This window comes from Natator depressus, chromosome 8 (assembly GCF_965152275.1).
Source record: "Natator depressus isolate rNatDep1 chromosome 8, rNatDep2.hap1, whole genome shotgun sequence".
Lineage (NCBI taxonomy): Eukaryota > Metazoa > Chordata > Testudines > Cheloniidae > Natator > Natator depressus.
In genome coordinates this window covers 54,897,540-54,954,688 of record NC_134241.1, presented here as the reverse complement: position 1 = coordinate 54,954,688, position 57,149 = coordinate 54,897,540, and the positions used below count along the sequence as shown (strand labels likewise).

Genomic DNA, 57,149 nt, shown 5'->3' with positions numbered 1-57,149 from the left:
ATAAGGTATCATTTTAAACATTAAATTGAAGTTTGATTCTATTGTATACTTCAGGGCAGTAGAAATGTACACTTGAGAGAGAAATACATGACATGCTAAGGGAGAAAAGAAGTTTCCCTAAACCATCCCTTAAAATAAAGCATTGTCCTGTATTTTTCATGTGATTTTCCCTTATTTCCATTTATCAAAGGTGGTCACCCTAGAATCTGAAGCATAGAGCAATGAAGTGATTTGCTCACGGTCATATTCAGTGCTAATGCTGGGCACAGTGTCCACACAGACTTCAAGCAAATATAGGACAACTGTATAAGACACTCTTCACTGTTTTATTCATGGCAAAATCATCTCCCAATAGGGCCAGTCTCAAGGTTAAAAAAGTCAGACCTCAAAAATAATATATTTATTTGTTTGGGGCAAGTGGGGTGGGGGGAAGTCTTTATTTGCCTTTTAATTTCTGAGCCTTTGGAGCTACACGCAGATGCTGGTTTCAAGCGTGTGGTGGTGAATGCTGTAAACTTTTCTGTTTAAAATTAAAGCTGTGGTTCTCACATAACCACATGAGTCCAGCACCTGGGGCTTTTAGAAAAAAGCCAGATAGCATGAGACTACTGCCAAAATTGTGATAGCTGGGAAACCCCCTTCCCTTAGGCAGTAAGTGCTCCCCTGTGGGGTGAATCCTGAGAAACAAGACATTTGCCCCACAGTGACTTGTTACAGGCCGCAGGATGAGTGGGGCTCTAGAGCCAGGAAGAAGAGGTCCCAGGCCACTGAATGGGCTAGTAGGACTGCAGCCACCCTCATTGTCTATAAGCAAGGTCCTTTACATAACGCCCTTTCAGGGCAACTCACAAACTACTGGTCCCAATACGCAATGCTCCCAAAGGAGCCAAGCGGCTCAGAGCCATCTAGACTACAGCTCCCAGAAGGCAGTGCTCCCTCCAGAGTTCAGCGACCAGCTCGGGGTGGAGTGTTGCATGCTGGAACTTGCAGTCCCCGCGCGCCATCTCCCGAGCCAGGGGCCGACTCCTTTTTTTGTCCACGTCTCACTCCACTAAAGTCTTTCACCGGAATCACGTGGCACAAATGGACCCCCGACCCCTTCGACTCCGATTGGTCCACAGCGGCGCCACGTGATGGGCTGAACCCGGAAGCCGCGGAAGGCGATTGTTTCCTTGGCTACGCCACAGGAAAGCGAAGGTCCGGTCCTTTCCGTTTTCACGTCGGCGGCGCTGAGAGTGGCAGCGGCAGCCGCCGCCGCCGCCAGGGAGAGGGGCGAGCGGCGAGCATGGGGCTGAGCCGGGCCTAGCGGGGCGGCGGGCAGCTGCTGCTATGAGCGGAGCTGCCGGTGGTGAGGGGGGGAGCGGGGACCCCGCAGCCCGCTGGGGGAGATGGAAGCTGTTGGCCCTGGGCCTTCTCTCTGCTTCCTCGGTGCTGGCAGCCGCCCCGGGCGCCGGAGCCATGAGCAGGGAGGAAAAGCGCCAGCTCGGGTAAGCGGGGAGACGCGGCGGGGGCCTGAAGGAGGGTGGGTTGTGCGCAGCTGGCAAGCGCTTACCCGGACTGGCTCCAGTCGTCGCTGCCGCGTGGGGCGGGTGGAAGCGGCCACCGCCCCCTCTGGCATCCCTTTCCCCGGGGGGCTGGCCACTGTGGCTGCCCTGGCGACAGCCCCCCCTCTGTCGGCTCCGTCGGCAGGGGCTCAGCCTCTGGCCCCGTGGAAGGGGTGCGGACCCCTGTGGCTGCTCCCCTCTGAGCGGGGGGACTCCCCCATGGGGCCTGGCGATTCCCCCGGGTCCCACTGGGGTGTGGCTGAACCCCGCTCCGCCCACGGATGGATCTCGGCCCTGTGGGGCTGATCCCCAGCACCGACAGCCGGCGACCTGTGTGACGTTCCCAGTCTGCGTGAGAGTAGTGCCTAGCCCCTCAGAGATGTACTTTAATGACCTTGTACTCCCCTGAATTTTTGGTACGGACACCCCCCCCCCCCCCCAGTCACATCTACCTGCCTATCGGGTCATCTTCTCCCTCTTGTGGTTGACACCCCTAGTCTCTGTGGTCATGAAGATTTCAGTCAGGCATTGTATATGATTATGGGTACAAGTGGTCAAAGGTCAAAACCATACTCAGTAGGTGTTCGGCATTGTGGTCTAATTGTGACAGTGTTTCTGGAACAAATCAAGGTTTTAGTGTGATAAGAGATAGCATCTTTCATATTAATAAGAGTTGAGATCATCCCTGCCCAGTCACTGTGAGCAATAAAGTAAATTGTTTAGGGAGCCCAATTTGCATGTGTGTATAAAGCTAATTATTTAAAAAACTATTCTTATATGTAAAGGATAAAGAGTACAACATCAGTGATGAGGTATGTATGCTAGTACGTAGAGTAGGATTTTTTAGAAGGCAGTTCTGCATTCTGATCATTATTGCCACACACTCACTGTGTCACCTTGACAATTTTATTACCTCCTTCATGCTTACTGTCATCCTCTGTAAAATGAAGATAGTAATATTTCACTATTGTGTTGTGAGGCTTCATTAAGAAGTTTCATTATATGGTCATTTGGTCATTAGATAAAAAGCATTATTTAATTATAATATGTGCACTCATTGGCTCTTTCATTCAAAGATGTCGAAGCACTTTGAATACATCACAAAGACTTGAAAAATACCTTAGCTATGTGTTCCTCACATGGCTACCCAAGTGGTTTAGACTCCTTTCCTGGCCTGTTTACATTTTTAGGTGCTTTGCTTAACTTATGTTCTCTGTGTGCCATCTGATATAGGTGTATTAGTGATCTAGGATCTACCAGTACAGGCAGAAATGTGGACTGCTTCAGGTATTTGTTCAGCTTTTGCAATGCTGCAGAGGTGGAAAGAAGCCACCTTACTTTCAGAGGTGCTTATTTACTGAGGGGTCTGGGTTGGAGCACCTATGCTAGTAGGAGGTAATATATATATTTATATGGTAAGAACGTACCTTCCACAGAGATCCCTTCGGATAATGGTCTGGGAATACAGTTCATTTCAAGGAGGAAAAAAAAAGTTATAACCTTTTAATGTGCTAAATCATTATTGGACAATGTTTATAGGGTTAGACTTTGATCCTGCATCAGGATCTGCTTGAGTAGACCACACCGTCACATTGAAGTGGATGGGGCTCTCTGTGGGCCTAGGATTTCACCTGCACAGCTAAATTGCAGAATTGAGGCCATCAAATAGTTATAATTGGTGAAATGACTGAAAAAGGCACCATTGGGGTTCATGTTTATTCTTTGGCCAGTAAACTCAGTTGGGTGTTTGAAAATCTAGCCGAGTTCTTCTTGCCTCTTACATCAGCCGCAACAGTAATAGATGTTTTGTGAACATTGTTGATGCCCAAGTCAGAATAGAATCCAACTTGCTCTGTATTAGGTTTTTCCTTACTATTAGTAATGCTCTCTTTTGGTAGTAAAATAGTCTTTGCTAAGATAGGAAGCAGCTATCGAGAGAGTGAGTGCCATTGGATATAGTGACATTTCTGATCATGACCACTATTTAGACATCACAAATATATACATTCATAAATAATATTGAAACCATTTTTTCTTTACTTACCAAGATTGTAATTCAGGGAAAATATGGAACCTGGTAACTTATGATTCCACTAAATCGTAAAATAGCTTTGGGTGTTGATGATACCAACTGCTGCAGAAGGAACACAGAACTATGTCCTGGGGTTTTTCTGAGTGAGGAGTGTGCCTCCTGGCTGGTTCTTAGATAGACAAGGTGGGTGCTTCTGTTGGTGAGAGAGTCAAGGGTTTCCAGCAACACAGCTCTTCTTCAGATCTGTGAAAGAAACTCAGGATATCACAGCTAAATGCAAGACCAAACAGATTGTTTATCATAAGTAGTTAGCACATATTCTAAGGGACCATTCAAGATGAAGTGGCCTGTTTACACCTCTGTAATCATAGGACAAAAAGGGGGGTTAGTGGCTTACAGATTGTTGTGATAAGCCGTAAATCCATTGTCTTTATTATGGCTTTGTCTATGGGGGGGGGGGGGAGAGAAGGAGTACTTGTGGCACCTTAGAGACTAACCAATTTATTTAAGCATAAGCTTTCCTGAGCTACAGCTCACTTCATCGGATGCTAACATGGCTGTTACTCTGAAACCTATACTGGGGGTGTGTCTACACTGGCACTTAGTCAGCAAAACTTTTGTCATTGGGGATGTTAAAAAAAAATCCCCCTGAACGTCAAAAGTTTTACCAAGAAAAAGCGCTGGTGTGAACAGCGCTTTGTTGGCAAGAGAGCTCTCTTCTGCTGACAAACAGCGGCTACACTGCGTGCCTTTTAGCAGCACGGCTGTAGCAGCATAGCCATGTCGCTAAAAGCTGCATATTGTAGACATAGCCTAAGAGCATGATTTTTAGTGTCTAGCAAAGTATGTAGTAGCCTATTTGGTCTTTTCAGTATAATAATTGTGATTTTAAAAAATGAAAATATACTGCACTGGAAAATTGGATTTTATGATTGGAAGTTCTTTTCTCTTTGCAAGTGGAATGCTCCCAGAAACAAATAATTGCACAATAAATTTAGGGACATGAACAAGTTTCATTAAGAAGAAGCCCCAGTATTGGAATAGCAGTAGTGTTACAGGACTGGCCTGTTGAGGATCAGTTTGTACACCACCTGCTACTTTTGGACTAGCTTTAGATGGTGTTTCATTCCCCTTTCTTTCATGAGATCCAAACAGATCATAAATATCTTGCCACTGGTTTTACTTCATCAGCTTTATTTGGGCAAAGTTCCAGAGATGAAGTGAATGTTATGTATTTTTATGGGCATCTGATATTAATCTCCAGATATTAAACTACAGTACTTCTATTGTGTTAAAGTTTGACAATTAGAAGAGGAAATATGAAACTGATCATTTATTCAACAAATTTTTTCCTGTTCCTTTTCTTAGGAATCAAGTGTTAGAAATGTTTGATCATGCTTATAGCAATTACATGGTAAGTAAAATACCAATTTCTTCATTATGCTTACACATAATTTAAAGTTTGTGTTGCATTTTTGTGTTTTAACAGCAGTTTTGTTATTGACCTGGCAGTTTTAAAAAACTTGCTGAAACTCTGTTGGGGGAAAACTGAAGTTGAAGTTCGTATGTGCAGCTTATATTATTTTCTTTTGAAATGTCTGATTGCATATAAGAAATATGAATATAGGGGGAGAGTAATGTCTGATCACAGGAACAGTAGCTAGGAATTCCTGACAGGTTACTTAACCTATGCTTGATTTTTTTTCCCCCCTAGATCTGAAATGCAGTAGTCTCTAAGAATTTAGGTGTTTGTAAAGGTAATTGACAATGAAAAGTGCTAAGTTACAGAATTTAAAATATTTTAAAGGGAAGCAGATGTTGCAATATAGTCTTGATATCTGATTTCCCAGTTGGATCCTTACAGGTGGCCTATAAAGCTAAAAGGTAATGGGGCTCTCTACAGGTAAACCTGCATCTCTCTCACTGCAGAGTCAGGACCTTACCATGTAAACCTGCTTGCTATTCTTAATGTATGTTGTCTCCTCTTATACATTTTCTACTATATTAGTGTTCCCTTGACTTATTTGGTAGCATGAGACCTCAGAACAAAAATGTTGCAAAATACCTACAGACCAAGAACACTTGAAAAGATACCTGTCTGTAGTTATCAAATTCTAGTGAACACATTAATTGTTAATAATGTATTGGTTGTGCTGGTGAATATTATATAAAAATGTTTATATGTTCCTGCAGATAACTTTGATTACACTTTGTGGACCTAACATTAATTATATAACCTCCTATTTGCTTGGGATGTTACATTTGCTGTAGATTTTGCAGCTGCTTTGCTCTCAAAAGTTCCATTTCACTTAAAAAAAATAAAATAAAAAAAAAAACCCTGTAGCATCAGACCCACATTGCATAACCTGGTGCTAAATAGGCAATTGTAATGTAATTAAGTGGTCCACATTTGCTATTGTTTACATGATATATGTGTGTTGTGTTGTCAGAACAATTTTAGGTCTTTTAGTTGTCTTCACATGTTGGACATGAGACTGATTTGTTGTTTAGTCAGTCTTGTTATATCCTAATTTATTAGTTTGGTCTTGTTCCAGAATAAATAATTGTTTTTATTTCAACAATAGAAGCTCTACATTTAAAATACAGTTATTGATAAGAATATAATACTATCAATACACTGAAATGGGAAACATTTTAGGGGAAACAGGTGACCCCTGTTAACTGTACATCTGAAAATCTAAGGCAATCTAAGGTTTTTTCCACACCCCTGAATGACATAAGTTATACTGACAAAAGTGGTTGTGTAGACATGGCCTGAAATACCAATTATTCTTATGATACCTTAGTCTAGTAAAGTATGTATTTTTTTAACAAAAACATTTTAATTGTTTTCATCTTTGTATTTTCTCTACTGGGCATATAAGTGTTCTTATTATAACACAGACCTTTCTTTCATAAGTTGCACCTGCTCACACATGGAAAACCACTGTCCCTGGCGAGTATGTTGACTGCATGGCTCAATATTCTGCTATAACCCTTTAACTTGCAAAGAGGTTAAAAGTTAATGAGACATGTAAATAGATAATGTATACAGTGAATGAGATTCTTTGCCATTTATAAATGCCAAAGGTATTAAAGCACAGAAGAGAAGCTATTGTGAGGACTGTTTTTTATTAAACACGTTCAGCTATGCAGGCTATGAAGTGATACAGAATTGTTGTTTGATTTTTGAAAAATAAAACAAAACTTCAAGTAGTTGTTTTTGGTTGACATTCTGACTCTTCTCTATATTGCCTAACTGTGACTAGCAACTGGCTTCTTTGGATAGAAATAATTTCTAGGTTTCAGAGTAGCAGCCGTGTTTGTCAGTATTTGCAAAAAGAAAAGGCGTACTTGTGGCACCTTAGAGACTAACAAATTTATTTGAGCATAAGCTTTCGTGAGCTACAGCTCACTTCATCGGAAAGCTTATGCTCAAATAAATGTTAGTCTCTAAGGTGCCACAAGTCCTCCTTTTCTTTTTGCAAATAATTTCTAGTTAGATACTTGAAACCTGACTACATAAAAATGTCTGGCTTTCAATCTGCCTTGCTTTCTCTTTATTGCTTTTAATTAGGTAACCTACCTTGCCTAACGTTGGACAAAACTCTTCAGTCAGCTGAGATATTTGTGCTTTACTTTTCATTACTATAAATTTGAAGCTAATAAATAACTTCTCTACATTTGTGGCAAGAAAACGTTGGGTTAAGAGGAAGTGTGACTTCAGATATCCTGGAAGCATGAATGGCAAAAGGATATTTACTTGTCACGTATGCTAGAGCATTAAACAAACAAGTCTCATTCTGTGTTTGTTTAACTTGAAGTAAAGACTGGAGTTTCAACCTTGACCTTGATAGCAAGAAAATTAAGTGGTTTTTTTTTTTTTTAAACAGCAGTTTTTGAGCCAGGGAGCTGAAAATAGTTGATTTACTATTTCTACTAATGTTTTTGGACTTGAGTGGATTAGGCTCACGTTTCATGTTTGCGTGCAGGGGGATGTCTTTTATACTTGTCAATTGGAAGGGCAGAGAGTAGCTTTTTATTCCCTCACAGACAAGTCTAATAGCTAGGAGCATTTCTTCACACTTACACAAAGGATACGTGAAAAGCCAGTTGTGTTAGTCCCTTGGGTCAGTAGTCCTAATCATACAGCACTGGCAGCGCTGTGCATTTTTCGCAAGTGGAATGTATCAATGCTGTTCTTAATTTACAATCCTGACATAGAGCAAACAGCCCTATTTGTCAATCAAATTCATGCTTTTATAAATTTAAGACATACAGATGTTTAAACCTATGTAGTTTGTGTGCCTAATCTTGCCCTTGATACATCTCCTCTTTATCCACTGATCTCAACTGAATTGGAAGGGGCATTTGGCCCCATAGCCTTAACCCATCTCCAGATAGATCTAGATAACTAACCTGTATTCCCTCATTTTTCAGAGTGTTTCCTGCTCTTCAGGATGTAGACTATTACTTTTATTTTAGTGAGTAATGTTCCCTTTTCTGTCTGTCTTGAAGGTAGCTTTATCAGAATTACCTGATTATTGGCTTTCTCCACAATTTTAGCTATTGAGCTCTTAATTTTGAATTTCCTTCTACTTCACAGTTCATTAATCAGTTTTTCAGGATAATTGTAAGGTGTACGATATTCAAAATGAGAGCTATACCCTGGCTCTGGTAGCTGAACTCAGGAAGAATAGAAGGCGGTGATAGGACCAGAGTTTTCAAAGAACAATAGGCCATCAATTGAAAAACAACCCATACTTTTTCTTCCCTACCCCATGTGTCTGGATAACCAGTCACACTAATCTGTCACAGCACATACTCATAAATGATATTGAATGTGTTCCACTTCACATATTCATTTGCTGCAATTTTGCTTTTATTATGCTGCTCATTAATTTCTACTTTAAAATTAAAAGATAGTATAATACAGCAACCAGTGGAACTGAGGTAGACATGTTCCATCACTAATTGTTCCCTCATACTACACGTCTTATAGGAAGTCAACACCTTGCACAACATTTATTTTAAGTATTTTTTTTTTGGACTTTATAAAGCTTTATTTTACTAATTCTATTGGTGATTATCATAACTTGCCAAAAAACCTGGGTCACTGTTCATAATTAAAATAAGAATTTTTATGTATGTTTTTATTTCTTTATATGTGTCATTCTGGTAGTGGTTTAAAAATAAAACTGTTTGGTGAAAAGCTTTGAATTTACTAGCCCAAGTACAATACTTACTTGCCTGCCCATTCCTATATTGATAACTAAGAAAAAAGAATAGTAAAGAATAAAATTGTCAGACACACAGAAGAACATAAATTGTTGCTCAAAAGTCAACATGGTTTCTGTAAAGGGAGATCATGTCTTACTAATCTATTAGAGTTCTTTGAAGGGGTCAACAAACATGTGGACAACTGGGATCCAGTAGACATAGTGTACTTAGATTTCCAGAAAGCCTTTGACAAGGTCCCTCACCAAATTGTCATGGGATAAGAGGGAAGATCCCTTCATGGATTGAGAACTGGTTAAAAGACAGGGAACAAAGGATAGGAATAAATGGTTAATTTTCAGAATGGAGAGGGGTAACACCATTGGTGTTCCCAAGGGTCAGTCCTCGGACCAATCCTTTTCAACTTATTCATAACTGACCTGGAGAAAGGGGTAAACAGTGAGGTGGCAAAGTTTGCAGATGATACTAAACTGCTCAAGTTAGTTAAGACCAAAGCAGACTGTGAAGAGCTTCAAAAAGATCTCCCAAAACTAAGTGATTGGGCAACAAAATGGCAAATGAAATTTAATGTTGATAAATGTAAAGTAATACACATTGGAAAAAATAACCCCAACTATATATACAATATGATGGGGGCTAATTTAGCTACAATTAATCAGCAGAAAGATCTTGGAGTCATCGTGGATAGTTCTCTGAAGACGTCCCCGCAGTGTGCAGCGGCAGTCAAAAAAGCAAATGGGATGTTAGGGATCATTAAAAAAGGGATAGAGAATAAGACGGAGAATATCTTATTGCCTTTATATAAATCCATGGTATGCCCACATCTTGAATACTGCGTACAGATGTGGTCCCCTCATCTCAAAAACGATATACTGGCATTAGAAAAGATTCAGAAAAGGGCAACTAAAATGATTAGGGGTTTGGAAAGGGTCCCATATGAGGAGAGATTAGAGACTAGGACTTTTCAGCTTGGAAAAGAGGAGACTAAGGGGGGATATGCTAGAGGTATATAAAATCATGAGTGGTGTGGAGAAAGTGAATAAGGAAAAGTTATTTACTTGTTCCCATAATATAAGAACTAGGGGCCACCAAATGAAATTAATGGGTAGCAGGTTTAAAACAAATGAAAGGAAGTTCTTCTTCACTCAGCGCACAGTCAGCCTGTGGAACTCCTTGGCTGAGGAGGTTGTGAAGGCTAGGACTATAACAGGGTTTAAAAGAGAACTGGATAAATTCATGGAGGTTAAATCCATTAATGGCTCTTAGCCAGGATGGGTAAGGAATGGTGTCCTTAGCCTCTGTTTGTCAGAGGGTGGAGATGGATGGCAGGAGAGAGATCACTTGATCATTACCTGTTAGGTTCACTCCCTCTGGGGTACCTGGCATTGGCCACTGTTGGTAGACAGGATACTGGGCTGGATGGACCTTTAGTCTGACCCAATATGGCCATTCTTATGTTCTTATGCTAAAAAACTAGCACTTTATGTGCTTGTCAAAAAAGCCAGGAGCAAATAGAATTTTGAAAAGCTATTTTAAAAAAAACCTTAAAAATCAAGTCTTACACCAAAATATTTCACCAGTCTCGTCTCACTCTTATGTCAGTTTCTGACTCTCTGATTTTAGTACCTTTTATTTGGCAGTTACCAAAACTCTGAACTAGGGCCCTAAGGCTTGATTCTGTTCTCACTGAAGTCAGCTACAAAATTTGCATTGACTTCAGTGGAACCATAAACAGGTATTTTATTCAGCACACCTGATTTGGGCTATACTGACATTGTTGATGTTTCTGACTGATTGAAGGGTGCTAAGTAGTGTTAGAGTAAAACTGTTTTGCTAGAGCAATGGAAAGTAATCCCTCTCCCCACCCCTGAAATTGTCATCATTTTCAAAAACTACTCCAAACTTGTCATGTTTTCCTTTGTGTTGCATAGTCATTTGGTTGTATTTTATTGTTCTGACTGAGTTCTTTTTTCATTTTCACTGATTCTGTGACCTTGGACAAATCATGTAGGGTAAAATTTTCAAAGCATCTAGGTCCAGTTTTCAAAAGTGGCTTAGGAGCCTCTATCTCTTCAGTTTTTTTTTTTTCAGTAAGGCTTAGGTCCTAAGTCACTTAAGTGCTTTTTAAAATGTTATCCCTAACCTTTGAACTTCCTTGTCTCCTTTCTGTAAAATGGAGCTAATTTTCACAATTTCATAAAATGAGCAAGTTTCCACCCAGACTGTTTTTGCACTAATGTTGGATGAGAGATCAGTTCTTTAATGGAGGAAAAAGACTACTCAGTTCCCAGCGTAGATCTTCTCCACTGCAGATATGCAGTCTCCTGTGCATTTGTTGCAGGAAACACAAGATGAACCTCAAGTGTTCAAATTGAGCAATTATTTCAGAGATGCCATTAAGTACTCCAAAACAATTGTTTCTCGGGGGTAAGGAAGGTGAGGCATTCCACTGTATGGCCTGGCTTCCAGTATGTTTTATGTGGTCTAACGGTTGTCAGCCATTGACCATGAAGAGGAAGCTGCTGCTGTGTTATTTTGAGTTTGAGTTTAGCCACATAGTTGATGCATAGATTTTCATAAGTTTACTACAATTCTGCTTTCTTTCAATAGGTTGCAGTGATGTACTCTACTCTCTTTACCTTCTGGTTTTGTTCTGACAGGATCATGCCTACCCAGCTGATGAACTCATGCCTTTAACTTGCCGTGGACGGGTTCGGGGTCAGGAACCTAGTCGTGGGGATGTAGACGATGCCTTGGGAAAGTTAGTATTTGAAGCAGTGATTATCTTATATGAACATGCAAATCTTAACACATTTTGCTGCTAATACTTCAGTTGATGCACACTCAGAACCCTTGTTTGGTTTTCTAGATCAGGGGTGGGCAAACTACAGCCCTTGGGCTGGATCTGGCCCATCAGGGCTTTCGATCTGGCCTGCGGGATTGCCAGCCCCATGGTGCAACAGGGTTAAGACAGGCTCCCTGAAGCAGCCGGAGCCACGTCCCTGGGGAAGGGGGGAGGCAGAGGGCTACGTGTGCTGCCCTCGCCTGCAGGCACTACCCCCCGCAGCTCCCTTTGGCTGGGAACGGGGAACCACGGCCAATGGGAGCTTCGGGGGAGGTACCCGCAGGCAAGGGCAGTGCGCCGAGCCCTCTTCCCCCTCCCCCAGGGGCCGCAGGGATGTGGTGCCTGCCGCTTCTGGGAGCGGTGCGGTGCCAGGGTATTCAAGGAGCCTGTCTTAGCCTCGCTGCGCGCCACTGCTACCCCGGAGCCACTCAAGGTAAGCAGCACTGGATCGGAACCTGCACCCCGAACCCCTGCCCTGAGTCCCCTGCACCCTTCCTGCACCCCAACCCCTTGCCCTGAACCCCTTCCTGCATACCACACTCCCTCCCGCATCCCATTCCCCTGTCCCAGCCCTACATTAATGGCCCTGCATGCAATTTCCCCACCCAGATGTGGCCGTCGGGCCAAAAAGTTTGCCCACCCCTGTTCGAGATGCACAAAACTGCAGAATTGTGTCATATTATAAATGAGAGAGGTGGTGGGACCAAAACATAGTTTAGTAATTTCTATAGCCACTTTTTCCTCTAGTCCAATGAGGTTAACTAATATGTAGTTACCTTTATCAAGAAAAAAGGAATTGACCTCATCAAATGGGATAAGAGTTTAGAATAATTTTGCATAGTACAATTTTTTTCTTAGAGAAATCATCGATACATCGGTGCACACTTAAGGCCACCAGTAAATTCAGTGGCTGAAATGGGTATGGCTGGGTTCATTATCAGCTCTTCAGAGCAATAGACTATTGGCCACTGTGCTAGTTTAATAAGCCACATTTTAAATGACAGTTTTCAAAGGTAACTAAAAACAAGAAGTCAAAATGACTCCGACCATCATAAGTGTAAACTATTCTGTAGCTCCAATTCCAGTCAGTAGGAGTTGCAAATGTCTATTCAAAGAAGAATAGGTTTAATTGTTGTCAGTATTTACACCTTCCTGTTAAATATCCATCATTTAAAACTAGCATATTTTTAATCAGCTGGCAATCTGTGGTGATTATGTCACATTATTTCTAAGATTTTTGGGTTAAAAATAACATCATAACATAATATCTACCAAAAACGTACTGAATTTTAATTATATATCTGGTTTAAATTTTATTTCATAGGTTTTCATTGACACTGATTGATACCTTGGACACTCTTGTGGTAGGTTTGATCTGTTTTGCAATGTTTCACTGGTGAATAACTGTTTATCTACCTCTAGTCAGATTTCCAGGTTAGGATTCTGTTCTTTTGAGATAAATGTGAAGTGTTAAGTAAGGAAACTGAGTTAAGTCTCTTATTCCATCAAAAAGACAGGTACATTCTGACATAAAGACCTGTAAACAATGGATACAATAGACAGTGATGTTATTTGGAATTATTATTATTTTTTTAATACTAAAACTGTACCTTGGCCTTGTAGTTCATCTAAATGAATGCCCATTGTATTGCTGTTAGGTTTTTTTTTTTTAAACTTATAACAGTAATATACATTTGCTTCCCCTGCTAATGTAAGGGCTTTTCTACACTTAAAATGCTGCAGCAGCACAGCTGTATTGCTGTAGCCTTTCACTGTGGACACTACTTGCACCAACGGAAAGGGTTCTACTATCAGTGTAGGACGGGGTGGGCAAAATTTTTGGCCCGAGGGCCACATCTTGGTATGGAAATTGTATGGCAGGGCATGAATGCTCACAAAATTGGGGATTGGGATGCGGGAGGGGATGTGGGCTCTTGTGTGGGGTTGGGGGTGCTGGAGGGTGCTCCAGGCTGGGACTAAGGGGTTCGGAGGGCAGGAGGAGGATCAGGGCTAGGGCAAGGGGTTGGGACGCGCGAGGGGGTCAGGAGGGCAGGCTCCAGGAGGCGCTTACTTTAAAGCAGTTCCCAGAACCAGTAGCATGTCTGTTCTCCTGCTCCTATGCGGAGGTGCAGCCAGGAGGTGCACGCTGCCCCATTGCTTGGGGTGAGGGCGGTGTGTGGAGCCCCCTGGCTGCCCCTATGCATAGGAGTTGGAGAGACATACCGCTGCTTCCAGGAGTTGTGCGGAGCAGGGCAAGCCCCGGACCCCACTCCCTGGCCTGAGTTTGAGGGCCAGATTAAAACGTCTTGAAGGCTGGATGAGGCCCCTGGGCAGTAGTTTGCCCACTCCTGGTATAGGTACTCCGCCTCCCTGCGAGGTGCTGTTTACACAGAGGGTTAGGTCAGTTTAACTGGATATTTCACATCCCTGAGTGACGTAGTTATACTGAGCTAAATTTCTAGTGTAGACCAGGCCCAAGTTAATCTGTTGACTTCTGAGGCTTTTACTCTTGGGGAAATTCTGCGCCAAAAAATTAACAATTCTACACACGATTCTGCAAAATTTGATTATTTTATTTGTCAAAATAACACAATATAATCATGCCAGTTTCAATTATTTTGGTAATTAATTTAAAAATATCTATTAGCAACTCTGGCTGTAACAATACAGACAACAAAAGAGATTCCCTCATGAGTAAAAAAAAAAAAAAACAAAAAAAACCCAGTTCCTGCTTCTCTGCCCTTCCCCCTGCCTGCACAGAGCCCAGCCACAGGTCCCCCATCCAGACACCTGCACTCTTCCCCCCCAGAGCCCAGCTGTGGGGTGCCCCCAGCCCACACATCTGCACCCCCTCTCCCCCAAAGCCCAGCTGCGGGTGCCTCCTGGCCTAGACACCCATGCCCCCCTCCCAGAGCTCAGCTTCGGGGCGCCCGCCTTTCCAGACACCTGCAACCAGAGCCCAGCTGCAGGGGCCTCCCTGGCCCAGACATCTGCACTCCCTCTTCACAGAACCCAGCCGCGGGAGAGCCCCCCTGGCCCAGAGCCCTGTACCCCCTCCCCACCTTAGAGGCCAGCCATGTAAAACCCAGGGATCCAGAGGGAGAAACAGGCTGTTGCTGCATCCCAGGCTTATATGGAGTTTCCTGCACACTGCCTCCTTCCTTCAGGCGTGCCAGGAACGGCAGCTGTGGGGAACTCTCCGTCTCCAACCCCTCCCTCCAGCAGTGTCTTCTATTTGCAAGCTGGGCTCTGCGGGGTCCAGTGGCCCCTAGTGGCCACCAGCAGCTCTGCAGCACCAGTTCTGCAGGAAAAAAGACCTTTGGTCTGACCCAGTATGGCTGTTCTTATGTTTCTTTGGCAAAATGTACAGTACTTGTACTAGGTGAATTGAAAAATATTTCTTTTTTTACAGTGCAAATACTTGTAATCAAAAATAAAATGAGCACTATACACTTTGTATTCTGTGTTGTAATTGAAATCAATATATTTGAAAATCTAGAAAACATCCAAAAATATTTAAATAAATGGCATTCTGTTATTGTTTAACAGTGCAATTAATCACACAATTAAAAACTTAATTTTTTAAATTGCATGAGTAATCACGATTAATTTTTTAAATTGCTTGACAGCCCTATTTTCAGACCTTGTAGCAGGGATGAGCTTGAACTGTGGAGTTCAGTTCCAGATTTCAAGGAATAGAATATGTGGGTACAGGTGGTGGAAAACATTGATTACAATGCACTATAGTGAAAGAAAGGAACTAAAGTGGGTAATCATCATACATTTTCAGTGAATTATTCCCTGTTGAAAACTACTTTGTCATTCATGTACATCACTATAGCAAACCAGACTAATACTGATACCTATTCACATAATGTATCAGAATATGATACGGTCAGGCAGAAAAGCAATTTGAGCTATCTTGACTATTTCCTGGTTTTAACACGTTGAACTTTATATTGTACTTGAATGTCTGACTACACTAGCACTTTCTGAAGTAGATCAGTGTTACAGCATCAGAACCTAAAATGACTGAAGTTATTTTTGTTTTCCAGGTGTTAAATAAAACCAAAGAGTTTGAAGATGCTGTAAAAAATGTGATAAAAGATGTTAATTTAGATAATGACATAGTTGTATCAGTTTTTGAAACTAACATAAGAGTCCTTGGGTAAGTAACTAGCTTTCTTCATTTTCAGTGCACTTAAGATGTGATCTCAAGCTTATGTTCTGTCAAACATTTACTTCTACCTCAGCTGATGTTGAGAATGGTGGTTCCACTGGATCAACAGAATTCAACTTCTGTTGTAGGAAGGAACTGATATAATAGATGTCAAATTCAGTTAGCTCTCCTGCCGGTGTGGACAGCCATTTTCAATACCGACTGAAAAAAGTGCTAGGATAGCAGTGGCTAACAACCTGTGTGTCAAAGCTCATTTTCCTAACGTAGACATGTCCTCAAAGCTAAGATTATGTTGTCAAACATTCAATATGCACTGGCAAATTTCTCTAGTTTATAAAATTCGATTTGTACAATCTCATGGGTGCTAGTTATTTATGTTTTGAGTCAATAAGGAGTGTGCAGTATATTAGGTCTGTGGCTAAGGGATAATTCTGAAATGTGATGATCACTCTTGAGAATGAAAAACACAGACAACACATCTGTTTGTGTTTTTTTTAAAAAAAAATCTTAAGGTGCTGACAGGTTCCTTCAAATAACCTTGTTTATAGATATTAAACAAGTATGCCTCTCGGAATTCAGATATCTTAACTTCTGTGTCACAGCTTTCTGAAAATGTAGTAAAATGATGATCAGTATTTGATTACTCAGGGCTTATATAAACATCATCAGTTCATTTGGCTCATGATAACCTTTAAGATAATGACCTCTACCCCATCCATGTGCAGAATTAATCATTTAGTTCTCTTCAGTAATCTACTTCAATGTGTTTTATATATATTCAGTAAAATGCTATAGGGAACAATTTATTGTTAATCTGCTCATCACTCTAAGTATGTTACCTACGGGGGAGAAAAAAAAATTCACCGTAGTCATTAAGTGCTTGATTTCCCCCCCCCCCCCCCCCAGAGGTGCACCACAGCTTCCATTGATTTCAATTGGAATTGTATGTGCGCAGCACTTCTGAAACACCCATCACAATTGTTTATACAGTGCTTGTCACAAATGATAGAAATTACTGCATTACTGTGACTTACTGACATGAAATACATGTGGATATCTTTTCTTGTGTTTAGAGGTCTTTTAGGTGGGCACTCTGTGGCAATTATGCTGAAAGAAAAAGGTGAATACATGCAGTGGTACAGTGGTGAACTTCTGCACATGGCAAAACAATTGGGCTACAAACTTTTACCTGCTTTTAACACTACTAGTGGTCTCCCTTATCCAAGAGTAAGTGTTTTATAATACAAATCACTCCACACAATAGGCAAAACTTTGTTAATATTTCAGGAAGTTATTTAATAGAGAGGGAAAGAACCTTATTTGTGACAGATTATGCATTAATTTTCTTTGTATGTAGGATCAGAAAATAGTCCATTTGTGAGTTAAATACAGGCAGAATGTCCTTGCTAACTAGGCTGTGGAGGCATTTGGCACAGAAATCATTTAAACTTTTTTATAAACCCGTTTTTATTAGTGTCAGTTGTGGGTGTAAACAGTTACCACAGATACTTATATTTTCCATACACCTAATAATGCAGATCAATTAATATTTCATGACCAGTGCTAGCTAATTTCTTAAATTTAGTTTTGGGCCGTGTAGCTTGTTGCTTTTCCAGGTTTGCTGACAATGACCCAGAATGCATCATTCTGACTCATTAGAAATGGCAGAAATCTCATGAAACCACTGTCTACTAGTATCTTGCACCTCTAGGCATGACTAAATAATCTGGAACAACAATGGCTTTTCAGTGTTACTTAAAATTTACTGATGTGCCTTCTACAGCCTGGTTAATTGGGAGTGTTCAGCATGTGCCTTAGGTGAATTTTGATTATACAAACTAAACTTTGTGAATTTTGAGTTGAACCCAAACTTTCATAGTTTGCCTATTTAAAAAAATAAAATAAAAAATAAAAAAAGTCTCCAGTCTGCGAAGGTTATTGTTGGGGTATAATTTGGAATTTTTTTTCATATTTGTAACTTCTCATTACATGAAGCTAAAGCATGGCACACTCTTAGCTTATTGGTTAATTATAATGTATCAGACAGAGCAGGGACTTGAACCTGAGTGTTCCACATCCTAGGCGAGTAGCCCTTACCACTGGGTTGTTGAATATATTGGATTCTCTCTCATTTTTCACAAGTAATTTCAAAAGGTCTCTGTTTTGACCTGATGCAGAACAAGAAATGTTTTTGAAATCTTTAACATTTTTTTTTTATAGGATGAGAAACCATTTCCCATGCAGCTCTACTTCTAAGTGACTTAGGCACTTCTGAAAATTTTACCTAACATACCTTTTTGTGGCAGTAGAGTTAAAAGAACGGTTGTAGTGTCAGCTGAGACTAGATTAAGATTTTTGTTTTTTAATTAGAATAAATAAAGAACAGATAAAGTACAGTATCTAAGTTCCAATCTCTCTCCCATCATTGACATATATATATTTGCAGCTAGTAAAAGATACAATCTTTACTTTCTTTTAGGTTAATTTAAAATTTGGTTTAAGAAGTCCAGAAGCTCGAACAGGAACAGAGACTGATACTTGTACGGCTTGTGCAGGTACCTTGATACTTGAGTTTGCTGCTCTAAGCCGATTCACAGGAACATCAATATTTGAGGTTTGCTTTCTATGGTCTCTTATTTATTGGGGTTAGGTTTTGAACTGCGTGCTGTTACATTATTGTAATTCTAATTCAAATCCATGGGTCAAGAGTGAACTTGTTTCAGATTAGTTGTATTTGTGGTTGGTAATGGATTTTGCATCCTTTAGCTTTACTGTGCACAAGGATAAGGTGCATTTCCAGAAAAACTTACACTAATATGGCATATCTAATTTAAGTACTATTTTAAGCTTTTTATTCAAAAAATTCTAGAAGGTGATTTACAGTACAAGTAGTAATATCAATATAAAACTTAATATATTGAAGAGTCAGGTTAATAGACTCTCTCCAAGGTGCTTGGCTAGAAAGGTTGTACTGATTTGTTAGACTAACATTGAAGAAGAGAACTGAGGCACATGGTATTTAAAGTGCATTTCTATTCTGAAAATTCACTCTGAGAATAGTATAGTGAACTTCCATGTTTTCTGATTTCAAGGCAAACAAGTTTAGTTTGTACGTCCTCTCCTGCCCCCCCCCCCCCCCAAAAAAAAAAAAAAGGGTGTGTGCTTTGACTTCCAGCCCAGTATACTTAAATAGGGCCCTGACTCTTGAGCTTGGTTCATTCCTTCCTACATACCATCATTGCTAAAAAACATTCTGCTGGCCAGATTAGACCCTCAGTGACATCTGTGGTCTCCAAGTTATGCCCTAGTGACATGTGCAACCCCCATTCTCCTCACTGGGTTTGTACAGGTGTATTGATTGCCATGCAACACAGTTTTTTTTACTTCATAAGGTGAAATATAATCCAGTTTCTCTTAACTGTACTGGCTGTGCAAGGCTAATCAGAGTAAAAAGCAGTAAAAATGCAGGTACAATTCTGAATACACAGTTAAGTGGAATAATAAGGTGCTAGTTTCACACTGCCACTTTTAAGAGTGGAACTGTTTTTGAAATGCATTCTCTTGTTCTGCTTCATTGAAAAAGCAAAAAAGATATTAAAGTGAAATAATTAAACTAAGGGCTCTAAACTTCTTAAAATAAGGCTTGTAACTTTACAGCAGTAAAAGTGTGGTGACTGCAACTTATTCACTGAAGGTGTGAGAATTTGCAAAAGTGCCAGAGAAACTATTCCCATTGGAAAGTCAAAAATATCTGACACATACTGATAGGGCTTTGTCAAATCCGAGTGCTGGACTAGAGATCTGAGACAGTTTCTCTCTTTGATGTAGTGTGTAAACAAATTAAACGGGCTCAACCAAGATTTATTCTGGGTTCATCTGTAAGATATTATTCATTCTTAATTTGATTAACCAAATATTTCAGAGTTAATTCCTGGAGTACACTGCTAGCTTTCTGTAGAGATTATTGTATCTGAACACATCTTCAATTATTCATGGTCTACTCCCTTTTAATATTGATTTATTCCCTTTATGTAACATATTGCAATACAAACTACCTAATATAAACTGCCCAAGCATTTGGTTTAAAGCCTTTAGAATCAGAGACTTTTTGCATATTTTCAACAGCCCTCTGACTCTCACTGCTGTCTGCCACTCTCTCCTGTTGCTTGTAGAAGGGAGTCACCATCCAAGAGACTCTAAATCAGCAGTGCCCTGTTTCAGCCAAGTGAGCAACCAACTCAGATTCACAGTAGTCTGTATGAAAAGTGCTGTATACATAGCTGTATTGTCTTCAGTTTGTAATGCTAAAGGTAGAAATCCTCCACTGAGAGAGATGGGGTTGGATTTTTAAAAAGCAGTCAGTGTTGGCCTAACTCTGCTCTCATTAAAGTCAATGAGGAGCAGTTAGGCCAATACTGAGTACTTTTGATTATCTCACCCTTAAAACCTAGCATGCCTGGCTGGTTGTCTGTATCCTCTTTTGGCTAGGTGTCACCCCAGTTCATACCTCCCTTTGTGTATTTACAGGGGGCTAATACACATACTTAGCCTACTATTGGATAGAGCTACTGTGCCACCTAGAAACATCTGAAAAGATGTGTATGGCAGTGTGGCTGGGGCAGATATAACTTAAAAGGCAATCTGATTATATCCCATTGGATTAGAAGAAATTAGTTGTTGCACCATTTCATTAGAGGGTCTTGAAATGTTATATAAGGTTTTTGTTTTTTGTTTTTAATTTTTGAAGAATTTTTTAATGGTTATAAACAAAAAGGGTCTTTTATACCTATTCTGTCAGTTGGAAACAGAGGCACAGACAAGTTAAGTGACTTGCCCAAAGCTATATAGTGTGTGGGTGGCAGTTACAGATAGAATGCAAATCCTTTTAATTAGCAACAAAATGACTGGTTAAATAGAATAAGTGCTGCTTTTCAAGAGAATTCAATGTATTATTGAATAGTTCTACCTTTAGGAAATTCAGTCTAAATATGAATCTCTCTAATATATTCTACTTTATAGCTCCATTATTTTAGTAGACAAAAAACCCAAAAGCTTGTATACCAGCACCTGATGCTTTTTCTTGCCTCCTGCATTGCCCTGTAATTACACTTCAATTAAAATATTTTTTGTTGGTTGCAGGAATATGCACGGAAGGCGCTTGATTTTCTTTGGGAAAAAAGACAACGCAACAGTAATTTAGTGGGAGTTACTATTAATATACATACTGGAGACTGGGTCCGCAAAGGTATGTGGCTTTGACTCTAAGACCCATGATCACATGCCGCTCTTGGGAGTTTAAATGATTTTAAAATACCATTAGGAAGGCAAGTGGACTTTCAGATCTGAAGAAACCAGGTATAATGAAGCCTGGTCTTTCTCTGCAAGAATATTTTGCCTGAGAAATCAGTTTTTGTTTCAAGGAAAACATTCCATAAGTCCTTGGATGCTGAGAGATTTCTTAGTGCTAAATTTTCAAAGAATCTACTTTAAGTGCACAGTAAAGTACAAATAAGAGTGCAATTGTGTATTCAGGCCAATAAAAATATTTTCCTACAAAGAAATTAAACACTTGACTTAACAGCATGCCTGAGCATACTCTTTTATGTTCAAATATACTAGAACACATTTTCAAAAAAGTAGGAAAATACTGCATACTACTCAGTGCAGCCCTTCATTAATCTACATGCTCCTTTATTTTCACTCTCAGTTGTCCTGAACAGCTCCTTTTCTTTCATTCAAACAGTAGGCATTGAAATCAAGTTGAAAATTAGCAGTTGAAAACTTTTATCCATGTAACTATTTAAATTTAAAAATACAGTACTTTTGTATCCATCTTTGTGCTATTTCTAGATAGTGGAGTTGGAGCAGGAATAGACTCGTATTATGAATATTTATTAAAAGCCTATGTCTTGCTTGGAGATGACCGTTTCCTGGAAAGATTTAACACAGTAAGTTGATTAAGTTATTCACAATAACAGACCTAAAAGTAGCAATTCTTCAACAAAAAAACTTCAAAAACAGACTCCAATGTGAAGCTGCGGAACTGGAATTAATTTGCAAACTGGATACCATCAGATTAGCCCTGAATAGACACTGGGAGTGGTTGGGTCATTACAAAACCTAAACTTAATTTCCCCAATACTAATTTCTCCCTACTGTTACACCTTCTTGTGAACTGTCTGTAATGGGCCACTCTCTTACCACTTCAAAAGTTATTTTTCCTCCCTTGGTATCCTGCTGTTAATTGATTTATCTCGTTAGACTGACCTCACACTTGGTAAAGCAACCCCCATCCTTTCATGTATTTATACCTGCTCCTGTATTTTCACTCCATGCATCTGATGAAGTGGGTTCTAACCCACGAAAGCTTATGCCCAAATAAATTTGTAAGGCTCTAAGGTGCCACAAGGACTCCTAGTTATTTTTGCTGATACAGACTAACACGGCTACCATTCTAAAATCAGTATAGCCATAACTTTCTAACCAAGGAGGGCTGTACTGAGACTTATTTTGGAGCTCTACAGTGCTACTTTTACACTGTTTTACAGAAAACCCGATTAATATAAGGCCTCTCTTATCATAAAAGTAAGCTGAAAGCTTCTCTTGCTCTCAGAGCAACAGCTAGAACCTGAAAATCAAATTCTGGGTTTCATCTACCAAGGCAGAACCATGAGTACAGAGACGCTAATCCAGCCCAATGCTTATATGATTATAACCTGCAAAGATATATGTGCCCTTGTTCATAGGTTTATTAGATTCATAAGGCTGCTAAATTTTCTGAAAATCATTAACTTTTTTCACTAAAATAATACAGAATGGTGATGCACAAATGAAATGAATTTTCTTGGTTCTTGCAAGCAATATAAAAGTCAGAACCGTTCAGTTAAGAGTCTGTCACAACAGTAAAAATAATTTATATTGTTAATGTGTATAGCTGCCATTATAATAATTTAATTGGGCTTCCTATTTGTTCAGCCCATGATATAGTATTACCTCCTAAACTCCCCAACTGAAGGTTGAGGTCTTTGCATTGCAGGCCTTACAGTTTTTAATATAAACACAAATAAGACAGCTATTCTGGGGAGAAGAGGGATTTGGAATGGGTAAGCAGACAAGTTATCCAAAGGGTTTTTAAACTTTTTACAGCAGTTAGTCCCGTTTAGTGTTTTTCTTATAAATGCATTTTTGGAGTTCTCTGCTTCAGCCAAAGTAAGTGAGAAACTGCAGCAATCTTTATTGCTGTTAGCCAGCTTAAAAACAATGCCACAGGAGCCAGTCAATGCAGATGATGTATAGTAGCCAAGTAGAGAAAAAATTTGGATATTCATAGTAATGGTTGCTGAATATATTTGTGCACATGTATATGTGTATTACTCTATAGCTGTGCAATAATTATTCAGGTTCTTGCATTCTGATTTGCATAACTAGGAGCTGTGTTTTTATTTATGTATCACTAATTGCAGGGATGCAGTTCCCTGAAACCATTAACTTGCTGAAATGAAATATAGCAAACTACTGGGTTTTCATGTCCCTTTTGAAAGAGATGTGAGCTTATGATGTTTCTGTTTTTGTTAGCACTATGATGCCATAATGAGGTACATTAGTCAACCACCTCTTCTGCTTGATGTTCATATTCACAAACCAATGCTAAATGCTCGGACCTGGATGGACTCTTTGCTTGCGTTCTTCCCAGGCTTGCAGGTAAGGTTTCTAAAACCTCCAGTCCCCAGATCACATTAAATGGACTTACTAATAATTGTTCATAAAAACAGATATGAAAAATACATAATATAGTTGTTGTCATTTAGGCTCAGTAATTTAACTTATAAAAATGTTATCTGATGTGGAAGAGGGATTTGTTTGCCTTTGCTTTCTCTGCTGGTTATATTAAATCATGCAGCCGACACATTATTTCCAAGTTTGTACTGGCTGTTAAGAGGGAAAATTGTCTGAACTTTCATACCCTTTCATTATCTACCTGGCTCTGCTTCTTTCACCTGTTAACTCTTTGATGATCATGTAAAATGCTTGATTCAAACTCTAATAGTCTTCTGCAGAAGTTTTTCAATTCATGTGCAAATCATTTTTTAAGGGGTGGGGGAGAAAAACTCGTGCAAGAGTGGAGCAAGGTACTTCTCCTCCACCCCCCGTTCGCTTAACTGTCAACTATAGAGATCTCTTTTCTTCTTAGGATATAGTTCTTAGTTGCCAAGCTCACAGCTTACAGATTTTGTTACCCACGCATTGAAAGTGGTGCCCAAAAGGTTCCAAGGCATATCAGATGCTCAACTTCCATTTCTAGCAGTCTAAAATATATACCTGGCCACCCTACTCATGGGTCTTAAGGCTTCCTGTTGATATTTCTGTCTTATCTTTGCCATTGGCTCCCTTCATTATATCTCCTCCTCCCCCCCATTTATATGCTACAGATGTTTGTCATTAGTTCCCTTGCTTGTCTTTCCTCCATGACCTACTACATAGTTGTCCAGATTAAATGATTTTGAAACTGGTGGCAGTATTGATTTTCAAAACAACCCCACCTTGTTCACACCCTTCTCTGAGTGTTCGTTGCTGAATCTCTGAAACATGGTATGATAAGTTTCCTGTTTGTATTTCTTCCCTCTATTTAGAATAAATCTTTGTAAGAATACATTTTGTATGGATGAATAAAAAGAATAGTCTCTTGTTCCAGGATTTACTTACAACCAGATTCAGAAGGCTGGTATTATGATTGCATGAGAAGTCCATTCTGCCCGCTAGGCCTTTACAATCATATGAGCCACTCTGGATTCCCAAAGGGGTTTACATATCTGATTGAGAATCTGTCTTTAGAGCTTTCAAAAGCAATTCTGGTTGCAAAATTTGGACTGAAGGGAATGGGTCCGTTCAAGTCCTGGGCCACAGATGAATCTTGTAATGTCTGTCACAAACCTGGGCAAATTCCCTTTTAAAGCAGAATTTCAGTCTCAGTATGATCCTGTCTTCTTTCCTGCAAGTCTGTTATGATTGCTGTGAAATAGTGGTCTCTCAGGGGTTGCAGTCACTCATATGTTTCCTATCCCATGCTAAGTAGAAAAACATAAATAAAGTAGATTATAAACTGAAACAAAGGATCATGATTTCCTGTATTATTGTGTATGCTGGCAGTGTATACATTGCTGTGTAGTCTTGTAGAGATATCATGCCTGACTTTTATGTATGTATTGCTATTGTTCTTGATTTGTAGGTATTGAAAGGTGACATTAGACCTGCTATTGAAACTCATGAGATGTTATATCAGGTGATAAAAAAGCATAACTTTCTTCCTGAGGTAAGGCGTAAGGTTATTTAAACTGATTGTGATCTCAGGTCAAGTAATACTAGACATAATGTATAATTTAAAGAAAAAAAAAAAGTTGGTTTCAACATTCTTCTGAAGCCTACAAATCCACATGCACAACAGGAGTGTCGTTCTGGATATGAAACATTTTTCCCTGAGATGTTGTAACTACCAATAGAGGGAAACAATTGTTATATAACAGATAAGTGATGATGAATAGATTTTGTTTTTTAAACTGACCTTGGATCACTTCACACTAGTATACAAAGTTTACATAACATTGATATGAAACTATCTTCTTGGTGATGTAATGGCTTTATGCAATTGAATCACACTGACTTTTCGTTTCCTTCTGTTTCTTGGCCAAGTGAAGCCTGAATCCATTGGAGAAGTAACATGTTCAGGGCCGTATTTTCACGGAGCCTCTGAAAACGTACCTACGGATATTGTGTTGAGCCTGAAAACAAGTTAATTGTGCACACAATAGCCTATTTGCCTGTGTACAATCACTACTGGAACATTTGCAGAGGCACTTAAAAATTTGGTCCTTGGTCTTCAGCGGACAGAGGCTTTCTTGTTTTTTCTGGTACTCGTTTCATTGCTGACTAGTTGCTGTAGTATTCATACCATAGGTGGCAGCTTGCCTGCCCTAGCATTCAGAGATAACAAGTTGTAGTTTGATTTGATTTTTAACATAATCAGACCTGCCTATTCTGGATCTATACCTTTTCTACACTTGAAAGATGAATAACTTTGAATGTCTGACTTCATCCCATCTACTAGAATCCAGAATAGAGTAGAATAAATCAAATGGGCCCATAGGGCCTAATTTTGAACTCTGTCTTTAGTTTACTCTGAAGTAACTCCATTGCCTGACTTATGTGAACACACTGCAGCGCTTTCTTACTGCGCTCCCCGAGGGCTGGTTTAACTCTCAGCGCTCTACATCTGCAAGTGTAGCCATGTCCTTATACTGGTGTATGTAAGATCAGAATCAGGCCTGTCATCAGAGAATATTATTCGCTATCAATTTTTTTTCAAAAAGTAATCATCTAACTGTTGACAGGAATCCTAGAACAAGTTTGGATAGGGGCTTTTTATAATTAGAAATGGAAATAAATGAGAAAGGAGTAGAGATTGATGATCAGGACTTGCACCCTTCTGCCTGTTGGTGAATTATTATTTTAGATTTCAAAACAATCTGTATATTTTTATGCCTATATTTATTTATCTCTATTCTTTCTTCCTCAGGCTTTCACAACAGACTTCAGGGTTCATTGGGCTCAGCACCCTTTAAGACCAGAATTTGCAGAAAGCACCTATTTCTTGTATAAAGTAAGGCTACTTTCTTCATTGCTTTGGCTTTTCGACACTTGGTACTAAGGTTTGGATTTTATTGGTGCCGCGTCCCAAAGCTGAAAGAGTAGAACTGGATCCCATCTCATTCACATGTGTCAGAGTTAAATACTTATGGCATGCAAGCCACATGTAGGCACTCTTTGTTATTAGAAAATGTCTTCAGAGTTTTGTTTTATAAGGCAAGGCTTTTCAAAGGTACAAAGGGCCCAGCCTCTTCAGATTCAGTGACAGTTGGGTGCCTGAGGCCCAGATTTTTAAAGGTATTTAGGCATTGCTGCACTCAGTACTGCAAGGCCTAAGTCTTATTTTCAAATATCTTTAAAAATCTGGGTGTAACTCCCTTGTCTTCGTTTGATTGTCCCAGCATAGTATAGCGTATCCATATAGTGTAAATGGTAATGCACTGTATTTGAAAGGAACTTCCTCTTCTGCATATGGCTCTTCTCTTTTGAAACAATGACATTAAATTTCATGGGTGTATAAAAAAGGCAACATACCAGAAACTAATGCATAGCAAGTAGTTCTAAAAAAAAGTTATACATTTTACATGACATCTAAGTATTGTGCAACTTTTCTAAAAATAGGCTACTGGGGACCCTTACTACCTAGAAGTAGGAAAAACGCTCATTGAAAATTTAAACAAATATGCTAGAGTACCCTGTGGATTTGCTGCAATGAAGGATGTTCGTACTGGAAGTCATGAGGACAGGTAAGAGTGTAGTGACTTAAGTTTCTTAGAAAATATAAAAGGAGTCTGATTAACTTATTTTTATGTGTATTCAGATTAATTGAATTTTGGATAGATGCTGGTAGTGTATTCTGTGTTCATCTAAATAAACAACCCTCAGATTATGCATATTTGATGTTAATGGAATATCTGTAGTCTAATTGGCCTTAAACACTTTGAAATTCATAGCCTTAAATCGTAACACTTCTGTAAAAAAGTGAAGACAGCCTATTCTGATATTTTCTTTATATATCTTTTTAATAAAACTTGATGATGGTTAAGTAGATTAAATTTGAAGCATATTTCATTTGAAAAATGTTGACTTTGGAATTCTCAAGCAGTATATTGTTGTTGTAACACCACTTTTCCATTGAACTTTTTGAACTGTTATTTCTGTCTGTAAACAGTTTCCTCCTATTGGAATTCTGCAGTAGTTGCAGCACTCAAGCAGGGCTCATAAGCTCAAAAGTTACTATCATTAAGGCTGCAGATTTGTCACAGCCTTTTTTTATTAAACACAGAGCAGTCTCGGTAAATTTAGAACACCCTGTAAAGGCTGCGTCCCCTGCCTGAGCCCTGACACTGTGGGTTGGGAGGGGAGGACGCTGGCACTTTCCTGAGCCCCCTTCCCAGGGTGGAGCATCATTGGGAAGGGGGAATGCAGCATCGGGGGAATGCAGCCTGGATGCTGGAGCTTCCCCCAAGGAGAGAAGCCTCAGGGAGCACGGAGGGCTGAACGGTACCTCCCTCTGCCCTCTTTGGGCTGTGCTCTGTGCCCAGGTTCAGGCTCAGCGCAACCCAGTGCTGCTATTCAGCTCAGTCAAATATGGCCTGGCTGCCCTGCTTCCCTCCTTTCTCCGCATCATGACATAAAGGCACCTGAGCAGCGCTGCGACTGCGTGTGCCAGGTTACAGTGCCCAGAGTGGGGAGCTGAGCCCAGCCACCCAGGGCAGGATCTCCAGCTGCGGGGAAGTCACGGGAAAACCAGGAATATGACCCTGTTTGACATTGTTCCCCACCATGACAAACCTGCAATGCTAAGTATCATTAACTGTTTGGAAATTGAGTATCCTGAGCATTTGTTTTACTGCCACTTTGGGAAATAGCACTGTTCTTGAGGCTGTCTTCTCTCTCTTTCCCCCCTCCCTTGCCCCATAGAATGGACTCTTTCTTCCTGGCTGAGATGTTTAAATACCTTTACCTGCTCTTTGCTGATAAGGAAGACATGATTTTTGATATAGAAGATTATATCTTCACTACAGAGGCTCATCTATTACCTCTTTGGCTCTCTACTACAAACCAAACAATGTCTAAGAAAAATACAGTGAGTGATCTTTATAAACTTTAATCTGTTTTTAATACCACTTTAATGGGTTTTTACATGGAAAAATCAGGGTAAATGGTAAGTTTAAGCAATAAGATTTTTGACAAATATTTAATGCAAACTGTTTTATCATGACAGTAATTAGTGGCACCCATGCATATTGTTAATTTTTTCCATGATCAAACCTGTTTTTTAGGTATTTATAACTCAACCATAAAACCTTGCTCCAGGCTGGAACTTGGCAGAAAGGTCACAGAACACATGTGCTTATAAAAAAACAAACCAATAAAACCCTAATCTTCAGTTTTTGTGTTCGCAATAAATAAATAAATAAATACATTTTCTTGTTTTGTGGAGCTCAGATTTATTTCCTCTTTAAAAATACTTTAACCATAGCGTAGATTAAATTTGCCAAGTCATTTTTTATATTAAGGGAAAAATAAAATGCAGAGAGAGCTAGCCTGCTGACCTAGGATTTAGTACCTGGGAGGAAACCCAAGTTAGCTTTCCAGCTCTAGGGCCAGATCCTCAGCTGGTGTAAAATGTTGAAATCAGTTGAGCTATAGCAAATAGCAGAAGTTGAGGCTCAGGCTCTTAGTCTCCTTCTCCCCAGGCTAACTGGGAACCTGTTGAAATAGCATACTCAGTCTCTGCTGGAAGTGGTCATGGTAATGTAGTCTAAACAGTACTTTTCTTGCCTTTTTCATTCTGACAGACTGATATTTCCAGCATCAGTAGCTCAATGGGCAGACTAAATAAACAGATGAGAAAGTGAACAGAGGATTTATCACCTAGGGATTCCCCCAATGTTAATCTGCCATTTTTTTGACTCAAAGCGTGTTCGCTCTTGGATAATTCTTAGTTAATCTCTTATTTAGCATTTTCTTACTTATTTACACAGCATGGCAATATGCACTGAGGGTGAGACTTCTAAAGGCTCCCAAACTAAAGGCTCCCAAGTGCGCATTAACGTAGTGCTATTTGAAAGAGCACTACATTAATGTCAGGTTTCAGAGTAACAGCCGTGTTAGTCTGTATTCGTAAAAAGAAAAAAGAAAAGGAGTACTTGTGGCACCTTAGAGACTAACCAGTTTATTTGAGCATGAGCTTTCGTGAGCTACAGCTCACTTCATCGGATGCATAGCATATCGTGGAAACTGCAATGATAATGTCTAATGCCCTGTATAAGTAGGGGCATAGCGAGCAGATCGAGGGATGTGATCGTTCCCCTCTATTCGACACTGGTGAGGCCTCATCTGGAGTACTGTGTCCAGTTTTGGGCCCCACACTACAAGAAGGATGTGGATAAATTGGAGAGAGTCCAGCGAAGGGCAACAAAAATGATTAGGGGTCTAGAGCACATGACTTATGAAGAGAGGCTGAGGGAGCTGGGATTGTTTAGTCTGCGGAAGAGAAGAATGAGGGGGGATTTGATAGCTGCTTTCAACTACCTGAAAGGGGGTTCCAAAGAGGATGGCTCTAGACTGTTCTCAATGGTAGCAGATGACAGAACGAGGAGTAATGGTCTCAAGTTGCAATGGGGGAGGTTTAGATTGGATATTAGGAAAAACTTTTTCACTAAGAGGGTGGTGAAACACTGGAATGCGTTACCTCGGGAGGTGGTAGAATCTCCTTCCTTAGAGGTTTTTAAGGTCAGGCTTGACAAAGCCCTGGCTGGGATGATTTAACTGGGAATTGGTCCTGCTTCGAGCAGGGGGTTGGACTAGATGACCTTCTGGGGTCCCTTCCAACCCTGATATTCTATGATTCTTCTGCAGTTTCCACGATATGCTATGCATCCGATGAAGTGAGCTGTAGCTCACGAAAGCTCATGCTCAAATAAACTGGTTAGTCTCTAAGGTGCCACAAGTACTCCTTTTCTTTTTTCTTTCTACATTAATGTGTAATAGGGAACTTTTCGTTCATGACAGCAGACCAGTTAGTTAGTGTACAACACATTGATGTGCTTTAGAAATCACACTTGCCCACTGTGCACTGTAGATAAGACACTCAGTGTATGTTTACACTGTAATAAAAGACCCATGGCTGGCCTGGGGCCTGAACCACTACATTGCATTTTTATAGCCCGCAGTCCAAGCCCCAAAAGCCTGTGTGAGGTTACCCAGGCTCTGAGACTTGGTGCCTGTCTGACTAAGGCAAAGATAGAAAAACATCCCATTTAAAGCAGATGTCAGGAGCTTTTCTCTCAAGGAAGAAATTGTAAAATAGACACGAGGTTATTGAAACCAAAACACTGATCATTTTAGAATCAGCTGGGAGGGGAAAAAGGAATACCTCTTAATGGGCTGCATTGCTTATATTTATTTTAAGTACCATGTCAGCCACTTGAAATATCTGTGCCCTAGTGCATGATTAGCAAGGTGGCCTCCTGCTGTTTCACTATTCGATTTAATAGAAGATAGTGAGGAAGCAGTTTTATGCGACCTTAGTGTGCAAACTTTTTTCCATGTACAGTAACTCCCCACTTAACTTGCTTAACATTGTTTTGATCTTATGTCCCTGCTCCATTACAGAACATGCTCCATTTAAAGTTGTGCAATGCTTCACTATAATGTCGTTTGGCCGCCTGCTTTGTCCACAGCTGGCAGCCCTCCATCAGCTCCCATACGCCCCCCCCCCCAAGAGTGCCTCCTGCCCGCCGGTAGACCCCGCAGATCAGCGCCTTCCGCCTCTTCTCCCTGCCTCCTGCCTGCGGCAATCAGCTGGCTTGCAGTGTTCAGGCATGAGGGGGAGGAGTGAGGACTTGGCCTGCAGGCTCCCCTTCCCGCCCCTGCCTCTTGAACGCCGCAAACTGCAGAGGCAGAGGAGAGATGGGGGAGGCTGTGTGCTAAGTCCTTGCTCCTCCCCCCTCCCTCCTGCCCCCTGAACGTGGCAAGCCAGCTGATTGCTATGGGCAGAGGGGAGGAGCGAGGATGCGGTGTGCCTCCCTCCCCTGCCTCCTGCCTGCAGCAATCAGCTGGCTTGCGGTGTTCAGGAGGCAGGGGAAGCCTGCCTGCTGTGTCCTCGCTCCACTCCCCTCCCTCCTGAACGCTGCAAGCCGGCTGATGGCTGTGGGCAGGAGGCAGGGAAGGGAGGGGGGAAGAGCAAGGATGCGGTGTGCAGAGTAAAGGGAGAGGTGGGGGGAGAAGAAGAGGAACCTAACCCCCCCATTTCCATTCATTCTTATGGGGAAATTGGATTCGCTTAACATCGTTTCACTTCTTCACATTTTTCAGGAACATAACTACAACGTTAAGTGAGGAGTTACTGTAGGAGGTTTGGCTCTATTTATTTTATGTTTGGTCATACTTCTAAGAGAACAATTACTTTGTATGTAGTAACTTCTTCCAATAAAATAAGTAACAGCTTTGTTATGCTATAGCAACTTGAATATTTTTTCTGGAGCCTTTTTATACACCTTTAAATACTGGGTCTTAGAGAATTATTAATTATTGTTGATAAATAATTTTAAATGACTTTTCTCACAGGTGTGTTGTAAACAGATCAGTATTATACTCATTTTACAGATGGGGAAACTGGGCTGTAGTAAAGTTAAATGACTTGCCTGGGATCACCCAACAAGTCATTTGCAGAGCCAGGAACAGATACTAACTATTATGCACTTCTTATGCTACAGTAAAATAGTGGTATTTGCAAATGTTAAAAACTAATCTCTTCCTTTCAAAGGAAAACGAATCATTTGATTTGTAGTTAAGGTTTGGTTTGAAATTAGGTGATGTAGTTTTGCCACCCATAGGTTTACTTGACTGTTGCTATATGGATTGTGAAGAAGACACCCCTGGGATTGTTTCTATTGAAATCTATGAACAGGAAGCTATATGTGGCAAAGTAACCTTATTTATTAATGTTTAGTTTTATGGTTTCTTTGTGTCAAGTCATCTTAGGCAGCTCAGAAATCAAGAAAGATATTTAACTGAACTGAGATGATCTCATGGAATATTCTTTAAAATAATCTGAGGCATGTCTTTTGACATAAAACAGGACAGTCCTAATGGTCTGGAGCTGCCACAGCCAAAATATAGGCACTATTAACTTTACACCTAAAGCAAAAAACAGTTTTCTCCTATCGGAGAGAACAAGAAGTTACATAGGGTGCTAGATGTTTGGTACAGCACGGCTTCAAAACACCATTTACCAGTAGAGGGCCTAAATCCTTCAATTTCTGTAACTAGGTTTAATAAAAACAAAAAACCTTCCAAATAGGAACCAAGGCAGGACTGCATTTGAGTCTTCAGATACACATCTCTGGCGCCTTTGCCACTGTTCATATCTTTGCCAAATTGCAGCAAAATAGAATCATAACCAACATCATTTGTTTCATTCTGATTGGGAATGCTATGAAGACAGACATGGGAGCTATTCAGAAAGGAAAATAATATAAAAATAGACTAGGGGACAATTGGAATGTTAAAGGCTTCAAACATTAACACTTAAAATTTTATACACATGCCAAGAAGCTAGCAAAAAAGCAGGCAAGTAAAAGTCTTACTATTCTTCACTAGTAATTGCAGTTGTATATACCTTCCTACCTTCATACTATGCTTTGTATACAAATAACTTTTGATGATGCAGTCTACTGTTCGATATTTTCTTTTGATAAGAAATTTAGAGTAATTGGGTTTCTTAATAGATAATCTGCTTTGTTCATTATAGACAACAGAATACACGGAGCTGGATGACAGTAACTTTGAGTGGACATGTCCGAACACCCAGATTCTCTTCCCAAATGACCCTATGTATGCTCAGAGTATCCGTGAACCTTTGAAAAATGTGGTGGATAAGAGCTGTCCTAGGGGCGTTGCCAGAGTGTAAGAAGCATGTTTTATATCCTCCGTTGCTAGGAATAGCCAGAAAATTGGCTGTCATTCAATTAAAAAACCCCCCAAAAACGAAACCCTCCACCCCCCAAAAAAACCAAGCCTCCCTATCTCCTCTGCATATGTTAGTCAGATATGCTTACTTTGTTCACAAGATGGTATTCCTTTTGGCCCTAAAGCTAGCTGCATTTCCTATCAGTGTTCAGCTATCTTCCAGCTGCAGTTGATTATGTAAGAGTAGATGGAGCTCAGCACAAATCACAGATCCTAATTTGGGATTGCAGCAGTGCCAATTAGGAAAAAAAAAATCAATTTATAAACAGAGCAAAGAGGATCTGAAATCACTGAGAATAAATAAGAAAATGAAGTTTCATTTTTATAGTCAACTGAATAAACACTTTTCCTTGACTTTATTTTATTAATGCTGCTATAGATAATCTTGTATTTTAGTTTAGGTGGTTCTGTAAAATTTGGAAAATATCTGCCTTTATATGACTACTGTAATATTTATGCAGGTGAAAATTAAGTGGGCTGAGTAACAGTTGCATTATATGCATCTGATGCTCAGTCTGTTAGGAAAACTGGATTTTCTGGTTTTATTCAAATTTATTTTCATTTATTACCAAAATGCTGAACATTTAGAAATGATATTGAAGAGTGCTGGCTCACACTTTAACCAGATTGCTGATATATCAGTTTTACATTATCAACATTGCACTAGAAAATTGTTGGGGAAGTTCACAGCTTTTTAAAACAATTATAATTTTAGGGTAACATTTTACCAAGAGTTTTGTTTGCTAGAACTTTAATTTTCAGCTTGAGATACTCCAGTGGGATGCTCATACATTAGAAGATAGGAATGGGTTCTGATCATAGGCACCGACTTCCCCTCTTTCATGTGGGTGCTTGATCGCCCCTTCCCTGCCCCAACTCCATCCCCTCCCTGCCAATATTCCAACTCCTTCCCCATATCCCCATCCCCTCCCTGGAGCATGTCACATTCTCCTGCCCCCGAGTGTGCTAATGCTGCCAAACAGCTGTTTGGCAGTGGCTGGGCGAGAAACGCTGGGAGGAGTGGGGATGTGCTTGGGAGGTGGAGGGGAGCTTGGCTGCTGGTGAGTGCTCCAGCCCTGTAGCACCCATGGAGTTGGTGTCTATGGTTTTGATGGCTTTGTATATATTATGTCTCTAGCTTTGCACACCTCTCATGTGTAAAACTGTTAGATATTTTTTTTAACAAATGTACCAGGATGAAACTTTGATCCTTACCCTCTTTGGCAGAGAAGAGAGTTTTGGGAGTGGACCAAAACCGCCCCTGAGAGCCAGGGATTTTATGGCCAGTAACCCTGAGCATTTGGAGATACTGAAGAAGATGGGAGTCAGTTTGATTCACCTCAAAGATGGAAGAGTACAATTAGTGCAGCATGCAATTCAAGTAAGACCCACATATATTTTGTAGAAATCTTGGCCCATTGAAATCAGTAGAAAAATTCCCAATGACTGCAATAGGAGCAGATTTCATCCCTTGGTTTCACTCTATTTCCACAGTTTGAGTTGCTTAATTTTAAAAAGAAGCTTTCAGCATACCTTTTTACCTTTCCTTTGTTGCTACATGTGACAAATAACATTTTTAAACTAAAGTGTTTTTTGCCTCTTCAACTTTGTCTTGCAGTTAAGTGCCATTATCTCCACTTGTTACAACCAGTGCCCCATTTACGTTTCAGCAAAAGACTTGGATAGTGCAACACCCGCAGAAATTAATGTGAATTGTTATTGTAGTATTCATTTTCATATTTAGTTCAATCAGTAATCCTTGCATTTGTTTAATTGAGTATTTACATGCAGTTTTTTGCTGTCTGTAAACTTAATTTGCAGTGTGCTACAGTTTTGCATTAAACTCATAACAGCATAATAGAATTTGGGGGGATGGGAAGCTGCAGATTTTGGCAGCTTGGACATTTGGCACCTGAAGCACGTAAGCTTTACTAGCACGATCAGAGGTGCTAAGTTGTTAAGTGTCTGAATCTACAGCTGATAAGTTAACCAGCCCTCCAGCAAGTTAAACTATTGTTTCAGGCTGTCTGCAGATTCAAGCAGACATCACTGCACTAGTTTGCATACAGGTCACATTTGGAAAGTTTTTTCTTTGCTGCCACTAAGAATAAAAACTTCTTTTTTTAAAAATGAATGCATAGATTGTGAGGCACAGATTTGGCAATCCCTGAATTGTAGAAGATATGGTGCCCTAATTAAGACCTCATTGTAAGGAGAAGCTGGACTGAAGGAAAGAGCACTTGTTCGAACAAATCTAAAAATAGCACAGAAAAGGAAAAAAAAAAAGTAGTTTAGTTTAAAATTACAAATGTTTGTTCAAACGTGCTTTAGGGTAAAAATTCCTCCTTCAAATAGCAAGATCATAAAATAAATGATTTTAAATGTGTGTTTCTAAAGCTCTAGTGTTTTAGTTAGATTGGCATCAAGCATAGTTTTATTTTTCAATTTTTATATAATAGAACAAAAGTATCTTTTTCAAACAGTACAGTCTTGGTACTACATATGTATGTGAATGGATTTTTTTCATTATAGTAAGAGAATGTAATATTTAAGACAAATATTAGCTTGATTGCTTCATAGTTAAGTCTCTCAGCATCCCAGACCTGCATCACTATCTAATATAGAATGTGATGTAAATGCCATAAATAAATTGGTATTAAATAGACATCAATTTAATCTTCTTTTAAAGTGGGCCTCTAGAAATTAAGTTCGTGTACGTAATGTATCATAGTAGCCCAAGGCTACATTTAAGATGGATGGTTTCAAATACATTTTGAAATACTTGGCACTTGCTGTATCATGGATTTAGAGTTTATAATCTTATACTTGGCCTTGTCGAAATTCACAAAAGCCCTGAGTCTGGAGCATAAAATTTATTTTCAGGATTAGAGAGAGAAACCAGAATGCTATCAAAATAATTACCCACTTTTGTAAAGTGAAAAATGTTAAAGGGCACATGAAAGGTGCTGCACAAATACATAAGTATTGTAATTATCAGATGATAGTCTTTGGAAATACTCCAACATTAGGGTTTTGTCATACTGCTAGTCTTCAGTGTCATCCAGAAATTTCTAATTGGTGGTATTTCTAGTGTGATTTTTTTGACCAACTGTGCGGCACAGAAATAATTCTAACTTATTTTTACCTTTCACGTGCCCTTTAAGATTTTTCTGTTTATCTGATAAAGCATCAACAGTGTGACTCTCTGCAAACAATATTTTGTCTGAAGACTGCTTTAAAAGTATGGATTTACCACAAATTCCAGATCAGCAAAATAGCACATTCATGTATTTTACACAAGAGTCAAAATACACTACTTATTTACCTCAGACTTATTATATGTGGTCAAGTTGACTTTTTTTTGTATATCTATTGCATTAGTATTTTTCTTTAGTTTAAATTTTAAAGAACACTTGTCAGTTGTTTTATTATAAACATAATTCTGTTACTGATAAAGGAAAAATGAGATGTTTAAGAATTTTTGGTTTTAATAGCTTGTGCTGTTTAACTTTGGCATTTCTCAGACTGGACAATGAGGATCAAGTCAGTTCCCGTTTTGTTTAGATTTGGCTTCAGGTTTTCTGCTGCAATACCTGAAAATAGACATAGCAGGGAAAGGTTTATTAGTTTAAAAACAACTCTTTCCATTGCAATTTAAAAATAATCAAACTTGTATAAACCAGAGATTTGGAAAAAATGAAATTTGTGACAGATTTGATAGATTCTTAAAGTATAATTGTTAACAAAGAATTACATATAAAATACTACAAAACAGCTGATGGAAAGGTCATGGGCCTCTGGGAACTAGACTTTAGAATGCAGTGCTCTCAATTACTTTTTCCTTCTCAGCCTGGTTGATTGGAGGCAATACTGGCAGATTCTGGAACAAGCCAGCTCTTTTTCCAGGAGGTTGGCTACAACAATGACCTTTGATGAATTCACCAGTGGCAGTAAAATTTTGGTTCTGCAAAATATTTAAGCCGCCATTTATCCTAATGTCTTTACTCCTTAGGCAGCAAGTTCACTTGATGCTGAAGATGGTTTGCGATTCATGCAGGAAATGATTGAACTATCCAGTCAGCAACAAAAAGAGCAGCAGCTACCCCCGCGTGCTGTTCAAATTGTTTCCCACCCATTCTTTGGCAGGGTAGTATTGACAGCTGGGCCAGCACAATTTGGAATGGACCTATCCAAACACAGCGTAGGGGTATGTATAATGTGAAAATCTTTAGAACATATGATTTGCTCTTGAATTTTATTTATTTGTGCTTTTTCTCTGTTCCATTGGTCTTAATTTTCTAGTATTGCATTTATTTCAAAATACTCAGCTAGCGCTTAGATTTATAATAGACATTTAAAATAGTTAGAATTTTAGATTGTGTTTCTTTCTTCTGACTCAGACACCGCAGAGTTCAGTCTGTTTCCTTAGGCAACAGTCATGATTCAGCCTCCACATGCAGGTGCTTCAGTTGTTTTCTGAATGCTGTACTGGAATATAACTCTTGCATCCTAGGGGGAGAGGCCAATGTAAGGGAAGAGAGCTTGTCAAGCTGCTAGGATTCAGCATGGCTGCCATTCATTTGTGAATTAACAATATTTTAAAAGTTTAATGAGGATTAGGCTCTCCTTAGCCCATCAGAAGTTCAGAGAAAGTGTCTTTCTAGATAAAGAGAAAATTACTTGTCCCCTGTGAAGTCAATGGCAAAACTCCCATTAACTTTAATAGGGGCAGGATTTCAGTCCACAGGGTATACTCTAGATATGAAACAAAGTGTGCTCTCACATGGCTTGTGATATCTTAACCATAATTATTCTGTATTTTGTTGACTATACTTAAAAGGTTACAGATGTTGGCCCAGCATCTTATAATAGCCTTTTTGTTTGTACTATGTGAAAGCCAAATCAGTCCAAACTGTTCAAAGAAATTAGTTTAAAAATTGTTGATTAGACAACTTTTTTGAGAATCTGTCATAATAAAGACTCCATGATAAAGGTCCTGTAGTATGCTGGGAAACACGGGATGACTGGAAAAATTATAAAAGGTAAGAAATATTTACAGGTTTGACTCCAGTATTTTAAATCATTACGTCTCTCAAACAGACAAGAGGATTTGTTGCAACCAGTAAACCTTACAATGGATGCTCGGAGATCACTAATCCTGAATCAGTGAAGGAGAAAATTGCTTTGATGCAGAGAGGCCAGTGCATGTTTGCTGAAAAGGCACGAAACATCCAAAAAGCTGGAGCAATAGGGGGCATTGTTATTGGTAAATAAAACTATCCTTTTTGATTTGTACAACTGTAACCTGTGTTTTCCACAAGATTATTTAGATTATATATAAAGCATATTTTCAAGGGTGGCAGGCATCTGTTACATTCTTGTGAGCAGTCAGCACAACAAGGTACAGAAATCCTGTTGTTGGAACAAAGGAGGTGTGTATACTTAATATCCTGCTTGCACAAAAGAATGGAGCCAGACAGAAACCTACTAGTGGAGAAATTCAGTGAGGGGGTTTGTTCTGACAAATCAGAAGTTACAAATTAACTTTTGTTTGCAGCTGAATGTTGTAAAATGAAAGAATGGTTGTTCTTTCTATCATCTTCATTTCCTCGTCTGTGCTTTCCCAGCTAAGTTAGTAGTTCTAGAGAGGAATGTACCATTTACATTCCTTATTTAAAAGTTGAGTAACTGTGATTTCAGTACTGAAAATAGATAACGGATTAGTAGCAATCCTGAAATGATGTACATTGAGACCTTTTACATTCAGGAATGCATCTGCTCGTGAAATAGCTTTTTCCTTCTAGGTCCAGCACTGTTCTTGACTTTCCACAGCCAGGCAGGCATCCACCTTTTGAGGCAAATTGAAAATAAAAAATTAAAACTGCTGGACATGCCAAAGAATATTGCCTCGCACCCACAAAGTCTCATCACCATCTCAGGCAAGCAAACAGAATTGAAATACATTCCACCTTTTGACTTAACTTGCTTCTGTCCACTCAAACCTCTTCTTTGCTGTCTCCACCAGGAAATAAGGTTAGAAAATAGTAAATCTGGGGAATTCTAATTAAACTACAGCACATTCTCTGAAATTCCCACACCAGCTATTCAAGCTACCTTTATCCTGTGTAATGAGAGAGCATCAATCCTGACTGACATACATAATGGAAAAGCTTGCTTACTCTGACTTTCTATTGGCTAGATGACAATGAGGGAAGCAGCAGCGACACTGCTCCTCTATTCCAAATGGCTGGTGATGGAAAGAATACAGATGATATCCAAATCCCCATGCTCTTCCTGTTCAACAAAGAAGGAAATATTATACTTGATGCAATCCGAGAATATGAGGCTGTAGAAGTGCTTCTTTCTGATAAAGCAAAAGACAGAGGTAAGGGTAAAGCCATTTGTGTCTTATAAAGATAAGTAATAATCTTTATCAGTTGGCATAATGTGAAATATAAAACAAACAATGGTTCTTATTTTCTACCTGAAAAAAATAAGTGAATTGGGATTGAGGTGAAAATTCTGTTTGACTTCCATAATTCTAGTTTGTTGAATGAGTTTCATTCAAACTGTAACCATCTCTTAGAATTTCCCAATACATGTCCAACTTATTTAACTTGAAACACTTTACACAAGGTCCCAAACAGAAAAAGTGAACATCATAATTTTGCTGTAACAAATTAGACTAGACTAGTAGTGCTACAATGTGTTTGGGTTTATTTTTATTTAAGCCTCTTAAACCCTTTTTTCTTGGAAAAGCTTTTCATATTCTGCTTTGATATCTAGGCTGTGTGTGTTTCAGGGTCCTGACTTGTAGATGTTTCTCAGTTCCAAGTGATGTTCTTCATATCTATAAAGATAGATCTGATTTTTCTCACTGCAAAGACTAGGCAGAAGTGGTTCTCATTGAGCATTTAATTTCAGAAAGGGGAACTACACAAAAATGAGGTAGTCAGTTAAATAGAAATTAAAAGGTACAGCACCAAAAATCCCTGCAAACTGCATGGAAACTTTTTAAAGACACCATAATAAAGGCTCAACTTAAGTGTATACCCCAAATTAAAAAACATAGTAAGAGAACCAAAGAAGAGCCACCATAGCTAAACAACAAAGTAAAAAGAAGTGAGAGGGGAAAAAGGCATCCTTTAAAAAGTGGAAGTTAAATCCTAGTGAGGAAAATAGAATAAAATCTGTCCCAGATTGAGGTGTCATTAGAGGTGGTTTTGGAACAAATTGATAAACTAAACAGTAATAATTCACCAGGACCTGATGGTATTCACCCAAGAGTTCTGAATGAACTCAAATGTGAAATTGCAGGACTACTAACTGTAGTCTGTAACCTATCATTCAAATCAGTTTCTGTACCAAATGACTGGAGGATAGCTAATGTGACGCCAATTTTTTAAAAGGGCTCTAAAGGTGACCCTGGCAACTACAGGCCAGTAAGCCTCACTTCAGTACTGGGCAAACTGGTTGAAACTATAGTAAAGCACAAAATTGTCAGACACATAGAGGAATATAATTTGTTGGGGAAGAGTCAACATGGTTTTTGTAAAGGGAAATTATGCCTCCCCAGTCTACTAGAATTCTTTGAGGGGGTCAACAAGCATGAGGACAAGGGGAATCCAGTGGATATATAGTGTATTTAGATTTTCAGAAAGCCTTTGACAAGGTCCCTCACCAAAGGCACTTAAGCAATCCTGGGATAAGAGGGAAGGTCCTCTCATGGACTGGTAATTGGTTAAAAGATAGGAAACAAAGGGTAGGAATAAATGGTCAGTTTTCATAATGGAGAGAGGTAAATAGTGGTGTCCCCCAGGGGTCTGTTCTGGGACCAGTCCTATTCAACATATTATAAATGATCTGGAAAAAGGAACAAACAGTGAGGTGGCAACATTTGCAGATGATACAAAACTACTCAAGATACTTAAGTCCCAGGCAGACTGCGAAGAGCTACAAGAGGATCTCTCAAAACTGGGTGACTGGGCAACAAAATGGAAGATGAAATTCAATGTTCATAAATGTAATGTAATGCACATGGGAAAACAATCCCACCTATACATATAAAATGATGGAATCGAAATTAGCTCTTACCCCTCAAGAAAGTGATCTTGGATTCATTGTGGATAGTTCTCTGAAAACATCCACTCAATGTGCAGCAGCAATCAAAAATAAACAATGTCGGGAATCATTAAGAAAGGGATAGATAATAGGACAGAAAATATCATATTGCCTCTATATAAATCCATTTTACGCCCACATCTTGAATTCTGCGTTCAGATGTGGTCGCCCCATCTCAAAAAAGATATATTGGAATTGGAAAAGGTTCAGAAAGGGCAACCAAAATGATTAGGGTTATAGACGACTTCCATACGAGGAGAGATTAGTAAGACTGGGACTTTTAAAGAGACAACTAAGGGGGGAAATGATAGAGGTCTATAAAATCATGACTGGTGATGGCCCTAGCCTAGGTTTGCCAGAAACTGGGAATGGATCACATGATGATGACCTGTTCTGTTCATTCCCTCTGGGGCACCTGGCATTGGCCACTGTCAGAAGCAGGATACTGGACTAGATGGACCTTTGCTGTGATCCAGTATGGCTGTTCTTACGAGATTAAAGTTGCCAGCACCAGTAATTTTACATGATATTAATTATCCTGCTTGTGTGGCTCTATCCGTTCCATCAGCGTACATAGGGGATATTATTTCTAGACTCTTTTTTTAACAAACTTTCCCATTCCAGTAATACTGCTTTTTTTCAAACAGGATATTTGGGGAGCAGCATATGAACTTGAACTTCTCTAGTAAACTAATATTAGCACATTCATTTTTCCCCATCATATATACAAAGCTGAAACACAAAGTTACAGCACTTCTGGATTCCTCACATGGAATCTTGATGTCCATCTATTTATACCAATGGGAGAGCTGTTCAAAGTAGTTCTTTGCTCTACTGGGGCAACTGCAGTATAAACAAACCAATCCTTCGCTTCCACCAAACAAGAGAATATTATGTGTTATGGATTTTTAATGCATATGTGCTTTCTCCCCTCCTTGTGCTACCATTGGAATTTCAGCAACAATATTTAAAGGTAAAATGATTCCAAACTACATTATTGATAGCAGTAAGTATCTTATATTAATAATCAAGTTATATACAGTTGGACTACCTAGCATTCTTAAAAACAGTTTCCTTTATTTAGCAGTGTCAGTTTTCTTTAGTTTTGAACATTTATGTAACTGAACCAGAAGAACCTTCTAACATTAATGTAATGGGGGAGCCAAGGTAGGATGCAGTTTTATGTTTTAGTATGTCTGAATTTAAATTTAAAAGAATAGATCATAGCTTTGCCAGTTTATCAAATGAAGACCTTGTGGCTGTACACACTACCTTTCATGGATTTTTGGGCTGCACTAAAGTCCAATTTCGTAATACAAGAGCCATGGTGGGCTGAACTGTACACTCATGATTAAGAGGCAGAAAACAGTGACATAAGCGCATTGCTAGCTAAGCCTGAAGAACCACTACAGATGCTAGTACCGTGAATTGACTAAACTTATGAGCAAATGATAAATTAACTTCATAGTTAAACAGTATTTGCAAAAGGCTTAATACACAGCACTCGAGGGACTAAGATTCTCCATACTAATAAAAATCTGAACCTTCATGAGGTCTGGAATAAGATCAAGGGAGACAATTGAAAATAAAATGTAAGAGTTCATTTCCCAGTGTATTTCAATTGCCTTTTGAAAGTACTTACAAAATTCTCTTTTTTTCTTTTTTTTCTTTTTTTAAATAAAGATCTGGAAATGGAAAACATGGACCAGAAGTCATCTGAAAATGATTCACATAAGCAGAGACCAGAAGAGACTTCAGCATCTGAGGACCTCAGCTTGGTCAGTCAAGAGCCTGAAGGAGAAGAAAGTTCTGATGTTACTCACCTCGATTCATTATCTCCTGTTGATGCAGACAGTGATAGCATTTCCATTTCAAACCAGGAGTCCTGTATCACAGAAATCCATGAGGCTATTGTTCAAGAGACAGAAAGTACAGAATTAGATAACAAGCCTCAGGAACAATCTCAGACTGAGAGAGATTCCAGCTCCAATGTTAATTGGGATAATAGAGTACAGCCTATGGAATCCATATTAGCAGATTGGAATGAAGATATAGAAGCATTTGAAATGATGGAAAAGGATGAACTATGACTTCTAATAACTTATTTGTGGATAAACAAAATGGTGAATTTGTTGGGTAAAAGTGAGGCCCTAATATCTAAGAATTAGAAATTGTTCAGTATTGTGATGAGCAACCAGGTTTCACCTGGATAATAGAAACCCAGCATGTGTTATAATTTATATGGTTTTAATTTTTCCTGTTTTGAAATGGGAATGTGCAATTGAACTGTTTGTATGGCTCTGTTGCATGGTGCTGTAATACAGGAGGTTTCATTCAGGGAATTAATCAGATTTCTGCATTCCAGGCTTCTGGAGAGCAGATTGCCTTGGCCTCTGGAAAGGTAGAAGTTGAATGTAATAGGATTAATACACCACTTGTTGGTTGGTTATGGCACTTGAAGGCAATAGTCAGAGGCTATTCTAGTTGAAGGTTCAGTTTCACTGATAAAGGCCTTTATGGAGAGAAATAGGTGCAACTGTGAGACATTTCCAGCTGTAATGTCTTTAAAACACAGCTAGAAACAGCTCAGTTTGTCCTGACATTTATATCTTAATAAGATATAGCAGTGTTGCTCATCACTCCTTCCATCTGTTTTGAAGAATGTCCAAGATGACTTGGATTTTTCCTCTTCTGCTCTTATTTCAACTAGAGAGGCTGTATAAACCAAAGGTTTATACTTTATAATGGTTTATAAAGGTTTATACTTTATACTGTATAAACCAAAGGTTTGCACTGTCTGCATGTGCTCTATTAGGAAGCTCTCTTAGGAAAATTAAGAAAGCTTTGCTAACTAGAGGAGTAGTACATAAAGGTTCACAGTGATTATGAAGATTGTTACTTGAATTAAGGTAAATTGGGCAAAACATGTTTTAATACAATTTTTCCTTTTTGGCCTTCCATGCTTAAAGCTATCAAGCTTAAAACTACCCTAATATACAGAATTTAGCATTATTATTCTCTGAAAATTGAAATTCTCATCTCTTGAGTATCTGTGACAATTTCTGTTTTCTCTACAAGATTTATATCTGTCAGCCTTAAATTTGTAACATTTTGGGCAAGAAAGCCAGTATCAATAGTGAAGTACAACTGTTTACCTTTAGCTGTTGGGTCCATAATTCAAAATTTAGTGATGTGAAGTCAAAGAATAATTGATATGATACTTCGTGGCTTCTGGGTTCTTTTTTGTTTGTGTTTGGTTTTTTTTTTTTAATACAGGTAAGCCTGGTTCCTAATTTATCATGTTTTCGGAAGTATCCTCTAATTAAACCACAAATCTGTTTAAGCAAACAAGAAGCAGTTAGCTTAACTGTGTCCAAATTAAAACTGCCAAAAATCTAGTTTAAGTTGATATATAGACACGGGTTTTAGTTAATTATGGTTCAATTCAGTATTTAATTAATCTGTTTTTTCCTTTTCAAAGAGAGACTTAACACTGCCTATATCACGCACCAGACTAAAACTGAAAGTTTTTATATTTATATATAATCTTTATAATGGCAGACAGATGTATCCCTGTCTGAAGTGCACCTTTCATTTTACTGGTGAGATTAAAATGTGCCGAATATGCAAATGTCAATCAGTACAGCCATACTGTATTGTACTTGTGTATATTCATATACGGTTTCAAGTCCCAGACAAATGTTGTATACATGTAATCTGACAGTGACACTTGCTCTCAAGAGTATCAAAATGCACAAGTACCTTTGAGAGCATGTTAGTCAATCATAATACTACACAGAAATTGAATGACAATTTAACTGAATAGAGGTGTAGTTAACTTTGAGATAGTGAAGCAGTAGGGAACTAGTGAATAAGTGTCCTTTTAAAATGTAGTTTTAATTTCTTTGCACAAATAACTATGGAGGTTTGGGCTTAATATATTGGTACAGTGCTGAAGCTTAATACTTCGTCATTTTAGACTGAGGGATTGATTTTAAAGGATGGGATTATTCCTCAAAATCTTTGAAGTGTCCTTTGTAAGGGTGCCCAGCTCATGCAATTGAGGCATGCCTGGTATGGCCACAGAATCCAGTGTGTGTTTTTCTGGGCAAAAGATGATATGGCTGCAAGTGACCAGTTGCACCATACGGTGGTATAGTTCAGAAATCGTAACTCTAAAAAGGAGTTAGATATTTCCAAATGTCAGAATCTGGTGCCACTAATGAGGGTTTTTATTCTAACTCTACTGGATGTAGGCTACACTAATAAAAGCTGCACAGGTTCTGTGGTTATATTCTCTAATCTCACCACGGAAGTACCTTCGTTTAGGTATTTTTAAGGATTGTATGTAAAGTGGTTTTCTGGTCATTACATTAGCAAAAGGTTTGTCAAATTAAATTTTTAATATGACAGCTAAAGTTTTCAGTTCCTTCCTGCAGAAAGTGATTTAGTTTTTAATGCTAAAACTTGTCTTTAGAAACATTATTAGAAGTTGATGCTCTAATTCTCCCTGTCACCACAAGGTAATCATTTATGACTGACTAACCTTACATTAAGTGTAAGCACTGACACAACAGTTCTGACAGAGGCACATTCCATTCTCTGAAGTGAGGGATTGTTAAGAGAATCCCTTGATATAATTTTTGAAGCATCTGTTGTTGTGTGGTGGTCTACCTCAGATAAATGTTGTCCCTTTTTTTGAGATTAGTTTAACTTTAACTTTACCTTTTTTAAGCGATTATGATGGCCATAGATCCATGGTTTACAGAACTGATTCAGGTAAAGTAGACCTTTTGGGGAAAAAAGGATAGATTAGGGGACAATTTTATTCAGGTTTTTTCACTGTCTTTTTCCTAATAAAGATGGAAATAGACTTTAGTTTTAACCTCTTCATATCACTCTAAAAATACAATAAAAGTTTCTGTAACATGTTAATGCCATTTTAAAAAGCAAAAGGAATGTGTGATTGAACAGAAGATAATTTTGGAGAGGAGTAGAGTGTACTTTGCAAATTTTGTAAAACTTCTATTGTGCTTAGAGAATATTCTTCTTGCATCACTATGTCAATATCATGTGTATATTTCCCTGCTCTGATTGTGCTATTTGGTTAACTAAAACACTGAAGAGTTTAGGATTCTTATTTAGAACTAGCACATCTTATTCCCTAATGTAATTCAAAGTAGCCAATTTAATATCTCCTTTGATGTTAAAGGAATATTCTCTATTTACGCTTACTGTTTCATAATGAAGTTTTAAAATAAACTGAGCATTGTTTCTCCTCCTCCTCCCACCGTGGTTTTAGCTGAAGGCTTAGCTTTAGTCAGTGAAACAGTGTGTGGCGAGATTGTAGTGAATGTTAACAGGACACCTTATGCAAAGGCTTCAGTCAGAACATAGAAAAAACATTCTGTGAATGAAATATTGTATGTTTGGATTTTATAGGATTTTTTACCAGCCCAATTTACATCCATATATTTTCTTATGATGTAACTTATGAAATATCTAAAACAGGTGCTGTAATACTACTGTTGGGTTTTACTGTCTGGTGATAAGTGTATACAATATTTCTAAGAGCAACTGTGTACTGTGATGTAAAAGTCTGGGCTAAAATGTATATAATCCTTGTATATAATTGAGTACTGGATTATAATTGCTGATTGTAAAGATTTAATAAAATATGTAAATATTCTGGTCAAACTCCTTTAAGAATTGCCTGCATGATCCACATCTTCGCCTTCTGGAAAGCTTTACACATCATCCCTCACAGTATCAAAGGATATACAAGGAGTCATGGCCCATCACTCATTTCCTTCTGGCAGCCAGAGAAACTAATTGCAACCTCCTCTAGCTGTTTAGTGCCACTGAGCTGTACATCTTCGAGTTTAAATAATTGCTTTAGTCTCAGTCCAGAGGGCCTAACACTCAGTACTAGTGTGACTAATAAGGTAGCATGTTGCACATGGTACCCTTCTATGGTGTGCACACGTGCACACACACAGAGCTTCACTTGTGCCAGGGAGATGCTCAGCAAAGGGCCTTGTGCTTTGTTGGCATAGACAGAGCAGGGACGCACCCCACCTCCCAAACCCAGGTCTCCCGCAAGGCTCTACTGAAGATAAATAGCCTCACATCTAGCCTGATTTGAGCAATGGGGGTAATTAAAACATTGGAACAACATGAGGTGGGGTCTCCAATTGCATGAAGACTCAGTCAAGATTGGATGTCTTTCTGGAAAGTAAGCTTTAGGTCAACCACAGGCAATGCTCTTGATGTACAAAATACTAGGTAAAAGTCTATGGCCTGTATTATACAGACAGTAAGATCAAATGCTCATAATAGTCCATTCTGGCTGTTAACTGTGGTAATAGGCCCTGCACTTCTTTCTGAAGACTGAATCCTCAAGAGAGTAGGAACCTATTCCTCCTCCTCGCAGGATGCAGTGACCACCTCAACTACTATCTCTCCTCTTAACTAGCCCTGAAAGATTTTGAAATCCTTAACCTACCTATCTACAGCATTATGCTTGAAACTGGCAGCTGTTCAGAGAACACTCAGCCTGTTTGGCTGCTGTGACTCCAATCCTTCATTGAACAGTACCTTATCGTCATTAAACAGGCCAAAGACTTGGATGCATGGGGTATTCCAAATCTACTATGACCCACAAGTCTGCTCCTCATAGCAAGAATAGTTTCTAGTAGAAAGGCTTATTTTTAAGCTATTAATGCATAGCATATTGTTAGCCCACTCACTTTTAAAAAGGCAGCATTCTACACTTGGACCTGAAATCCCTGCAGCTCTTTGAAGTCATGGCAGGTTTGTAAGTACAATAGTTACCAAGAAGCTGTAATGCTTCTAGATAAACCCATGCTGCAAAATGAAAGATTCTCTACTGGGGCAATCTGCAACCAGACTGAGCTTGGGTCTACTGTTGTTCCATCTCCTACTACTGACAGAGTCCAGCCTGCTGCAGATTCCCGTTCAAGACTCCACTCTGTTCAGTGACAAGATTTCTCAAGAGGCTATGACATGCCATTCCATCTGTTCATAGATCCACACCTATAAGATTTAAGCCTACCCCTCAACACACTGATGAAACAAACCCTTTCAGGATAGCTCTCCATCCTCTGTTTTATTGACATCAGAGAGGAAGGTTATTAAGTTGATGGGTGTTCTCATGCACAACGTTCCCTGAGGATAAGATGACCTAACAGTCTCAACCTCCCAACCAAACCACAAGAATTACCAACAAAGACTAAGGCCAGGTTTAGACTACTGACTTACGTTGGTATAACTATATCCTGCAGGGGTGTGAAAAATCCACAGCCCTACCAAGCTAACCCACAGTGCTGTCAGTAGGAGGGCGCCTCTTGTGCAGGTGGAGTAACTACAGTGATGGGAGAAGCTCTCCCATCAGCATTGCAGCATCTTCACTTAAAACGTTGCATTGGTGCAGCTGTCAGTGTAGACCTGCCCTAAACTACATAGCTTGTATGTCAAGAGTGCACTGAGCTATTATCTTAGTAGATTTTGTTCAATTAAAAAGTCCCCTTGCTTATTTGTAGTTTATGGGCATAAACCCATAGCTATGTAACACTGCATCAAGACATGTTACAATTTAAGGGGCTGATTAAGTGACAGTTCTCAAGCCACTGAGCCAAAGCAATTGCCACTAGAAGTGAGCAAATAATTTTTCAGTTTAGGGACCAACCAAAAGATCCCTTCCAAAAAAATTTGTTTTGGTAAGAAAAAAAAATGGTTTCAGAACTGAAAACTTCGTTTCAGACCAAAACACACCAGAAATGGAAAAAAACTGAAATGAAACAAAATTAAGTTTTTCGTTTCTCTTTGGGTGTTGTTCATGTTTGCTTAAATATAGCTAATTTTCAAAATGAAAAGTGAAGTGAAGGATTGAAATGTTGTTTCTAAATGGTCAAACTAAACAGTTTAGACTTCTGCAAAATTTTTTTTTGGCCCAAACTGTCAAATTTGATCTGACTTCAGTTTCAGAGCCCCCACAAAATGCATTTTCCAGCTACTGTACTATTGCCTGAAATTTTTTTACCCAGCTCTAATCACCCAGCTGAAATGCACAGCTGGTACAGAGTATCATCCATTCTTTCACACACAATTACTCTCAAGGTATAACTTCAAAATCTGATATTTTATGTGGCTGTTTGTCTTTATTTAATTAGATCTTCCACAAGGATGATTGCTAGTAAAACTTTCAGGAATGTGACTCTATAGATGTAGGCAATACTCAAAGTGAACCATGTACTCTGTTGTAACGAGTTCTTTAATTTGATTCCCTGTACAGCTCCATATGACCCAGCCCCACTTCTTTTAAGTTCAAGTGATGGAATTTTAATTGAAAGAATTAAAAAGCAGCCCATGACTACAACAGGGGTCAAAAAAGAACTAGATAAATTCATGGAGGATAGGTCCATCAATGGCTATTAGTCAGGATGGCAGAAATGGTGTCCCTAGCCTCTGTTTGCCAGAATGAGCTATGGGGATGGATCACTTGATGATTACCTGTTCTGTTCATTCCCTCTGGGGCACCTGGCACTGGCCACTGTCAGAAGACAGGATTCTGGGCTAGATGGACCTTTGGTCTGACCCAGTAGGGCTGCTATTATGTTCTTAGTGGTTCCCGAACCAGGGGTATGCATAGCCCTGGAGGTATGCAGAGGTCTTCCATCTAGATATTTGCCTTGTTTTACAACAGGCTACATAAAAAGCACTAGCCAAGTCTGTACAAACTAAAATTTCATAGACAATGACTTGTTTATACTGCTCTAAATACTATACACTGAAATGTAAGTACAATATTTACACCAACTGATTTTTATAATTATATGGTAAAAATGAGAAAGTAAGCAATATTTCAGTAATAGTGTGCTGTGACACTTCTGTATTTTTATATCTGATTTTGTCAGCAAGTCATTTTTAAGTAAGGTGAAACTTGGAGTGCGCAACAGAAATCAGACTCCTGAAAGGGATACAATAGTCTGGAGAGGTTGAGAGCCCCTGAGCTAAAACATCTTTTATGTCTCATCACCTACAATATCTTAATCTAACTTAACTGATTGGTGTTTTTGTTTGTTTGTTTTTTTTTAAAAAAAGCTGGGTAATAACCAGCAGTTCCTTATCCACATGAAGTGATAGGTTTCAGAGTAACAGCTGTGTTAGTCTGTATTCGCAAAAAGAAAAGGAGTACTTGTTGCACCTTAGAGACTAACCAATTTATTTGAGCATAAGCTTTCGTGAGCTACAGCTCAATTCATTGGATGCATACTGTGGAAAGTGTAGAAGATCTTTTTATACACACAAACCATGAAAAAATGGGTGTTTACCACTACAAAAGGTTTTCTCTCCCCACTCTCCTGCTGGTCATAGCTTATCTAAAGTGATCACTCTCCTTACAATGTGTATGATAATCAAGTTGGGCCATTTCCAGCACAAATCCAGGTTTTCTTCCCCCCCTCCCCACACACAAACCCACTCTCCTGTTGGTAATAGCTTATCTAAAGTGATCACTCTCCTTACAATGTGTATGATAATCAAGGTGGGCCATTTCCAGCACAAATCCAGGGTTTAACAAGAATGTCTGGGGGGGGGGGTGTAGGAAAAAACAAGGGGAAATAGGTTACTTTGCATAATGACTTAGGCTTGAATAGAGACTGGGAGTGACTAAGTTAATTGTATCCAATTTGCAAATGAATTCCAATTCAACAGTCTCTCGCTGGAGTCTGGTTTTGAAGTTTTTTTGTTGTAATATCGCAACTTTGTCTGTAATCGCGTGACCAGAGAGATTGAAGTGTTCTCCGACTGGTTTATGAATGTTATAATTCTTGACATCTGATTTGTGTCCATTTATTCTTTTACGTAGAGACTGTCCAGTTTGACCAATGTACATGGCAGAGGGGCATTGCTGGCACATGATGGCATATATCACATTGGTGGATGTGCAGGTGAACGAGCCTCCGATAGTGTGGCTGATGTTATTAGGCCCTGTGATGGTGTCCCCTGAATAGATATGTGGGCACAGTTGGCAACGGGCTTTGTTGCAAGGATAGGTTCCTGGGTTAGTGGTTCTGTTGTGTGGTATGTGGTTGCTGGTGAGTATTTGCTTCAGGTTGGGGGGCTGTTTGTAGGCAAGGACTGGCCTGTCTCCCAAGATTTGTGAGAGTGATGGGTCATCCTTCAGGATAGGTTGTAGATCCTTAATAATGCGTTGGAGGGGTTTTAGTTGGGGGCTGAAGGTGACGGCTAGTGGCGTTCTGTTATTTTCTTTGTTAGGCCTGTCCTGTAGTAGGTGACTTCTGGGAACTCTTCTGGCTCTATCAATCTGTTTCTTCACTTCCGCAGGTGGGTATTGTAGTTGTAAGAATGCTTGATAGAGATCTTGTAGGTGTTTGTCTCTGTCTGAGGGGTTGGAGCAAATGTGGTTGTATCGCAGAGCTTGGCTGTAGACAATGGATCGTGTGGTGTGGTCAGGGTGAAAGCTGGAGGCATGTAGGTAGGAATAGCGGTCAGTAGGTTTCCGGTATAGGGTGGTGTTTATGTGACCATTGTTTATTAGCACTGTAGTGTCCAGGAAGTGGATCTCTTGTGTGGATTGGACCAGGCTGAGGTTGATGGTGGGATGGAAATTGTTGAAATCATGGTGCAATTCCTCAAGGGCTTCTTTTCCATGGGTCCAGATGAAGATGATGTCATCAATATAGCATAAGTAGAGTAGGGGCATTAGGGGACGAGAGCTGAGGAAGCGTTGTTCTAAGTCAGCCATAAAAATGTTGGCATACTGTGGGGCCATGTGGGTACCCATAGCAGTGCCGCTGATCTGAAGGTATACATTGTCCCCAAATGTAAAATAGTTATGGGTAAGGACAAAGTCACAAAGTTCAGCCACCAGGTTAGCTGTGACATTATCGGGGATAGTGTTCTTGACGGCTTGTAGGCCATCTTTGTGTGGAATGTTGGTGTAGAGGGCTTCTACATCCATAGTGGCCAGGATGGTGTTATCAGGAAGATCACCGAAGGATTGTAGTTTCCTCAGGAAGTCAGTGGTGTCTCAAAGGTAGCTGGGAGTGCTGGTAGCGTAGGGCCTGAGGAGGGAGTCTACATAGCCAGACAATCCTGCTGTCAGGGTGCGAATGCCTGAGATGATGGGGCACCCAGGATTTCCAGGTTTATGGATCTTGGGTAGTAGATAGAATATCCCAGGTCGGGGTTCCAGGGGTGTGTCTGTGCGGATTTGATCTTGTGCTTTTTCAGGGAGTTTCTTGAGCAAATGCTGTAGTTTCTTTTGGTAACTCTCAGTGGGATCAGAGAATAATGGCTTGTAGAAAGTGGTGTTGGAGAGCTGCCGAGCAGCCTCTTGTTCATATTCCGACCTATTCATGATGACAACAGCACCTCCTTTGTCAGCCTTTTTGATTATGATGTCAGAGTTGTTTCTGAGGCTGTGGATGGCATTGTGTTCTGCACGGCTGAGGTTGTGGGGCAAGTGATGCTGCTTTTCCACAATTTCAGCCCGTGCACGTCAGCGGAAGCACTCTATGTAGAAGTCCAGTCTGCTGTCTCGACCTTCAGGAGGAGTCCACCTAGAATCCTTCTTTTTGTAGTGTTGGTAGGGAGGTCTCTGTGGATTAGTATGTTGTTCAGAGGTGTGTTGGAAATATTCCTTGAGTCGGAGACATCGAAAATAGGATTCTAGGTCACCACAGAACTGTATCATGAAGTGAGTAATTATTGCCCATTGTATAAATATTAACACTGCATAAAGAGACAGTAACTTTTTAAACTAGTCATTCTTCTGTGTAACTAGATACAACAGGCTAATTTTGCGAAAACCCATTGCCACAGCAAGACTTCAACCAGAGGTACTGAACAGCCATATCAGAACCATGCGGGGCTTTACCCAATAAACCAATTCCTTTAGTGCAGTGGTTCCTAAACCATAACAATCTGTGAACCCCTTTCACTAAAATGTCAAGTCTTGTGAACCCCCTCCTAAAAATGAATATTTCCAGGGATTTTCTCCTTTACCCGAGTATAAATTATAAAAGCAGTGATCTTGGAAATGTGTTTTTATGACACACTATTTATTATTATTTATCATTACAGTATTTTTATTACATTATGAAAACAGCAACACTCTTCCAAGATCTCACTTTCGTAGCTTGTATCACTTTGAATAAGCCTGTTATAAGACATACTCCTTGATGAAACATAGGAGCCTTAAGATGTGAAACAGCATGAAGGTTTTTAAGAAGCCAACTCAAAGAGTTCCTCCTACACGAACATTCAGGTCTTGAGCAGTCCAGGCAAACCACGCACATTACAACAAAGCTTAAATTTGTTCTTCATAATAATTTTAAAAACAGCAAAAAAATCCACCTCCCTTTCCATTTCTTACAAAGAGTCTTGACATTTAAATCTCCTTGGTGTGATAGATATGCTTGCTTTGATCTGCTTAGCGCTTGGAAGTCCAGGGGCTCTGGTTGCTGGTCCTGTGCTGCCCAGGATCCCTAGGGACAGCTCTGTCCGCCATAAGGGAATTTTTTCTCAAGAACCCCCTGTAACATTTCATGAACCCTAGTTTGGGAACAACTGCTCTAGTCTAGTGAAAGCAACAGCGACTGCAGCAGATTTGATATTTCCTCCAGTAGAGGGCAGGTGTTCCGCACAAACCAACCTATTCATTTCATTACCAAGTGAGATGTAGTTGATTCCTCATTGCCAAGGCTCTGTAGGTGAACTGGGGGTAATGGCCATGGAAGTTATTTTCAGGTCCTTTATTTTTATTGTTTAATAATAAAAATGCAAAAATCTCACTTGGACAAGAGCAAGGAGAGAGAAAGAAAACATTAGGGGCCAGTCACAGAATGGTGAGCGTTTTCTGATTTCACAAAACAAATTACTTTTGATACTGAGCACATAATTTGGGTGATAACTTACAAAGGCCCAGTCCTGCATCCCGTATTTCCTGCAGAGCATGAGTGACTTCAGTGGGACTTCTCGCCCAACTCAGGGCTGTACGATCTGTGTACAATATTGATAGAAACCAGTATTTCATAAATATGAAGTGGCTCTATTTACAGGCATGTTGGTTTTGGTAGAAGGGTCTCTCTCACATCTCTTAGCTCTTTTAACAGAGTGGCCGCCACAATTCCAACAGTTTATGCTTTTATCATTTTAAGTCAGATGTTTAGATTACTTTGGGATAATTTTCTGTATTTGATCTAGAATATACCCTTTAGCTTGCACTAAACTTTCATACATTTAAATCCAAAAATAAAGACTAATTCTAAAATTCCTTATAAAATGCCATCTAAAAAAATAATTCTTCATTAGCACGTGATGTATGGCCAGCTCACGGAATGTGCTAGGGGCCCTCAAAGTGCATTTTCTTCATTGCGCATTGAAGGTGCCCAGCAGCTTGCTGGATCTCAGGCCGTTAGAAGAGTCAGGCTGTTGAGATCTGTAAGTTTTAAGTACCTATTTAACAGATGGGTATACTGGCAGAGATGAGTTAGGGCCACATATCATGCAGCATGTTGTGGTGGGAATGGGAGGCAGACTTCCCAATTCCCCATGCTCTGTTTTAACCACTAGCCAGACTTCTCCTCTGAAAGGAGACGTGATTTTTTAATTTTAGAATACTAATACTAGGAAGATAGTATAAGAGTGCAGCTTAATACAGTTAGTTCTACTACAGGTACAAAATGGTGCTGAAGGAGACTTACAGTTGTTTGCATATCAGTAACCAATTGCCCCAAGCTTGGCTGAAACACCTGCAACTTTGAGATTATTACACAAGACATAGGACAACATGATGGCTTTCACTGCCAGTGAACAGCCACGAATGCATAGCCACGTGAAATTCGTGGCACTAGTTTGATTCTGCATTGAAGGCATTTTTCTAATAATCATCAGTTCCAAATTCTCGACAGTCTGTTCAGTCTTGCATGGGAGTTTAACAAACCAAACATCCTGTAAAGAAACAAGGGGCGCATTCTCAAGGATTCAGCTGGATGATTTGTGAGTCAGTCTAGGCACAAAGGCTCAAATCCTCTCCCCTGCACAAAGCCTACGTTAAACAAGCTTTGTGCAGATGGGTTACACAAGGGTTGGAGGAAAATTAATCCTTCCCCTTTCCTCTCCGCAGCGCATTTTGGCTGCTGATCCATACATGCTATGGTAGAGATTGTGCCCAAACCCCACCCTGCTCCAGAAAAAGCCTTCATGCTACTGGGGATGGCGGTGCCACAAAGGAAACACGATGGTATACAAGCCTGTAACTCCCCACAGCTCCCAACTAGCCAGCAACACCTCACCTATTCCACCACCCTATTGGGAAGGGAGTTTACAACAATTACATGGGCCTGATTTAATCTGCCTGTGGCAGAAACAATTAACTATCACTGGTGCTTAGACTCCTCACAAAAGCACCTCTCCAAGAATCAATATGGCAAGACTCATCCCTGATAAATTCTATCCCCTAACTTCATTCTATAGACATGCCAATAAATGGAGGACTAAGGTCCAGGCATCTCACTGGGGCCAAGGGAATCTCTTTTGGCTAGAAGAGGTTTCTTCTGTGTGGCCCATTACTAACCAGGAGGATTGTGGAATCCTTCCCGTCAATCTACAATTCCTGGAGAGGAGATTTTCACATAAGTATAAAATTCATTTATTTAAAGGCCCATCAGGTATGAAACAGAGAGAAGAAAAAAATTCTCTAAATGCCAAATACCCCTTCAGAGGATAGCTAGCCACCTAGCCTGGTAAGACACACACAAGGAAGAGCCACTGCATTTTATTCAGACCCTGCCAGATGCTCCTTGACCTCAGTGGGAGTGGAGGGCGCTCAGTGCCTTCCAAGCTTGAACCCACAGTGAGAATTCTCCATCTAGAGTAACCTGATGTTTGTGCAGAGGAAAACGTACTATTCGGAATGAAAGGCAGCTCAAAAATGCCTCCCTATGTCATTATATGGGTTTTAGGGATAAGAGCTCCCGCCAAGAACCCATCAGATGACCAGTGGAGGCTTACTGCTATTATTACACAGCAACAACAGACCAGCTAAAGCGGTATGCAGTTTGGCTGTAGCTATGTCAGTCCCAGGATGTTACAGAGACAAGGTGGGAGAGGTGATATCTTTTATTGGACCAACTTCTGTTGGTGAGAAAGAGAAGCTTTTGAGCCACACAGAGCTCTTCTTTAGATCCTGGAAAGATACTTCCAGCATCTCAGCTAAATGCACGGTAGAACAGGTTGTTTAGCACAAGTAGCAAGCACATATTCTGAGGCAGTGGTTGCGAACCAGGGGACCGGAGGCAGGTTTCAGGGGATCCGCCAAGCAGGACCAGTGTTAGACTTGCTGAGGCCCAGGGCAGAAAGCCGAAGCCCCACTGCATGGGAATGAAGCCCAAGGCCCTCGGTCCCACCACCTCAGGCTGAAGCTGTAGCCTGAGCAACTTGGCTTTGCAGGGGCCCCTGTCGTGTGGGACCCCTGCCAATTGCCTTGCTTGCTACCCCCAATGCCGGCCCTGGCTTTTA

At 39.7% G+C, this 57,149-nt stretch overlaps 1 protein-coding gene and 1 long non-coding RNA gene across 5 annotated transcripts; one reads left to right on the top strand and one right to left on the bottom strand.

Moving 5' to 3' along the window:
* Positions 1 to 1,172: 1,172 nt before the first annotated feature.
* On the top strand, positions 1,173 to 47,271 carry EDEM3 (ER degradation enhancing alpha-mannosidase like protein 3). 4 transcript variants are annotated; one of them, XM_074961125.1, is made up of 21 exons: positions 1,174 to 1,487; positions 4,945 to 4,990; positions 11,475 to 11,575; positions 12,984 to 13,023; positions 15,715 to 15,827; positions 16,913 to 17,066; positions 18,319 to 18,453; positions 20,979 to 21,084; positions 21,690 to 21,787; positions 23,415 to 23,540; positions 25,066 to 25,149; positions 26,410 to 26,493; positions 27,102 to 27,226; positions 28,404 to 28,569; positions 33,244 to 33,398; positions 34,689 to 34,842; positions 37,474 to 37,668; positions 38,562 to 38,727; positions 39,661 to 39,846; positions 42,541 to 42,555; positions 43,266 to 47,271. In XM_074961125.1, the coding sequence occupies exons 1-21, from the start codon at positions 1,330 to 1,332 to the stop codon at positions 43,670 to 43,672; spliced, it is 2,814 nt and encodes a 937-aa protein (XP_074817226.1). In that variant the 5' UTR covers positions 1,174 to 1,329; the 3' UTR covers positions 43,673 to 47,271. The 4 variants fall into 4 exon arrangements, with proteins under 4 accessions (XP_074817228.1, XP_074817226.1, XP_074817225.1 ...); XM_074961124.1 differs by having other exon boundaries at positions 42,541 to 42,588; XM_074961127.1 differs by lacking the exon at positions 4,945 to 4,990 and having other exon boundaries at positions 1,173 to 1,487; positions 42,541 to 42,588.
* On the bottom strand, positions 37,012 to 39,798 carry LOC141992261 (uncharacterized). The gene is made up of 3 exons (XR_012640562.1): positions 39,641 to 39,798; positions 39,216 to 39,309; positions 37,012 to 37,054 (listed from the first exon to the last, which is right to left on the bottom strand). It is a non-coding gene; the product is annotated as an uncharacterized LOC141992261 (long non-coding RNA).
* Positions 47,272 to 57,149: the final 9,878 nt, after the last annotated feature.

Excerpts from the sequence above, each read along its gene's own strand:
- EDEM3 (XM_074961124.1), top strand. The coding sequence starts at position 1,330 with ATGAGCGGAGCTGCCGGTGGTGAGGGGGGGAGCGGGGACCCCGCAGCC. Across the intron at positions 13,024-15,714 it reads ATACCTTGGACACTCTTGTG|GTGTTAAATAAAACCAAAGA; the intron begins GTAGGTTTGATC and ends TTTGTTTTCCAG. Across the intron at positions 17,067-18,318 it reads GTGGTCTCCCTTATCCAAGA|GTTAATTTAAAATTTGGTTT; the intron begins GTAAGTGTTTTA and ends ACTTTCTTTTAG.